General features: G+C 45.0%; 7 protein-coding genes across 9 annotated transcripts in view; 6 read left to right on the top strand and 1 right to left on the bottom strand.

The window, feature by feature from the left end:
• Nucleotides 1-5,278: 5,278 nt before the first annotated feature.
• LOC101767740 (serine/threonine-protein kinase EDR1) lies at nt 5,279-15,381 on the top strand. 2 transcript variants are annotated; one of them, XM_004969455.3, is made up of 17 exons: nt 5,279-5,682; nt 7,117-7,416; nt 7,991-8,194; nt 8,482-8,670; nt 8,785-9,044; nt 9,762-9,845; nt 10,003-10,095; nt 11,050-11,145; nt 12,158-12,253; nt 12,509-12,626; nt 12,733-13,003; nt 13,325-13,448; nt 13,563-13,582; nt 13,719-13,875; nt 14,162-14,450; nt 14,692-14,764; nt 14,908-15,381. In XM_004969455.3, the coding sequence occupies exons 2-17, from the start codon at nt 7,195-7,197 to the stop codon at nt 14,988-14,990; spliced, it is 2,379 nt and encodes a 792-aa protein (XP_004969512.1). In that variant the 5' UTR covers nt 5,279-5,682; nt 7,117-7,194; the 3' UTR covers nt 14,991-15,381. The 2 variants fall into 2 exon arrangements, with proteins under 2 accessions (XP_004969512.1, XP_022682550.1); XM_022826815.1 differs by having other exon boundaries at nt 11,038-11,145.
• A 3,419-nt stretch (nt 15,382-18,800) lies between these two features.
• Nucleotides 18,801-22,938, top strand: LOC101767341 (trihelix transcription factor ASIL2). The gene is made up of 2 exons (XM_004969453.4): nt 18,801-20,015; nt 22,566-22,938. The coding sequence occupies exon 1, from the start codon at nt 19,024-19,026 to the stop codon at nt 19,996-19,998; it is 975 nt and encodes a 324-aa protein (XP_004969510.1). The 5' UTR covers nt 18,801-19,023; the 3' UTR covers nt 19,999-20,015; nt 22,566-22,938.
• A 5,030-nt stretch (nt 22,939-27,968) lies between these two features.
• LOC101766942 lies at nt 27,969-32,154 on the top strand. Of its 2 annotated transcripts, none has more exons than XM_012845757.2 (9): nt 27,969-28,248; nt 28,544-29,338; nt 29,503-29,586; nt 30,299-30,454; nt 30,526-30,582; nt 30,923-30,996; nt 31,384-31,444; nt 31,533-31,634; nt 31,725-32,154. In XM_012845757.2, exons 1-9 carry the CDS (start codon nt 28,216-28,218, stop codon nt 31,791-31,793), a joined length of 1,431 nt encoding a protein of 476 aa, XP_012701211.1. In that variant the 5' UTR covers nt 27,969-28,215; the 3' UTR covers nt 31,794-32,154. The 2 variants fall into 2 exon arrangements, with proteins under 2 accessions (XP_012701211.1, XP_004969509.1); XM_004969452.3 differs by having other exon boundaries at nt 31,348-31,444.
• A 15,090-nt stretch (nt 32,155-47,244) lies between these two features.
• Nucleotides 47,245-51,122, top strand: LOC101765981. Its single transcript, XM_004969449.4, has 10 exons — nt 47,245-47,702; nt 47,878-47,933; nt 48,044-48,143; nt 48,239-48,337; nt 48,488-48,574; nt 48,726-48,817; nt 48,943-49,035; nt 49,867-49,935; nt 50,035-50,249; nt 50,793-51,122. The coding sequence occupies exons 1-9, from the start codon at nt 47,352-47,354 to the stop codon at nt 50,168-50,170; spliced, it is 1,083 nt and encodes a 360-aa protein (XP_004969506.1). The 5' UTR covers nt 47,245-47,351; the 3' UTR covers nt 50,171-50,249; nt 50,793-51,122.
• A 317-nt stretch (nt 51,123-51,439) lies between these two features.
• LOC101765567 (dof zinc finger protein 5-like) lies at nt 51,440-53,311 on the bottom strand. Its single transcript, XM_004969448.3, has one exon. The coding sequence runs from the start codon at nt 52,896-52,898 to the stop codon at nt 52,392-52,394; it is 507 nt and encodes a 168-aa protein (XP_004969505.1). The 5' UTR covers nt 52,899-53,311; the 3' UTR covers nt 51,440-52,391.
• A 3,623-nt stretch (nt 53,312-56,934) lies between these two features.
• On the top strand, nt 56,935-59,633 carry LOC101764355 (ubiquitin-conjugating enzyme E2 36). Its single transcript, XM_004969446.4, has 8 exons — nt 56,935-57,124; nt 57,244-57,271; nt 57,393-57,479; nt 58,336-58,394; nt 58,743-58,784; nt 58,862-58,935; nt 59,114-59,211; nt 59,303-59,633. Exons 1-8 carry the CDS (start codon nt 57,089-57,091, stop codon nt 59,338-59,340), a joined length of 462 nt encoding a protein of 153 aa, XP_004969503.1. The 5' UTR covers nt 56,935-57,088; the 3' UTR covers nt 59,341-59,633.
• Nucleotides 59,634-61,067: 1,434 nt separating this feature from the next.
• Nucleotides 61,068-65,724, top strand: part of LOC101763945 (katanin p60 ATPase-containing subunit A-like 2) — a 6,741-nt gene continuing 2,084 nt past the window's right edge. The window contains exons 1-8 of the mRNA XM_004969443.3: nt 61,068-61,320; nt 61,433-61,615; nt 61,723-61,769; nt 62,475-62,540; nt 62,642-62,749; nt 63,610-63,676; nt 64,155-64,239; nt 65,121-65,281. Coding sequence (XP_004969500.1) covers nt 61,276-61,320; nt 61,433-61,615; nt 61,723-61,769; nt 62,475-62,540; nt 62,642-62,749; nt 63,610-63,676; nt 64,155-64,239; nt 65,121-65,281 — 762 coding nt within the window. The 5' untranslated portion in view covers nt 61,068-61,275. The remainder of the gene's footprint in view (nt 61,321-61,432; nt 61,616-61,722; nt 61,770-62,474; nt 62,541-62,641; nt 62,750-63,609; nt 63,677-64,154; nt 64,240-65,120; nt 65,282-65,724) is intronic.

The raw sequence follows: 65,724 nt of genomic DNA, 5'->3' as shown, positions 1-65,724 counted from the left end.
GTATGATTCCTTAATTTAAGATGATGAGGGGAGGTACAAGATTTACAGTTGGCAACCCCAGAAGCAGGTGATTTGTCTGTTTATTGCGATTGCAATTCAATGGTTGGTGTTCGAAAGGACTCACAACTTGCAAACCAGACTCTTTTGCCTCTTTGGTGACCTCTGGACACTGGAGCGCGAACATGATCTCTGGAGGGAGGGAACCACGGATCTTGCGTACGGAGTAGGTCCCAGTCTCCTACTAGTTCACAGGCTCCGAGCCACAATTTTTTCCGGAAAAAGCTGATTTTCCCAGTCAGCCAGCCAGCTTTCAGTTGAGACAGATCATATCATATTCGGTCAGTCCAAGTATCTCCCAATCCTGAGCTAGCCTTGCGAGTTGCGAATCACGGAATAAGTCGCTGCGCACCATTTGCCGCCGGCCGGCTCGTCCAAACGGAAAGGGAAAGGATCAAAGGAAAGGAACGACCGCGCGCGCACGTGGGGCGTGGCCTTCGGCTGTTCGGCAGCTCGGCTCGCGCCCACACCCCGGGCAGGCGGGCACGCAGCGCGTCCACCCTTTCCACCTCAGAAGTCACACCGACAGTTCCACTCCCACCCGACGCAACCGGAGACCGCGCCCGCACGCCTTGCACCCCCGGCCCCGGAGTCCCGCACCGCACGGCATCACCCACCCGGCCACCCCGAGCGACCCCGCGTCCGCGTCAGTCCGCACGTGACCGCCGGTGAGGAAGCCGGACGAAAGCGAGGGAACCAGCGAAAGACCAGCGAGCGATGGATCACAACTCACAAGGAGGAAGAGCGAGGATATGGCCGCCGTATCCCGTATAGATGAGGACGGGTCATGGCCTCATGGAGTCATGGGTCAGATACTCTCAGATCCCCCCTGCTCGCTGCTCCGCTTTCTGTTCCATCATCATCCGATCCGGCAGACCACCACACGCGCGAGCGCGCGGCGCGGGGGCACCGCGGCCGCGCGGCGCAAAGCTGGTAACAACGCCGCGCGGCCCGCGCCCCGTCAAGGCCCGCCCCGCCTGGACTTCAACCCGGGGGACCCGCGATCCACGCGCTTGCCCGTGCGCCCCGAGCGAAGCGGGGCTCGACACGACACGCCGACGCCATGACCCCAGCTAAATCGCTTCGGTGTCCGGACGCCACGGTGGCCGGGGCGAGCTCGATCTGTTCGCCCTGTCTGTCCGGCCACAAATGGCGGGCCGAGGGTGGCAGAGGGCGCATGTGAGACCGACGCGTCTGCGGGATCGGGCGAGCTGTCTGTCTGCCTGTCCGTGACCGATGAATTCACGGATCGATCGCCGATCGGGTCAGTCAACACGGGAGGGCTGTACTAGTAGTATATTGCTGCTGATGTTGCCTGTTGGTGTTGGGTGGCAGCAGCGCCATGCACCTTGCTTGTCAAACGGACACGCACGCTCGTTTCCGCGCAATGAATTCTTCGTGAATTGGTACGGTGTGAGAGATGGTACGATCGTGCTACTGGTGGATGCTGACCATTTGCATGCTTGACGGAGGCTGGCATGATGGCTCCCATGCATCGGGTCAGATGACAGATGACTCCTATTCAAAAAAAAAAAAAAGATGACAGATGACTCAGCGACCCGCGCCAAAAGTTCGTGTTCAAGTGGCTTCCACCCGAGCTAGCTCTAGGCTATAGCTAGGTGAACACGTAGGCAAATGATCGTCGCCACTCGCCACCGACAAAGAGCAAAGCGAGATCATGTAAGCCCCGTTTGGTTCCACTGAAGTTTAGTCCTATCAATTAGAAGTATTAAATATAAATTAATTATAAATCAATTGCACAGATGGAGTCTAATTCGCGAGACGAATCTATTAAACCTAATTAGTCAATGATTTGACAATGTGATGCTATAGTAAACATGTGCTAATCATGGATTAATTAGGCTTAATACATTCGTATCACGAATTAGCCTCCTCCATTTGTGTAATTAGTTTTATAATTAACTCATATTTAGTCCTCCTAATTAGCATCCGAATATTCGATGTAACACGGACTAAACTTTAGTCCGTGGAACCAAACACTCCTAAATTCGGCGGCCGTGTTTGATCCGACTATGGACATGTCAAAATAGCACGTTAAACTAAACCATTACTTTTTTAAATAACCCAATTAGGCCTTGTAGTTAATCTAGATGTACCCTCTGTTTTTATTGTAAGGCGTTATTTTTCTAAGATAAGATTATGACCAACAATTACTCCAATACAAGTTTTTATTTATGTCATAAAATTGATTAGCCATAAGTATTTTTTAATATGAATATAATGATATCATTTTTGTGTCATAAAACTATATATCAATAAAGTAATTGTTGGTGAAATGTTTGTCGTATCGAAATGAAAAAAATAGCTTATAGTTTAAGTGGAGAGAGTACTAATAGGCTAACTAGATCAACCGCTAATATATTTTTGAAAACCCCTACTGCTATTGTATTAACACTAAACTAACAATGATATAGTGAATCCCTTGTTTCTCCCGTACATCCGTAAAAATAAATGGAATTGATATGGTAATCAGCCCAGCTTTGAATTCTCATCTTCTTTATGAGATACATGTGGAAAATCCACTCCGTGTTCTCATTTATCAGTACATTTGCATAATTGCATATTGCATCTCCTTTGTTTTAGTTATGATAACGATTTAATAATTTTTAATCAAAATAAGATATGCTTGTTAATACGTTCATGGTTTTTAAAATTTGTCAAAAATTCAGTACTACGGTATCTTGGAAGTCTTATACCTATCCTTACCTTGTGTCACCCAATATTGTGATTGAATAGGATTTTTTTTCCAAATTTTTTATGATAAAAGAACACATGCCATATGAATATGGGACTTAGTGACCATTTTAGATGAGGTTAGGTGCATGGTAGATTGTAACTATGCAATGCTAGGTTGTAAGCCTGGTGGAACGAAAATGTGGTGAAGTATGATACTGCACATGGTTTTGTGAGTTAGACACAAGGATTACGAATTCTAAGCCTCCTCAAGGCACTAGGTAGCCATGTATACATCAGCAATAGGTATGAATAGATTGTCTATAAAAGCAATAATGATGATGATGATAAATAAATGTCTAACTATCTAGTACATCTTAAAGGACATTTAGCATATAAAATATAACGTATTTGAAAGCAACAATAATAAAAGTAAAGACATGTTTAAACATTCATATATGCTGGATGACATTTAGCATATCCAATATAACACACATCCATACTAGACATGAATGAATTATCTGTAAAAGCAACGATAAAGAAATGCCGAACCATCATATATGTCATAAAGGGCATTTAACATATTCAATATAACATGTAGCGCCCGGCATGTCCTACAATAAAAATATGAAAATCTATATATCTTAAAAATCATTTAGCTTATCCAACATAACGTCTGCATCTGTATAGTATTTTTTTTTATAAAAAAGCAAAGAGCTATTTAATTTTTGTAAAACATAGGCATAGATGCTCGTATACACATACACATACTCACTCCAATGACTATATGCAAGCATATCCTACTTTCTACTAACATTTTTCAATGATGCATAGATTAACAAAGTCACCATAGACGATTCGTTATCAATGGACATGTCACCCGCCATTCTACCAAGAAAAGAAAAAAATAGTTACTAAAAATTCAAGCACTATGTAGAGATATTTGAACTTTATGTCATAAACAACATTTAAGATACATAGACCAACTTCAAAAGCAACAATATAAAATAATAAATTGAAGATAATTTTTCTAGTAATACAAAATAAGATCGGCCACCCCCGCCACCTCTTCCCCGGCCCTAGCCGGACCCATGACGCCACCCAGATCCAGCTGCCTGACGCCGCCCGCGCCGGGCTCGTCGTGCCCCAACCCGACGCCACGCGCCCCAAGCTCGTCGCTCCGCCGCCCGCCCCAAGCTCGTCGCTCCGCCGCCCGACGCCTCCCGCCCCAAGCTCGTTGGTGCGCTGCCCTGAGCTCGCTCCCTCCACTTCGTCGATGAAGTTCCACCGGGTCCAAACGAGAGCTCACCTTGCCGTGCTCTCGCCCCTCTCCATCCCCCCCGCGATGGCCAAGCACTAGCCTCGAGACCCGACCATGCGCCACCGCTTGGTCGCCTACAACCGCTGGGAGCGAGGTGCGACCCATGCTGGCCGCCGCTGTGCCGTTGACCCGCGCCGCCACAGCCCCATCCTACTCGCAACCGGCTAGCACCGCCACGTCCCGTGCGAAGCTACACTGGGTTCAAGCGCAATCGGCATTCTGATGAAGAAGAAGATAGGGTGGAGATGATGACACGTGGGGACGTGAGTTGGGGGTAACAATGGCAATTCATCCTAAAAGTTGTTTTTTTGGAGCTGAAGGTACCCTCCCATCCAAACACCTCCATCAAACAGTTCCAACTCCACCCAGAGCTGGCTCCACCTGGAGTTCTGGAGTGGAGCAGCTCCACCTAAAGTTGGAGCCATGCCAAACAGGTCTAAAAATATGAAAATCTATATATCTTAAAGATCATTAAATCTATATATCTTAAAGATCATTTAGCTTATCCAAGATAACGTCAGCATCTGTATAGTATTTTTTTATAAAAAAGACAAGGAGCTATTTAATTTTTGTAAAATATAGTATTTTTTTATAAAAAAGGCAAAGAGCTATTTAATTTTTGTAAAATATAGGCGTAGACGCTCGCACATACATACACATACTCACTGCCATGACTATATGCAAGCATATCCTACTTTCTACTAACATTTTTAGAGATACATAGATTAACAAAGTCACCATATGAGCACGTGACCCGCCATTCTACCGAGAAAAGAATAGTTAACTAAAAATTCAAGCATGATATTTGAACTTTATGTCATAAACAAAGATATTTAATATAGGGTCTGCATAGACCAACTTCAAAAGCAACAATATAAAATAATAAATTGAAGATCATTTTTCTAGTAATACAAAATAAGATCGGCTCTCATCGATAGCTCTTATGAATTTGACTTCTCTAATGAACTTAACGTCAAAATATTTATGCACAAATACAAACGATTAACACGTTATATGCTATTCCATGAAACATTTTAATTAATAAAATCATTTTTCGGCAACTTTGCTTGTGCTGAAAAGCACAATAGTTTCTTTTTTAAAAAAGAAAAAAACACAAGACGCGCACAACAAGCTATCCTAAAAACACCTCGTGCTCGTGGTAGAGGAGACGAGAACGGATAGACCCAGAGGAGACGACGGACCCACCAGCACCAGGCCACCACGGTTCCTCCGCCTCACTGCTCCTCCCTCTACCTCCCTCCGTCCTGCAGGCTGCAGCCCCAGCGCGTACCGACGCCTCCCCACAGCTGGAACCGTACTTTACTGGCAGTAATCTTCCCACCCGCCTCGGCGCCTCCTCCCCACCTCGCCCGCTCTCGCTTCGCTGTTCTCCTCCCGCTGTCACCTTCCTCTCCCGGCGAAGCGTGGCTCCTGCGACCGGCCTCCCAGTACCCGCTCCTCCTCCTCCGCGCGCGGAGCGCCGCGGCCGAGCACGGCCGCCGCCGGATCCTCCGCCCGCCCGCTCCGCAGTCCGCCGCTTCCGCTCTCGTGCTGCGGCTAGCGGAGCGGAGATCCGTCCGGACCTGAACTGGGGTTTCTGCTCGCTGTTGGTGAGTGATCCTGGCTTGCTTGGTGTGTTGCCCTGTCTCTCTGGGAGCAGGTTCCGCTCTCAATTCTGATCCAAATCTCTCGTTCTCTCGGTTCGGTCGGCTGTGAATTTGCGTGCGGCGTGGTGCGCGGCACGCTGCTAGTCTCTTATCCATCCTCTCGTGATTCAGCCAGTCTCTTCGTCTCCTTCAGCTTGCGAGATCGACATTGGTTGATACCGTAGGAGATAGGACTTCTAGTTCTAGATACCATACCCAATTAAGGTGCGGGTGCAGTTTGTTTTCGAGAACTTTTGCGTGTTCAATTTAAATTGCTCGCTCCACGCTAAGTCCGCCCCTGGCCCTGGGTGCATCTGGCCCGATTCTGCCCATTCTGGCCAGAAATGCCTTCGGAAGCGAAGTTGCTGATGTAGTTGTAGTGTTTTGCACTTTTGCTCCATTGCATCGTAGTCTTTGAAATTCTGGACCATATAGTGGTTAATGTATGTCATGTCGAGGTGGTGACTAGTGAGTCACAGTGAGACTTTTGTTTGTTTGTTTGTTGGAGTTTTTATTGTGGTGCTGAATTCAGGTAAATACGAGGCTGGATCTAGATCACAGAATGCATGGCGTTATGCACCAATTGCACACATTCCACAGATAGTCCCCGGTCAAAGATGCCTTAAAATTGACTCCATGTTTTGACAAAATGAACAGTACCCAATTCCCTTATAGTGTACTAGGAATCTATGGGATAACAGTGACTGAATGGATTTGTTGGTGATATCCTGTTGCAAATCAGCTATTCGTCCTGCAGGCTTTTATTACAGTGGAATTTTGTTGTATAGCGAAGAAAAGAGTCCATATGGCAAACTTTCATGTGATGAAATTTCTAGTTGGGTGTCCGTTTTGGATCTAAATGACATCAGGATGCACATCAGCTGATGAAGAAACAATGTGATCCAACTTGCTAACCCTTCACTGTAGGCTGCTAAATAAGCTTTAGTCAATGATAAAAAGTTTCCCTCTCTCTTGGGAGTGCTCAAGTAGTCACATGTTCTAACGCTTTTCAGTTAGATGTTGCAATCAAGTGGTTGTGGGTTTTGAGAAAAAAAGGTTAAAAGCAGTTGAATCAGATTATGAAGTTTGCATGTAACACTGAACTTTCAAAAAGTCTATCACACTTTAGAGTTTTTTTTCTTTGCTTTGCATTATTAGCTTCATTAGTAGACGAATTTAGAATTGTGTTATGTCAATCCTGAATTGAATTACATTAAATCCCTTACTTTTTTTTGTTGTAGTTGCATTGTCTATAAAATTTTAGTATCTTAAAGAGAATGGAACATTATCGATGCAAATATTGTTGTAACAAAAGCTTTGGACTCCACAGAAACTTCTTTATGTGAAGTTTTTTAGTGTTGTTTCTTATTTTCTAATTAACATCTTCCTCTTGCACAGATATGAGCTAAATTGGTCAGTGGTCCTATTGAATATGGTTCCCATAGGTTGGGTTTAAGGAGCTTCACTGTCTGAGAAATGGATGAAACACCAACTAGTTCCGGGCAATCTGAAGCTAGTTCAAGTGAACCTAGTTGGTGGCCCCCAGACTTTTTGGAGAAAATAGAGTCTGCTTCCATATCGAGGAAACAGGATGTTTTGGGTAATCTAAGGACCTCATCCTGGAAGGCTTCTCAATTACTGTGGTCCCAAGGATCTTACTCAGGGTTAATCCCGAATGGTTTCTACTCAATCATCCCGGTGAGGATTACTCTTTAGCTAAGTTTTTTTTTCTGGAGACAATTTCAGTAGTCATGCTAGTTTTCTTTATAGCTGTTTGCAACATTATGCCAATCACTCTTTATCCATGTCTTTATTCAATAAGAAAATGAAACTTAAGTTCCTGCACATCAGGTAGTAATAGAACCTAGATTTCAGTGCTTAATATATATATTTTTTCAAAACTTTCATAGAAAGCATATAAAGGTTCATAGAGACACCAGTTTTAAGCAGGGGTTACCATCTGACAAAACAACGCAAGCATAAACTGAACACGCCTAAAAGCTTAAGCAACCGATACACAGATCACTGAACAGAAAGCATCCAAGGCTTAGCAACTAATGGGCATCATGCTCACAAAAAAGTTTCCTGGAGGTGGTTGACCTGCATAATATTTTGGTTTAGTTCTCTTTACAATTTGATCAATACAATGATTTTTAGTTACTCTAAAGAAAAAGACAACTTTTTAGTGGAAGTTTCCTTTGTTTCAATTCTTTATGAGTGTGGTATTTTCAATTTCTCCATTGTTATGCTGTTGACTTGTCCATTCATGCAGGATAAAAAGTTGAAGGAGACTTTCCCAAACATTCCGTCACTAGATGACCTGCAAGCTCTTGAAGCGGATGGGCTTAAGGCTGACATAATTATTGTAGACACCGAGAGGGATAAGAAGGTTTTCATGTTGAAGCAGCTTAGTGCTGCACTTGTGAAAGGGTTAAACTCTAGCCCAGCATTGGTGATAAAGAAAATAGCAGGTTTGGTAAGTTTTTGCAGAGTGTTGCATGCAATTCTGTCTTCCCGTGTGTAATTCCTTATTTTTGGAGCTCAGTTTCATGATTATGAGTTCATCATAACAACTTTAGGTACCTTTGATGCCTAAGGGCATTTAGAACTGAATGGTGTAATCGTGTTAAAAGTTATAAATTTTTTTCCATGGGCAAGTCCTTGCATCATCAAGTGCATCCGTACCGAAATGATGTTAGAGTTAGTAAGCATCAGTGTAAATTCGTTTCATGTGTGACACTTAGCTTACTGTTCCCATAATAGGTTTTTGACTGCTTCAAGAGACAAAATGTTGATTCTAGTCCAGCAAGAGGCTCGACTGAAGATACCCATTTCTTTGGAAATAAAGGACCACAACTTCTAGGGCAGATAAGACATGGGTCATGCCGACCCCGAGCTATTCTATTTAAAGTTCTTGCAGATGCTGTTGGCCTTGAGAGTAAACTTGTAGTGGTATGTCTACAAGTTAGTCTTCGTTTTCATTTCTTTTTGCTAATTTGTGCTTCATTTTCCATATGTTTTTGTGATAAAATATAAGTTCAAAATACTTAAATATGTCTCTCATAGGGTCTACCTGATGATGGTGCTGTTGGATTTGTGGACTCTTACAAACATATGTCTGTGGTAGTTTCACTGAACTCTATGGAGCTGCTAGTTGATCTTATGCGATTTCCAGGCCAGTTGATTCCTTTTTCAGCTAAGGCTATCTTTATATCACATATCTCTGCTGCGGGTGAAAGCGACTCAGCTGAAAATGATTCGTGTGATTCTCCTCTTGAGCCTAACAGCCCTCTTTATGGATTGTCTGATAAAGTTGAAGCTGAAGGGTATGCTTATGTATTAAATATGTCCTCTCATTTATGTGATTCTGGCACTGTCTATTCCTATACTGTAATATATGTGTTGCTGTTCATTGGGATATCTAATAGTTACTTGTTAGAAATTTTTTTGGATATAATTCTGCTGGTCCTTTATGATATTAACTTGCATATTGATTTATTGTGTGTTAAACATATTTCAATAATTTAAAGGAAAAGGTCAAATAAGGTCGAACTCCTATCTTGAACCTGCAAAAAAAAAAAAACCCAGGAACATAGGGTTTCGCTATACAGAACATTGATTATACTTTAGAGTGGTTTTCATCATGGCTTGTATTGTTGGGTAGTGTCTCTTAACACATAATTTATTATGGGCAATTATAAACATAATAATGAGGAAATGAGAGTAAACTGAGAATTATTGCACCATATTTTTTGGAACAAAAGGTACTATAACTAATATACATAGGTACTTAAGTTCTCAAACACTAGTTTAGCGTCCGGAAGAAACATTATTGAAGTGAATCTTACACTGGAACATGAGATTTTTAGTGGCGTGAAGGGAATATAATATAGAGCATGTTATTGTTGCAAGGTGGTCCCTGGCAGCTGTAGTTATTCATACCTTTTCAGTTCAATTTACAATCCTTATGCAAATTTATTTAAACTTAGACACTGTCTTGATTATGTGCACGATAAGAACATTTCTTCTCCATCTCAGTGCAGAATTGAATCTTCATCAAATCTATCTGGACGCTCATTGCGTAATATGATGTTGAGATCAAGAACATTTTCAGAGGGAAAATTAAGGTAACAATAAAACATAATTTCACAGCTAGCTTATTGAAAAGCTTGTTTGTTTTATCATAATTAGATGAAATTTATCCTACGATATGGTGCCTGCGTCTATAATTTGGACTTCCTTGTTCATTACATTTGTTAAGAAGTTGTCTGTTCTTTAAACCAGCACGTCATGCAGTGAACCAAATATAGCAAATGCCTTTTGGAGGCGCAGCCAAAGGAAAGGAGTTGCTGAAGAATCCCGTGGTGCTAGTTCAAGGTTTTCACTTTCCACTAAACTCGCTTTGTCCCAGTTCTTTTTATCTTTGTGGTGTTGTTATTTCTTATTGTGAAGCCTTTGTTTCTGAGATCTGAGAACAGCATGGTAAATTATGGTTGGAAGTACAGTTCTAGGTAGTATCCCTTATTATAGGTGCGCAAGATTCCTTATGGAGGCGGAAGTGCGCGACATGTGTTTTTCTTGGTTGATCTTCAAATATCTGATTTTGTCCTTCATGAAAATGTCACTATTGATATCATCAAACTTAACATTAGCAGTCCAAGAACTTGTGCCATCAAAACTGTTGGAACTTTGACATACATGATCTTCACATGAAAATTACTATGTGTATTGTACGCTTTCGTTTCCTTATATATTAATGCAATGATACGCAACTCTCAAAACCCATGCCATTAGGTTAGGATTTAGGAATGCACTTTTACGCTATTTCTAGTTTGTTTTGTGCATGTTGCAACAGACCAAATGAAGTCGGTCTATGTTTTTTTTTCTCTCGAACACGCAGGAGAGCTGCGTAGCATTATATTAAGAAGAAAAAAGGGATAAGAACCCTTACAACACACACACACACACACACCACTATGGAATGAAAAGTCAGTCAATATGTTGGTCTGGGCCAATCCACTTGCATCCCTAATTTTATTAAGTTTCAAAGATATATCGCAATATAATATGCTAGTCAAAGTTGCGTTTTGGATGCCATGCCCATATCTAGGAGGACCAGAATGCCACCGTTCTGTTATTAGGGGGAGTATTGTGAAATAAATTGTGGTTGTTTCGTGACTGTGGTTTGCATCTTTTTCTCCATTTACACCTATTTTGATCTATTACTCTGAGTGGTGACTTGCATGATATTTATAACACTTTTGTTTCGTTGTCTTGAAACCAGAGGTACCTGTGTTTTTATTAGTTTTTCCTTTTCATTTCCTTTTCCAGTCCGGAGCATCCATTAATGAGAGCAAGGGGAAGATCTATACTTGGCGGTGAGAAGCAACCATTTCAAGAATACACAGAAAGTGGATCTGCATCAAGGTTTGCTACTTGTGCTATTTTGGCAAGCTGAAGTTTTACGTTGTTGATTCTTTAGGTCGGTTTAGTGGTCTGGTGTGAATCATTTGTTCATTTTTGTTTTATTCCCTAGCTATTGGTAACTGTACTATTTTGACAACTGAGCTGCACAAAATTGTGTTGGGAAGCCAAATTACTTTTCCTATTCTATTTCGTTGGCTGGAATATGCTCGAATCGTGCGACCTGCTCGTTTGTCATATTTCTAGCTCACAGCAATTTTAAAACTGTTACAATATAACATATTTCACTTTGTACTTCATATGCTTAGATGACAAGACTTGGTATATTTGAAGTTATAATGTAAATTAATGTTCGAATGGCTCTAAGCATGTGGTTTGTTTTCTCTATTCTAACAATCAGAAGACTGATCTGTGTAAACTCGTAGCTTGACAAGTGTAGAAGTTCTTGGTTTGCACTTGGATTACGTAATAAAGTTTGAGCCATCTGGACTACATTTTGAATCACTCTTTAGGTTTTGGTCAAGAAAACCATCTACATTAATTCAGAAATATTGATAGATGAATTGTTCATAAACCAGTTTTGGTGTGTTTCCTTTCATCCTTTTCTCAACTATTACTGCAGCTAAGAATGCCATAGCAAGAAGTTCTGGCATTTGTAGCTAGTAGCATTGATCAGATGGATGAGTAAGCCTTCTTCCTGTTTTTTGTGAGAATGTTTCATGCTTTATAGAATACATGAAACCTCCAGTCTCACCTATTTGCCAATCAAATACGACACTTGATTATGTGAGTACTTTAACAGCGGAGCACAGTTTGCAGTAAAAATGTACGTAAAATGGGCTGGTTGTTTTTTTATGATTTAGCATTTACTGAGGTGTCTACTAATTTTTATTCTTTTTCTAGCCTTGTTAATGGCAAAATTTATTGCAGTCTCTTTGCTTTGCCAAAACTCATTTCGTAAATGTGAAATAGCCTGCAAATTTGTTCTTAAACAAATCACTGAATGCACTTGTAGATCAGATGGTCTTAGTGGCACTTCAACATCTAATGCTCGAAGAATAAGACGAAGAAGCATTAGCATCACACCTGAGATTGGAGATGACATTGTGAGGTAAATTCTCATTTTTAACTGTCTGATGAGAATGGGGATGTCTTTCTGCTTTTTCATAATTTGCTTAGGGCATGTGTTGCTTTCACTCAAAGTATGTCAATGTTCATGGCATGTTTTGCTCATGGCTGAGCCTAGATGCTAGATATCCTCATTGATTATTATATTATGTTTTAATTGATACAGAGACATGCAGATAGGCTAGATAACCTTATTGAGCATGAAGCATTATCTTTAATATGTTAAACTCTTTAACAGGGCAGTTCGGGCTATGAATGAAACACTAAAGCAAAATCGCCTCCAAAGGGATCATGTTGAAGGTTCATGCTCATATGTTACGGAGGACCAAAACAATGCAAATGACTGCCCAAATGATGTACACCTCTACAAGTTGCATTGTTTTTATTTTCTCCATATTTGTCCTTTATATCTTGTGCATAGAATCTCGGCAGTTTGGGCTCAAAATTTATTTTCATTTTTAGGATGATGCGTCTCGAAGAGTCGGTGCTACTGACAATGGCTCAAGAAACCGAACTGGTTCTACTCAGAAGGCCATGTCATTACCTTCGTCGCCACATGAATATAGGGGTCAAGTTACTGAAAAGAATGACGATTTTATGAGTAAAGAGAAGATGGCACTGGCATGGAACAAAGTATTCCAGAGCTCTCCATTTCTTAATAAGCCGTTATTGCCTTTTGAGGAATGGAACATAGATTTCTCCGAGATAACCATTGGCACACGGGTTGGAATAGGTAAGTAATCTTGAATTTCCTCGGGCATAATTACTGAAGTCACAGTACCCTTATAGCATACATGCTCACTAAAATGCAACTCTCATATTCTTGTGTTGCTGAGTTCTTCACTATGCTGTAAAGCATGTTTGCTGCTTCTGTTATGGTGTACTCTCTTTTTACTATGTCCTTCACTATGCTTGCATATTTGATGTTATTTCGTATTGCATTCTTCTGCTTGCATTATGGAAATGATACTATTCTTTTTCTGATTTCTTTTGGCATTTTTTGGTCCTGATTTATAGCTTTCCGAGCTAACTTTTTACGGAAATGATTCATCAGGATTCTTTGGAGAGGTTTTCCGTGGTATATGGAACGGAACCGATGTTGCCATCAAAGTGTTTCTAGAACAAGATCTAACAACTGAAAATATGGAAGATTTTTGCAATGAGATATACATCCTGAGGTACCAGAAGTACTCTTTGTTTCGTTTCTTTTCTTTTCCTATTTTTTCTGTGGTAGCCTTCTTTTTTTTCATTATATTTACACTAACTGTGGTAACCTTATTCTTTCCTTTCAGTCGGCTACGACACCCGAATGGTAATAACCCTTTTGGTTTATGTGAACTACAGTTTCAGGAACAATTCTCATATGCTCTGAACTAGATACCAAAAACTGTCATATGTTTTGTAAGGTTGCATTCTAACCAATATATATTTCCTTTTTTGCTATGTAGTTATATTGTTTCTTGGTGCATGCATTACGCCTCCACACCTGTCAATGGTTACTGAATATATGGAGATGGGATCACTGTACTATCTCATCCATATGAGTGGTCAGAAAAAGAAGCTCAGTTGGCGTAGGAGGTTGAAAATTATTCGAGATATATGCAGGTAAGCTCAGTTACCACTGCTGACATGTACGAATTGGTAAATAACATCCAATATGAGGATGATATATTGGGCCTGGGGCAACATTTTTACAACACGATGCATGCTGTTTTTTCAATTGACACAACTCTCCAGTGACCAATGTTCCTGAGCAATTTGACCTTTAAAAAATATTCTGAGTCTTTTAACAGAACTGTATTTGATGCAATTCTTTTGTCTCTTGGATTTTAATCTTTTGCAGTTCCTTTTTATATGAATTGCTGATCTGAAAGAAATGGTGTCTTTTTAGGGGATTGATGTGCATACACCGCATGAAGATAGTTCACAGGGATCTCAAAAGTGCAAACTGCCTGGTGAACAAGCATTGGACTGTCAAGATATGTGACTTCGGTCTATCTCGAGTGATGATTGATAGTCCTATGACTGATAACTCCTCTGCTGGCACCCCAGAATGGATGGCCCCTGAGCTTATCCGGAATGAACCTTTCACAGAGAAATGTGATATATTTAGCCTTGGTGTTATCATGTGGGAGCTGTGCACATTGAGTCGCCCGTGGGAGGGCATCTCTCCAGTTCAAGTAAGCATTCATTTACCATTTTCTCGAAACAGTTGCAGCATGAATGAATTTCCTAAAGGTTTATGTTGACTAAGCATGCGGTGAATTTTGATCTCTCCCCAAATTGGCTTTTCCTCAATGTTCTTGTGGTTCGAAGCTGCAAGCCACTTATAAAGTGCCTCTGATGCATTCTTGTTCCTATATGTTAACATATCCTAGTGGGAAAGCTGTGAACTGATATAGGTGAAATTGGCAATTGTAGGTAGTTTACGCGGTAGCTAATGAAGGATCACGTCTCGAGATTCCTGAAGGACCTCTCGGCAGGTTAATTGCAGGTAATATGGTTTTCTATATGGTAGAGATATTAGATATTTTTTTCTTTGATTTGAGTGGAGATCAGATTAATCAGAAGCCTGTGTTGACTCGGCAAGCTTCCATCGTGCCTTTAATTCCAGCTAATGTTTTTTGTTTGCTGCAGATTGCTGGGCAGAGCCTGATAATCGGCCGAGCTGCCAGGAGATCCTCACCCGCTTGCTGGACTGCGAATACGCTGTCAGCTGAAGTGGAAGCTGTCCCGCTGAAGTTGCTTTGCTCACACGCCACCCGATTCCTGCAGAGGTGGACACGTTTTCTTGTATAAAACCTGTAAAAATTAGCCAGTCGACTCTGCGGGCCGGCGAGGTTACTCATACTGAAGTCTTATATTCCTGCTTTATGACGGCGATCCTTTCTCCCAAAATGTAAAAAATGTTTCCCCGGTTATATAAGAACATGTCTGGCCAAGAAATGCACCTCGCGTGTCGCGGGGACAAGCCTGGTTGCTGTTATGCCGTACCTGTTCTGGAATCTGGATAATTGCACGTCCTCGGGAGTCTGGGTCAACCATTCGGTAGTTTCCAAGAATATGTCCAGGATTCTGGTGAAAATGACAAGCAACTGGGGAGTTCTTTTTTGCGATGAGACCAGCGGACTAGGTGATGTGATCATCTTATTATATCTGTGTTTGGCGGCTTTTGGTATGGTCTGAACTTTGAATATTTCGCTGAGCGGCAGAGCCGGCACATACCTTATTCTTGCGAGCAGCGAGCAGCGAGCAGCAGGTCCAGTTGTCGGTCAAAGACGGGTGGAGGGTATTGAACAGAAGCATCACTGGCATCAGTTTGCGGTGGCAGTTCTTTGATCCTCATCAGTTCGCGTAATCCTCAAACGCTGGTGTATAGAAAACATCACAGCCGATCCGAATGGCATCTTTATGATCGTAACTTAAAATAGAACCACAAAAGTTCTGCATGAACTTCAAAGGAGTGGACAAGCACGGATGCGCACAAGCAGGCAAAAGGGGCCGTCTTCTGTCTGAGTTTCTGACCCGTGCAAACACAGCATGTGTTTTGTTTTGGGACGATGTGGTTTGGGTTGGAACCGATCTATATCTTATGTTTGGATGAGAGGGATGAGTTCGTTCTAGTTTTTTATTTGGTTGAAGGGATTGAGAGGGATGGGATGGATGCCATTCAACACTGTTAGCAATGGGCCCACCTGTCAGTTGTGGGTCCCACTTGTCATCCTCTTTTATTCCTCTATCTTCTTCCTCAACCCCGCGTTGGACACTGCTCCCCGCGTCGTCATGCTCCTCCCCGCTAGGCCGCTCCCCGGCCGACCTGCTCCCTGCCGTCCCGCTCCCCACGCTGGCCCCCGCCTCCTCCCTGCCCGCTCCCTCCTCCCCACCCCAACCTCCCCGGCCGCCTCCGTCCCTCCCTCACTCCTATGCTGCCCGACGCTCCTCCCTCTCTCTTGCGCCACCTTGCTCCTGCACCAGCCGCTGGCCGTCGGCCCTCCCTCCCTTCCCCCAACACCAGCCTCCGCCGCCGCCCCTCCCTTCCTCTCTCCTACGCCGGCCGTCGGCTGCCGCCCGCCGCCCGCGCGCCCTCCTTCTCCTGCACCCGACGGAGCGAGAAAGCGTGACGGGGAGCAATGCGGGTCGGTGTGGTCTATTCCCCATCAGGGACGAACCCAATCCACAATGTTTCCAACCAAAAGCGGGACGACGTGGATCGAACTCGTTCCGACCCACTGCAACGTAACCAAACACATAGAGAAGGGATGGTTGACGGATCCCCCGAGGCCCCAGGGCCAGGGCAAGCAGCCGGGCGAGATGCTCCAGGACCGGGTGGATCAGAGAAAATCATGGACAGCCGGACAGGAACACTTGTATTCGTCGGCTTCCTTGCGGATTGGAACGTTTATATTTCAAAAGAGAAAACGGCTATAGAAATCACTTCTACGAGCTTTTCGAATCGGTAGACGAAGTCGTAATATAGTCGCCTACCGTTGACCGAACTGGAATTCTTTTTTATCTAATTATACATCCCATACATACAAACTTTTCAAAAAAAAAAATAGCCTCATATGTTACTCCAAAGAAATAGGATATACATTTTTGATTTACGATTAGTGGAGGTTTTGTAAGATTTTTAATTCAATTAAATGAAATGCCACAGTGTTTTCAAGACTATTAAATACTAAAACTGTTAGATCCAACTATATCTAATCACGTGTATTACAATTAAACTCTATGTCTAATGTCTAACATATGAAATCATGAAATGAAATTGCGTATGCTTCATTCAACAATCTAATTTCATATTAGATGACATGGTACTGTTAGGAATCATGAAAAGAAACTCCCAATTGGAATGAAACATCAGAGTCTGCACTGCCACACCACATCATGTTTTTTATACTTGCATAACCGTACAAGTTCAAGCTTATTTCGCCTCCGTTGAACAAAAGTCAACCTTGATCCGTGCTCTTCAAAGCCAATTCCTGTTCATGACCCTCTTATTCAAGTAGGAATCACTGACCACAAAAACATCAGAAGAAGTGGAATGGTCATTTCATCCCTCAACTTTTCTCCAAAACTCGAATTCGCTCTTCAACTGTCACATTGTCAACTTTAGTCCTCAATTTTTTTTTATTTTGGTCCGATTTCATGGCAGCATGCCAAGTCATCCAATAGTGTAAGCAAGGTTCTTCGGTTCTTGGCAATAATGCTAGTTTGACTCACAACTCACTAGCATAGTGAAAATGAGGGTGAGAAGCCAAAACAGCGAGAAGCAACCGCAGCCATGACCGAGTGCTAATGACTAGCGGCAGCGTGACTCGTTCCCCGCGTACCTCGGCATGCCAAAGGAGCCGCCGTAAACAAAGCCGCAACCGTCGATAGCGGGTAACCCATCGCCAATCCTATCCGGCTTTCGGAAGCTCATATGTTACGTACCTTCCCGTGTATAATGTTTGTGCAAATATTTTTATCCGTTGGATGTGCCTCCTCTTCCTACCCCTACCCCCCTCTCTCGCCCGGTACCGCTGCCCACAAGCACCGTGTTCACCGCGCCGTTCGCCCTGCCGGCACCCGCGCGCCCCGCTGCTGTCTGCGGGCGCCGATCTCGGTTGGGACGCCGCTGCCTGACCGGCTGCCGTGTGCCACCATTGCTGCCGTCGGGCGCTGCTGGGCCGACCGTCAGGTGCCGCCGGATGCCGTTGCTGGATGCAATCCATTTTTTTTTCAAAATGTTGATCTCATATTTGACAAATGTTGAATCAATCCGCTAAAAATATTGAAATATTTTTGAAAAAAATGTTGAAGGTAGTATTTTGTTAAATGTTAATCTACCTTTTCTAAATTGTTGAATCTGCAATTTTCGATATGTTGATTTATTATTGAAAAAATGTTGAAATCTTATCTTTTGAAAGGTTGAATTCAGATCTCTAATCGAATGTAATAGGCTTCAAAGTCATAATGGCTTATCTAGCCTCCGGCGCGGTCTTTGCGCGCATACCCCTCCGGAGTTTCCCACGCCGCCGCCCAACAGCTAGCTGCAGCCGTACCTATCTCTTTCGGCGCGGGCGCCCGCCCCAACCGAAACGCACGCCGACCGAACGGCGGCCAGCCGAGGCCGAGGCCGAGCCGTCCGTCCGCCCACCACGAGGCCACGAAGAAATCGCGATCGGTTCACGAGTCCTCCACCGGCACGGCACGGCACGGCGCGCGGAGCGGCGCCAGCCGCGTAACTTCCCCGGTTCGCACCCGCACGTCCGTCCGCCCACTCCGTCCCACCCCACCACCTTATCCCGCGCCGTGCCGGCCGGCCGGCCAACCGAACCACGCCGAGGCCGCTCTCTCTCTCTCCGACTTTAATCCAGCTCCGTCCCCAGCGCCAGCCAACAGCTAATCCCTCGCCGGCTCGGTGTCCCGGTCAAACCCGCCCCCACCGACGGTGCCGATCCAACGGCGGCCGCTCGCCCACACGGCACCCCCCATGCATCCGCTCCGCTCCTCCACGTGCCGCGTCGCGTTCGTCACGGCCCACGGGCCGGCGCTCCTCCCCTCGCCGCCCGTCCGCCCCTCTCGCCTTCTTTTATTCCCCACCCGGCCTCCTCTCCTCGCCCTTGCCTCGCCCGCCGCCCCACATCTATCCACCCGTCCGTCCGTCCGTCTCCACGCGCAACCGCGAGAGAGAGACAGAGAGAGAGAGAGGGCTAGGTCGTCGTCGTGAGGCGTAGAGATCTGGGAGGAGGAGCAGGAGGAGGAGCGATGGACGGGAAGCTGCCGCCGCCGAACCCGAACCTGCCGTACCGGGAGGACTGCTGGAGCGAGGGCGAGACGGCGGCGCTCGTCGACGCCTGGGGCTCGCGCTACCTCGACCTCAACCGCGGCAGCCTCCGCCAGCCGCAGTGGCGGGAGGTCGCCGAGGCCGTCAACTCCCGCCCGGGGGCCTCCGCGCGCCGCCGACCGCCGCGCACCGACATCCAGTGCAAGAACCGCGTCGACACGCTCAAGAAGAAGTACAAGGCCGAGCGCGCCCGCGGCGGGTCCTCGCCGTGGGCCTTCTACGGCCAACTCGACCTCCTCGTCGGGCCAACGCTCTCCGGCGCCGCCGCCGGCGGCGGCGGCGGCAAGAAGCCGTCCCCGCCGCGCGCCGCGCTGCCCGTGTTCAGGAGGCGCCGGTCGCCGTCGCGCTCCCCGTCGCCGCAATCGCCACCGCCGCTTCCCATGGCGCTCCCCCTCACCAATTACCACCGCGGCTCCAATCTCCCCTCGGCGAACCTCATCCACAAGGCGGCCGCGGCAGCCGCCGCCGCTGCCACGGAGTCTGAATCAGAAGACGGCTACAACAACGACTACGACGATGATGACGGCTATCAGCAGTCGCCGTCGCGCTCTGTATCTTCACGCTCCGGTGGTGGTGCCACTGCCGCCGCTCCTGCTGTCGGCAGCAAGAGGAAGATGAGCAGCGGGAGTGGTGGGTTCGGGGAGCTAGCGAGGGCAATTGAGACATTTGCGGATATGTACGAGCGCATGGAGGCCGCGAAGCAGAGGCATGCGGAGGAGATGGAGAGGCAGCGGATCAAGTTCCTCAAGGATCTGGAGCTCAAGCGTATGCAGGCTTTTGTGGACATGCAGCTGCAGCTTGCAAGGGCAAAGCACGCCAGGAAGGGTGACGCTTCATCGGAGATGCTAATGTCTCTAGCGGCACTGCCGTTCCTCAGCAGCCCTTCTTACCTCTGAATTGAAGAAAGAGTTAGGTAAAGGAAGATTTCACTGCTTAAATTAGGATTCAGTCAGTTGGTTGCTGCGATAGACTTGTAGTGGATTGTTTGTATGTTTGCTAAGTCCATGCCATTGTTTGATACAAACCATGGAGGTACTGCAGGTGTTTAAACATGCCTTGCAATACACTATGCTTAGTTTTTCTTAGATGAGATGGAAATTTACTGGTTTAGGACATGTAAGCAATGTAATTTAGGAATTCAATTTCTACTACCTTTGTTCAATATCACTTCTGATTTATTTGGCCAATTCTGTTTATACATGATTGGTTGCAACTTGCATGATGAGAGACCTTAGCTTCATTTATGACATTGCAATATTGTCTGACTTTGTTATGTTTTTCATTGTCACCGGCTTTTCGGAAGGGAAGCCTAGTAGTTTTTGTTAGTGTATGTGGTCCTCTGCTGTGTCAAATTTTGACTTCCCAGTTTCTCTCATTTGACACATGCAGTGGTCCCAAGATGATATAGGGCAATTGTGCTTTCCTTTCCAGTTGTGGTCGGGAAGTCTAATAGTTTTTTTTTCTAATGGTGTATGTGAGCCTTGGCAACTGCCAAAGTTTAGTGTTTGGTGTACAAGACTATGGGGTTTCTTAGCTTTTAGTTTTAGCTTTTCTGTTGTACTTGTGAATGCTGAAAGTTTTGTTCAATATGGATGATGGTGATCCTTTGTTGTCCCTGTTTTGAGAATTTGAGGGTTCTGTACTTTTTCTGGTTTTAGGTAGTTCTGTCTTGATGGAAGGCATTTTTAACTTATAAGTTATAAGACCTGCCCTTGAACTAGGTTTTCATGAACTGGCACGAAATTAAAATTGTTCTCTAGTTTGGCTTTGTAGAATGGTATGCTTTTTTCTGATTTCCTGATTGTGTATACGGCTTGTTCTTCAGATATTTCAAGTTTAGATCCTCACAATTGTTTCCATTCTTTTTAAAATAGAAAGAAGCTCGCGTCTGTCCTTACACAAATGAAATTAATATGCATGAATGATGATACTCAGAATCTGCTGTTCATATTCAATGTGATATATTCCCTCCAATACCGAATGTAAGTCCACTAGGACATTGACACGGTCTCCATATTGCATTTGACTAACAGTATCTATAAAAAATGTATTATTTTAAATAAAAAGAGTTACACATTATTTAAGTATTTCTACGGTGAACCTAGTAACATCGACGTCATGTTACCAATCTGTATGTAACATTTTAGTTACTGATGGTCAAAGCTAAAAAAGTTGAATTAGAGCAAGTCCAAATGGACTTATATTTGGGATTGGAGGAAGTATGATGTAATTTCACTGCTTATTCCAACTTGCTTGAGGTGGTGGTGGTGCATTGTTTTTGGCATATTTGCATCTATACCATCAGGAAGTGAATACATTGATCCATACCATCACTATTCCAAAATTCTTTCAGTTACACACCAACTTATCCCCTTGCATTTCTAATGGACAAAACTACCCATGCCCCCAACCTCTCTCCCAGCCTAGCCATTCTCTGCAAGTTGTCGCCCCCCCCACCCCCACTCACCCGTTTCTGCAGTTTACCTGACTGTTGCCAGGCTGATCTGCGGGTATTTCTTGTTAGTTCATTAGTGTGCATAATTGTACATGCCTGGTTATCTTATGGTATCAGATTGCTTTTTAAAATATTATTTTTCTTTTTTGGTAGACAGGAGCAGGGCAAAACTGTTAACTGCATTGGTCATTAGCCACCTCTGACCATAGATTAAACTAAACTTAGCTCATCTAAGTATCTAACCATTAATAACCAATGTATCATAGAAGTAACATGAGAAATTTTTACTTGTGCTGTTAAGTGCAGTTCTTGCCTGCTGTGCATAGGCTGCAGTCTGTTTTGATGTGCAAAATTGGCGTTTGTTTTGATATTGGCAAACACTTTTTCGCCCAAATCAAAGCCTGAGGAGTACCCCCTTCAATTTCAAATACTGAGCTTGTAGCCTTTAAATGCCCTTGGTATGCTGTGTGACTTTTGGTGTCTACTGATATTTATTGAACTTTTTTAGTTAAATTTTTATACAACCCCTGGTATCATTTACTGCTTTACCTAATGGTTTTTCCCCAATGTTGCATTCTCTTCTATTCTAGTCAGTTCTTCCAGAGATGTGATGATACCAAAGAAAAAAGATCATTTGATTGGTTAGATTGTAACAAGAATTAGTACTTTGGTTGCATGCCAATCACTCCTAGGAAGTATCATAAGAAAATATGTGCGCGCAGAGCTGTCTTGTTGCATCATTTCTGTACCTGTTACTGTATTTCCCTCTATTGATCTTGCAAGCGTTGTTCAGATATTACAGTTGAAATTTACTTCACACCATGCTTAAGCCATTTCTGATGATCAGCTTTGTAATTTTAGCTTCAATGTCAGATTTGTAGTTTGTACTTTATGATCAGATTTGTAGTTTGCACATCATCATCAGACCTGTGGCTAGAAAAAGATCTTTTACTTCTGTCGGGCGGCAGTATGATGTACTGATACATTATTGATTTCTATTCTTTTCAGATTGTTAGGAGCCAAGCTAACGAGATGATATCGTCCTTCGATGAAGATCCACTAGGTTCATTGGTAGCAGTTTGGTATATAGACGGCCTGAAGTTGGTAGTGCGAAACAGAGCAAGCTTGCTAATAGCGCGATACCCTGTTCTCGCCAATCCATCCCGAAGTGTGGACGACAGATCTAATTCCTTTCCCTTGCCTTTTATAGTTTTGATGAGTCGCTGAACGGAGTCATGTAAACTAAGCCCTTTTATCTTTTGGTTTCTTTTGCGGTTCTCATGAGTTTTGTAACTAAACTTTAAATGGAGCAGTTCAATTCTAAATTTTACCCCATGTCATGGATTCACTGATTGAATTATTGGCATACGGCTTTGACCAATGCATTTCCATTCATCTATCACTGATTTCAATATTTCATCATATTCATACACCACAATTGAACTAGAGCTTAAAGAGAACCAGCATTCGTATGCAGTGCAGGTATGCAGTATCAGCCATCAGAGAGCAGGTATGCAGTATGCTCACTTGTCCCCGGCCCTCGTCAGTGGTCACGTGCATCGGGGCATGTGAACAGTGAATGTAGCTGCAAGCCGCTGCCCGCTGCTGCTCCGCGAGGTTTTTCACCAGTGAGGTTCGACATCAAGTCCTCCAGTTCAGTCTTCACTGTTGCTTTATGCCTCTTTTCGGGAAAAAGGTGGACCGCCAAGGCGCACGCAATGAATGCACCACAGCCGAACGGCATCCGGTGCATGCACATCGTTGTAATAACTAATTGATTCTTCTTACCCTTGGGTAGAAAAGTAATGAAGGGGAGAGTCTTTTTTTACAAGCTTTGAAGTGCAAAAACAATTCAGTTTATATTCAGCAGGTTTATTCTTTTTGCTGATATTAAGGATGGAAGGGTAGAAGAGATTGCACGCTCCCTCCTTGTTATAGCGACAATATAAATGCATTTTTCAAAATATTTTACTCCTTGAATGTTACTTTCGGTGAAAATTGAGAAAATGTAGAAAAAATTACTATATAAGTAGTGGTCAAAGTGTTAGTTGATATCTTCCATGTAAGCATTTTGTTGCAAATGCTCAGGCCCTATTTATTTTCAAGAAACAACTACATGGAGGGTGCTCTCAACGGGGCTCCTATGGTACTTGCGCAAGCTGATTAAACTTCAGGGTCAATTAGAAATATAAATTAACATATCATCATAATAGATTCAATATTTTCAAAAAGTTAGTCCAATATTTAATAGTATTAAATTCAAAATTTTCTAATACATACATCAACATTTTGAAAAAAATATTCCACATTCAACATTTTACACAATCTGTTTCAACATTTTCAATAATGTTCAAACTTCTTCGAAAGAAAGACCAACGTTTTAAAAATAAAATTGACCATCTTCTTCTTCAATGGGATGGCGTACAACAGCATGATGGGGCAGCGTAGCCCAGCAGGCGCGGCAGAGTCGATGGAGATAGGTTGTTGTGGGGTCGGGAAGGATTGCAGTCGCGGCAGGGTTGGCAAGGCAAGCCGCAATGGTGCAATGGTGTAGGGCGGTAGTCGCGGTGGAGCCGAGCAGCACGACAGGGTCAACGGCGATGGCGGCGTAGGCAGGCAACACGGTGGAGGCAGGCAGCACCGGCGCAGGGAGGCGACGGCGGTGCATGGAGCAAAATGAGAAGGTGGCGGCGCGTGGGGTGGACGAGTTGCTAGGGTTGAGGAGGATGGGTGTGACAATCTAACCGCTGATGTTATTCGCACGAATCTAAAACATTGCAAGTTATATAAGAAAAACTATCAAACGTTGGATAGGATTTCTCACTCTCCATTAAAGGTTAACTCATCCGTCTATCTTCTTTTTGGCTCCCTTGCACATCTCCCCTACTTCTCCTCTCATTCTCAATCCACGCCAATTCCTTGGATGAGCCCTTACCACCCCCCGCCTCCCAGCCAGATCTGGCAGCGCCACTACCACCGGAGCCTGCGCCCACAACCACAACCGTCGCGAATGAGCCAACGCCCCTACTACAAGCGCTTCCCACCCGGCTCAGGTGGCACCCCCACTGTCTTCACCGCCCATCGGTTGTCTCCCACCACTGCGGCGAGTGGCATCCCCATCGCCTCACGGTCCCACCCACAACATGCCTCTACCGCCGGCCGACAGCCTACTCAGGAGCTCCCTCTATCCTGGGCACGACAGGTAACCCTAAATCCCGAAATCACGAACGAATCCGAACCCTAACTTTACCGGAGCGCCACCATCGCTAGAGTCTGAGTTGTCACTTTCTTAATCCATTTGGATCTTTCCCTTTTCTGCAAAAATCACGCCCGGCAATCTTCTCCCCCATCTTGCATTTCATTTCTAAATCGAGGGGCTCTTTGATTTAGGTTTAAAATGAAAGCTCCCTCATTTTAGTTTTTTTCTTAGTTTTATTGTAAAAAGCACCGAGTTTGCACATGCTTAACCGAATGAATCCATTTTCAACGATATATTATATGGCAAGCTAGCTGAGTCAAATTTATTCAAGTACTTGCATTAAGCGTATTCATTACGCTGCATCGATTTTTTTTCTTTTATTTTACAAATAGTGAACTCACTTTAAACTCCCATCAATGATTTTTTATGGAATCTCTAAAAGTGCTAACAGTTTACTTTTAGAAGTATCTAATATTTGTAAAGCTATGTAATTTATAAAAATGTGTTGAAATGGCTTAACTATATGCATATTTGAGTAGTTTTTCGACCAAACTTAGAGCATCTCTGTAGTCCCCTTTCCCCTTACCTTATTGGGATTTAGGGGAGAAATCTTGCTCGAGCAAGATTCACTTTCTATTCCTCTTTCTCCTTTATTTTTTTAATCCCCTTTCTTCCCCCTCCCTTCCCTCTTCGTGGGAATTCACCTATCTCCCTTTCCTTCTCCCTTTCTTCCTTTTCTCTGCAACCGTCCGATCTATAGGCGTGTGAGAAACGGTGGCCGTTCGATCCACCCTCTGGTCGCCTCGCCGTCCCCACCAGCGCCACCATCGATAACCTCGCCGTCCACCGGCCACCTAGGCGCCCGATACAAGAAAGCCGGCCACCCGCGCCATGGCCGCCGGTGTAGGGGCCCTCGCCTTCCGTGCGCGCCACCGATCGCCGGCCACCCTCGCCCTCCGCGCTCACCACCGACCACCCGCGCCATGGTCGCGGTGCTGGGGCGGCCCTCGCCCTCCGCGCGTGCCGCTGGGCACCGGCCGCCCTTGCCCTCTGCGCTCGCCACCGGATACCCTGCCATGTGCGCCACTGGGTGCCCTCACCCCTTCTCTCTGCAACCGTCCGATCCACAGGCGTGTGAGAAATAGTGGCCGTTCGATCCACCCTCTGGTCGCCTCGCCGTCCCCATCAGTGCCACCGTCGGCAACCTCGTCATCCACCAACCACCTAGGCGCCCGATACAAGAAAGCCGGCCACCCACGCCATGGTCGTCGGTGCTGGGGGCCTCGCCTTCCGTGCGCGCCACCAGTCACCGGCCACCCTCGTCCTCCGTGCACGCCGCCGGCCACCCGCGCCATGGTCATGGTGTTGGGATGGCCCTCGCCCTTCGCGCACGCCGCTGGGCACCGGCCGCCCTCGCCCTCTGCGCTCGTCATCGGACGCCTTACCATGTGCGCCACTGGCCGCCCTCACCCCTTCTATCTGGAACCGTCCGATCTACAGGCGTGTCAGAAATGGTGGCTGTTCGATCCACCCTCTGGTCACCTCGCCGTCCCCACCAACGCCACCATCGGCAACCTCTCCGTCCACCGGCCACCTGGGCGCCCGATACAAGAAAGCCGGCCACCCACGCCATGGTCGTCGGTGCTGCGACCCTCGCCTTCCGTGCACGCCAGCGGTCGTCGGACACCCTCGCCCTCCGCGCTCGCCGCCGGCCACCCGCACCATGGTCGCGGTGCTGGGGCGGCCCTCGCCCTCCACGCGCGCCGCTGGGCACCGGCCACCCTCGCCCTCTGCGCTCGCCGCCGGACGCCCTGCCATGTGCGCCACTGGCCGCCCTCACCCCTTTTCTCTACAACCGTCCGATCTATAGGCGTGTCAGAAAAGGTGGCCGTTCGATCCACCCTCTGGTCGCCTCGCTGTCCTCACCAGCGCCACCGTCGGCAACCTCGCCGTCCACCAGCCACCTGTGCGCTCGATATAAGAAAGCCGGTAACCCACGCCATGGTCGCCGGTTCTAGGGCCCTCGCCTTCCATGCGCGCCACTGGTCGCCGGCCACCCTCGCCCTCCGCGCTCGTCGCCGACCACCCGCACCATGGTCGTGGTGTTGGGGCGGACCTCGCCCTTCGCGCACGCCGCTGGGCACCGGCCGCCCTCGCCCTCTGCGTCGCCGTCGGACGTCCTGCCATGTGCGCCACTGGCCGCCCTCACCCTTTTTCTCTGCAACCATCAGATCTACAGGCGTGTGAGAAATGGTGGTTGTTCGATCCACCATCTGGTTGCCTCGCCGTCCCTACCAGCGCCACCGTTGGCAACCTCGCCTCCACCGGCCACCTGGGCGTCCGACACAAGAAAGCCGACCACCAACGCCATGGTCGCCGGTGCTGGGGCCCTCGCCTTTCGTGCGCGCCACCGGTCGCCGGCCACCCACGCCCTCCTCGTTCGCTGCCGGCCACCCGCACCATGGTTGCAGTGCTGGGGCAATCCTTGCCCTCCATGCGCGCCGATGGGCATCAGCCGCCCTCGCCCTCTGCGTTCGCCGTCGGACGCCCTGCCATGTGCGCCACTGGCCGCCCTCACCCCTTTTCTCTACAACCGTCCGATCTACAGGCATGTCAGAAATGGTGGTCGTTCGATCCACCCTCTGGTCGCCTCGCCGTCCCCACCAACACCACCGTCGGCAACCTCGCCGTCCACCGGCCACATGGGCGCTCGATACAAGAAAGCTGGCCACCCACGCCATGGTCGCCGGTGCTGGGGCCCTCGCCTTCCGTGCGCACCACTTGTCGCCAGCCACCCTCGCCCTCCGCACGCGCCGCTGGGTACCGGCCGCCCTCGCCCTCTGCGCTCGTTGCTGGACGCACTGCCATGTGCGCCACTGGCTGCCCTCACCCTCCATGAGCGATCCACCCCGCCGGCCATCCCCGAGCCGATCCACCTGCTGCCAGTCTTCAACGCAAGGTCGGGCGCCGCCGCCGCCCTGCTATGGGTGGAGAGGCAAGGGAGAGGAGAGGGAGGGAGGAGGAGAAGAGGGAAGAAGGTTGATTTGGTCACTGACAGGTGGATCCCACATGTCAGATGGAAAGAGAGGGATCTCCTGAAGAATGCATGTCCAAAATCCAAAAATTGCGAGGGTGGATTCCCTCAATCTACTAGAAATGCTCTTAGTACTTACACAGGTGGTCTTTACAGTTTCCTAAAGAAAGCCTTTTACACGTGTCCCCGTTGGCCCAAAATTCACTCTCTCCTGCGCCTCAAACTTTTCGAGATCCCCTCACCGGCGGCCGGGTCCTCGCGACCTCCCCAGCTCCCCCGATCACCAGACGAACCCTCGAAGCCTCACTGCACCGCCGGGCGCTTCGCCAAGCCCCCGCCCACGGGAACATCTCACCTCGAATTCTTCTCCCGTAGCTCGCTGCCCTTCCCCATCTCTCCTCGACTGGTGCGGGCGGGGAGGATTTATGCGGATTCGGGATTTGTATTTTCCCTCGCTGGTAAGGAGTACTCGTTGGGGGTTCATTTCGGTTCTTATTTTTCCATTTCCATTTCTGCGAGCAATCGGTTCCACGTCTCGGTTTCTGGGAGGGATTGGATCCTCCAATCCGTCCGCCTTTTGCGATTTTTTCCCTTGTAGTTGTGAAGCTTATTTTCCAAATTTTTTGCATAGAGCGCGCCTCTGATCCTCTTGGCATTTCCCCAAATTTCCCTTGTGTCTGTGGAGCTTATTTTCCAAAAATTTCGCGTCGGGCTTGCCCTTGATCCTCATGGCATTTCCCCAATTTTTTGCAGGGGATGGAGGTGCAGGTGGTGGACTTGTCATCGGACTCCGAGGACGAGGTGTCGGCGCACTCGCCTCAGCACAAGCGTCCCGCGCGTCAGGCGTGGACAGGTGCTGATCGCGAGGGTGGAGGCGGCGGCGTGGACAGCCTCTCCAGGCAAGAGGGTGCGGCGAGGTCGCTGCGTCAGCCCAGCGACGTGGCGAAGAAAGGGAAGGAGAAGGTTGGCGACGGGGAGAGCGCGTGGGCGGCGGGGCCTCCTAAGCTCCGTGGAGAATCGCTCCGTGATGTTCGTGGCGTCGTGGGAGCTGGGACGGATCCTTGGAGTGAACTGGTGAGCAAGCGCAAGGCTGGAGACGATGGAGATGTTGGAGCTGGGTGTTGGGGTGGTTGGGGTGATTGGGGTGATCAGCTTCGCAACTCGGTCACTTTGCTGCCACAAGGATCAGAGAGCAAGGAGTATCACAATGGTTCTGCTGCAGCAGGTGATCGCTGGAAGGGTATTCTTGGTGCAAGACCTGCTGATCCTTCCAACACACCGGGGTACCCGTGGGATGCTGGCAAGAGAGAAAATGGGGTTGGGATGTTCACTGAAGGCTCTCTAGCTAATCGTGAAGTTTCTGCATGTGATGATTTTATTATGGAAGATAGTAGCTCAACATGGCTTTCGAGGATCAAAGGGCTGAACTTTCCTCTTCCTGATGAGCATCAGTTGAGAACCAGGCAAATTGAGGATGATGAGGTGTTTGCCCGCAAGCTTCAGGAGCAGCTCAATCAGGAACAGCCAGGCTCTCAGCATTCTGAATCGGTTGTTATACTGGACTACTCAAATCTTAATATTTCCGTGTTTTGGTGTCTTTTCAACTAATTTATGTTTCTTAGTTGATTTTTCTGTTCGTGTGTCTGCTTCTGATGATTTTCTGTCTATGCCACAAATAGCTCACTTATTTCTGACATCTTGCACTCTTGCAGGTTGATATGACAATAGCCTGGACATTACATGAGCAAGATGCTGAGCATGCCAGATTTGCTGCAAGAGAAGGGCAGTCTAGTTCTGTAAGTTGTTGCATGGCTTGATGCATAGTACAGTACAAGGTGTTGTTTTCTGGATTGTGAAAGTCATGTAGACATGTTTATGCATAACCAATTGCTTTAATTATGAACTGATATGTTGATCCTGATAGTTCTGTTCGAAAGTTATGGAACAACTTAGTCAAGTTTGTCGATTGCATCCTATCAAGTATTGGAACTGCAAGAGGATGCATATCATGATGTTTGCCTGTATTCCTGTAACTGTAACCGTATAAAATTCAGCACTTGGTGGGTCCATTAAATAGAAACCAAGTCTCAGTAGAAGTAATATACTATTATAGCTTAACAAGTACTCCCTCCGTCCCAAATTACAATTCGTTTTAGCTTTTCAAGATACATAACTTTTGCTATGTATCTAGACATAGTATATATCTAGGTACATATCAAAAGCTATGTATATAGAAAAAAGTTAAAACGAATGGTAATTTGAGACGGAGGGAGTATCTCTTATTGCTCCATTCTTGACTTACATTTTAAATTTGTACCTATGTATTACCATGTATTGGCTATGTGACATTTCATGTCTATTCCTATTCTCATTTATATGAATCCTCTCCTTGACCTATGTCCATGTTCTCTCCTTTTTACTATGGCATTCCATTTCTCAGTTACTATTTATCTGGCTTTCAGTAGCATCCTTTTTTTTTCTAAAAAAGTGTACTCTTGTTCTCCCCAGAGCCAGAGGGACAGATCAATGGCACACTTGTATTCATTTGGCCGGCACTCACCTGTTCAAAGTTCTGCTTCTTGGGCACCCAATCGTACTCCAATTCCAGTGTCAAGCAGAAGTTTGCCAAGAAACACTAACTGCCCGCAAGCGGCACAACGCGATGTGAGATGCTTATAAACTAATTTCTTGAACCTCTACCTCTGTCCTGTGCCCTGACATTTTCTCATTCTCAGATGCTTATCTCTCAGTTGACCAGGGGATGCTTCAGAGAAGACATGGATCTAGAAACGGTTAGAACATACTTTATATTCTAGAAAATCATTCTACTTCGGAATTTTGAGAGGATTTACCTAGTTTTCTCGTCTGCTTTACGAATACAGAGTGTGTACTACAAGCAGCTTGTATACACCTAAATACCCACAACGCTTGGCTTGTGGTGATAGTTACAGTAAAAGTATATAAAGTGCCACTCAATATGTCAATAGGTTAATTTTGATATGGAGGGATAGTACCAAAGCAAAAGTCTCCTTTCACATCCCTCACTAGATCTAAAGAAGGATACTGCTCTAATACAATTTCAATATTAAAGTCATAGTAAGCATGCTGTGTTTTTTGTTTGGTAACATGTAGAGAATGGCTGTACTGGACTCACTTGCTGAAGCATTTGATAACTGTGGGGATACATTTTCTCCAGATTCTGATGAGTAAGTATTTTCTGTTCTGTGGCATTTTCTTTTCAAACATTGTTGTTTGGTGGAAATTTCTGCAACCATACATTCTCTTATTTTCAGAATTCCATGCTTTGCTATCATGTTTGGTTGATTTGTATTGTATCGAATGTTGTTTATCTGGTAACACATTCTGCAAAGTTTCATATTACTAAAGTGCTAATACTCCAATCAGCTCATGTGGGGAGTGCAATAGCTTGTAGGTTGCTTAAATTGCTTGTCCCATGGATCCTGCAGTATGAATTGAGACCCTCTTGATGTGTTTCTTCCTTGCATGGGTTGTTGCATGTCCATTCTGATTGATTAGTTTTGTATACTGTTTGTTAGTGATGACTATGAGAACCTCATAGCACTTGATTCCAGCAACTATCACAGAGGTGCTTCTGATGATCAAATAAACAGCCTGCCACTGTCACTAGTTGAGGTTCGGATTCAGTCTTACTCATGATGATCCGCATTCCTTTTCCCTTGTTTTGCAGCCCTATTTGACTCCATTCTTTTCCTTTTGTCAGGGTGATAGTTGCTCCGATGAACCCTGTCCTATATGCTTGGACTGTCCTGCTGCTGGTGACTGCCTCCGGCATCTGCCATGCATGCACAAGTTTCACAAAGAGGTACAGGCGAACACTCAGAATTGATTAGAACCGTTTCCTGTCCTAATGTTCTGGTTAACATCTTTACTGGATCCATCTTGTCTTCTGCAGTGCATCGACAGGTGGCTCGGGATGAGGATCTCGTGCCCTGTTTGCAAGTCAACTGTATTCTCACAGTAGGCTGTATCATCCGCCATGCTTTTTGCGGTAGCATGAAATGTAGATTAGCTGACCAATAGGTGGGATTGGTACTGCTGCAATCTGTACATTCTGCTGTTGACTTGTGCTCTCTTCTGACCTGTGTGGTTATCTGAGGAGGGAGCATTTAAATGGTGTGGAGCTTTTTATTGCTGTGAAAGACGGCACTGCAAAGCTCCTATTTCCAGTTGTTGTATACCCTTTTTTAGGTGGCATGACATGCATAGAGGCTTGCTGACATGGGTGTGAAGGGCTGACATTGCGCTCTGTAATTGGAGTTCCAACTTCCAGTTACAAATGAGGTTACTTAATTTTTGGAGATCTAAAGCTTTTGTTTTTGCAATCTGTTTTTATGCAGTTCGTCTGTTCCAGTATGATATCTGTTGATTTTCTTCAGTTATACTGCGTGTTGAATTTGACTGAGCCACGTTGGGAAAAGGTTATTATCAGGTCGTCTTGCCTGATACGCTGTTTGTTGAATTTTTCTCGGGTGATTGTTCTCGTGTTGCCATGTTGGATTTGACTGAGCTCTTGTTCCTGTTTGTTGGTATCACCCAAAAACTAAGCAACCTCGAGCGCCGTTAGTAGTTAGAAACCCTCGAACCTCGCAACTTCAGTTAGAAACTCTCGAACCTCGCAACTTCTGGATCAAGGAACAAAACTTGATTAACCTCACAACTTCTTATGGAGGCTATTCTGTAATAAAACTCGGATCCTCCCATATTCCTCGTTACTTTGGGATTCGAAGCTGACAACTATTGGCTGATGACCGAACTCCAATCGAGCTAACCCTCGAGCGTTCAAAGAGCACCAAACTATCACCTTTTCTTCTCTTCACTCAGGGATGTAACCCTCGAGCGTTCAAAGAGCACCAAACTATCACCTTTTCTTCTCTTTACTCAGGGATGGAACCTAAGTGAAGATGTCGTGAGGTTACAAGCTCTTGAAGCACCACGAACGGACCAAGCACCACGAACGGACCAAGCACCACGAGGTTGGAGGTTTTACCTAGCGCGAGGGTGATGACGCAAGGCTGGAAGCTGGATCTAGCACAAAGGTGAAATCCCGAGGTTAAGAAGATGAAGGCATGAGAAGCGTGACTGCATAGAGGAATTCAATTTGTACACTTTACCCTAATGATTTTATGTACGACATATTCTAGGAATTTAGTAGTTGAGAAGGGACATTTCCGGAATGTAAAGTGGCTCACGGGTCAGGGGAGCCCTACCCCGTTGTAAATAGAGACTTATTGTTTTTTAGAACTTACAAGTGTTATCTCTTTCCATTCATACATCTGTTGGTGTTGAGTTCCTTTGAGACCAACAGGGTGCCCACCGTGTTCTCAGCTACAAAACAACCCGCGATGCCATCACCAAAGAAGAAGAAGACTGCACCGCAGGAAATCACCGAGGGTGAAAGAGAGCAAGAGAGAGGGCTCGTTCATATTGATCAAGACAATACAGACACTCTGGAGAAATTGAAAAGAATTGAGGCTAGTTTAGGAACAAGGAGGGAGAAGAAAAGTGCTGACTCGGAGACTTCAAAACAAACACAAAACAGAAACAAGCACAAGAAACGATCTACTCGGGGAGGCAAAAAAAGAATTGGCCTCGATTTAAAGCAGCTCGAAGCACTAAAAACGAACATGAAAGATTTGCCCAAGAATTGGAAGCACAATGGCTAGCGGTCAACAAAATAGCGAAATTAAATAAAGCAAAAAAAACAGCTAGCGGAATTGCAAGAGGAGTTGGATGAGCTGCAATACCTGCAAACCACGCCACCACAACCACTGCTTTCGAGACAGCAGCATGTCATGAACGACACACCTATCACGCATGCAAATCCCAACCTCGTTAGGCACAACGCCCCAACAATGACAAATGCTTACGTAATAGTTGTTAGAAACTCTCCATTGTCTTTGGGCTTGCAAACGGCTCCATGGCCCACAACCTACAATGTGGTCACACTGCCAAAATTCGATGGGCAAAATGACACTCACCAGTTCCTCATGAGCTACGAAGCTACAGTAGCATCTGCTAGAGGAGATGATATGGTTTTAGCCAAGTCTCTAATTATAGCCTGCGAAGGAGCAGCACTAAACTGGTACTCGCTACTTCCACCGTAGTCAATTTACAGTTGGATAGACCTCAAAACCAAGCTAATACAAAACTTGCAAGGTTCCATCGAGCAACATCAAACCCAAGTGACTTGTTTCATTGCATCCAGAAAGACAAAGAGCCCCTGGCCAATTAGAAGATTTGTGCAGCTAAAATCGCAAACTCCAGATGTGGATGAGAGTGTAACCATAGCAGATTGCATCAGAGGGGTAGCCCCAGGCCCAACAGCTTCGCACCTAACAAGAGAAAAGCCAAAAGCCATGGAAGCTTTGTTCGCCGAGTTGGAAAAGTATTGCAGGTCGGATGAGGATCATAGAAAAAGAGTGATGGAAAGAAATCGCCAAAGGCAATCTCAAAAAGACCAAAATTGGCAAGCTTCAAGTTACAATTTTGCTCAACATCAACAATCATGCCTAGCTCAACATGTCCTACCAATCTAGCTCAACATGTCCTACCAATCGAGGGTGCTCAATCCTCGCAATAACAAAACCAAGATAATAGTAGACAACCTCAGCAACAATAGCAAGCAAATTATAGCAATGGCCAGAGAGGCGGTCACGCCGGAAGAGGAAGAGGCCGAGGTAGAGGACCTCCCAGGCCGCACAACCAAAACAATCAACCTCGAATATTTTATTGCACTTTTCATGGAAACCAACTAGATCATACAACCGACTTTTGCCTAGAAACAAAAAAGACCTTCGAAAGAATAGCTGAAGAAAAAAGAGTTGCCGCAGCACCCAAAACTATCCACCATACCTCTTTCTGGCCACAACAACCATACTTCCAAGCTTATCCACATACAAACCCAAATACTAACCTCACAAACTTTAAACCTGCCATGATGTGGCAACATTCGCCACAATTTCAACCCTAAAGTTAGCAAGCCTCGCAAACTGCAAGCTTCACACCTTCCTAGCCTTTACACGAAATAGCACTACCCCCACCAAACCTACCCAACCAAATACCTAACGCAGAGCCCAACAACACCCAAAACAACAACCCCAAAACCTTACCCACCTACGGCATGATAATGCCAATACCAGAAGGATCCTCGCAACTCGAAAACATAGAAACCGATTCAGACACTCTGCCTACCTACGGCATGATCATGTCAATTGCAAGGGGATCTTCTCTTGAGTTCGAGAACAAAAGGCAGAAACAAAATTACTTCAGACAAGTAAGTTCCATCATCCCCGATGGACCACCAGCCAAGCTAGAATGGGCACACATGCCTATCTCCTTCATAAAAGAGGACTTCAAACTAATGACAACCTCACATAATGATGCGATGGTGATCAAGGCCATTGTAGCAGGGTGGAAAATTGGAAAACTATTAATCGATAATGGAAGCTCAGCGGATATCATTTTTGCAAATACGTTTAGAGAAATGAAAATTGATCCTCATCTACTACAGCCGGCAGAAGTGCCATTGCTTGGCTTCGGGGGAAGGCCATTTAGAGCCTTGGGGAAAATATCACTTCGGTGTCATTTGGAAACCTAGACAACACCAGAACAGAACACATAACGTTTGATATTGTCGAGATGTGCTATCCATATTTCACTATCCTTGGCAGAGGGTTCATCAACAAATTTGACGCAGCAATAAGGCAACTATTTCAGTGTATGAAGATCCCAGCCATGAAAGGAGTCATCACAATCTATGGCGACCAACAAACAGCCAGGAACATTAAAAAAGGTGCAACCTCGGGCCAAAAAAAATGTACACCACTTAACAAGCCCCGACGAGCCTGAGCTATTAGAGAAGAAAAAACCATAAGTCGAGCTTAAAAGAGACAAAGAAAAGGTGAAAGGAAGCACCAATGGTGAAACCAAAAGAGTGCTACTAGATGATTGCATTCTAGACAGAGCTGTAATAATTGGGGCTAACCTCGAGCTCGACGAAGAAAAAAAGCTAATTGAGTTCTTAAACAAAAACAAAGATGTCCTCGCATGGTCCACAAGTGATCCGCAAGGGGTCGACAGAGATATAATAGAACACAAGCTAGAAATAAAAACAACCATGAGATCCAAAAAACAACAACTTCGAAAAATATCGGAGGACAACATACAAGCTATCAAATCAGAGGTTCAAAGACTAATTGATGCAAATGTGATACGCCCAGTCATGTACCCTGTGTGGTTGGCAAACACGGTCCCAGTCAAGAAGAAGAAAGGCAAATGGAGAATGTGTATAGACGTCACCGATCTAAACAAGGCCTATCCAAAAGATGCCTTCCCACTAGAGAAGGTTCACAAGGTGGTAGATGATGCTATAAACAGTGAAATGTTGTCACTACATATTCTCAGGCTTGAAAGGACCGAGATGTCCCCTAGAGTGGGGGTGCATAGGTGAGATGATCAATTTATAAAACTTCAACCCACTCAGCAGCACTGTCCAAGCTAAACCGGTCAAACCGGTTTACCAGACCGGTCCAGGCAGGGTGATACTCAAGTGCTGCTCAAGTCTCTCCTTGACTTCTAGCACCAACAAAACTTGGAGGGTGGCTTCTGTAGATGATTTCCAACAGGGAAAAATAGTCCCTACACACAAGACAAGCACACCCAAATAGATCGAAGTGGAAGCACAAGTAAATTGCTAGAAATCAACAAGTGGAGCAAACCAAAATGAAGACACAAGGATTTGTTTATCCGAAACTCAGATTCAACCCAACGAATCCTACGTCTCCGTTGAGGAGCCTATTAGAATACGAGTCTATTTCAACTCCCTTCCAACAAGTCGGGTATCTTTCAACCACTTTCCTCATCTCCACTAGTTGATCTTTTTCCTTGCGGAGGCAAGATCGCAGCCCTCACAAACTTGCCGCTGCTCACCACACCTTGGGAGCTAGCTAGCGACACCTAGCCATCTAGGAGGCACACCTCCAAGAGTAATAAATGCTTCAAAGGATTTCTCAACAGCTACCACAAGTGCTCAAGCTATGGATTGCTCTTTTCAACTCACTAATACTCACACAAGATCACTCTCTCAACCCAACTCAAAGATTTCTCAAGAATCACTCAAGTCTCACAAAGAGAGGTTGGGGAGAGCTCTTCTGGTTAGTAGATGGTGTTCAAGTCGTGTGGAACTAGTAGCCTTTCAAGGAGGAGGCTAAGGGGTATATATAACCCCACAAACCAGAAATTAGCTGTTGGGGCAGGTCAGACCGGTCAGACCGGTTTCTAGACCGATTAGACTGGTCTAGTTTGAAAAACTAGCCGTTGCCCTTAGACTGGTCTGCCAAACCGCCGACTGAGTTAGCTATTTGCTATCTAATCCCCAGCCCGGTCAGATCGGTCTGCCAAACCAGTTAGGCTAGTTTGGCCGAGTTAGCCCCAAAACACTCAAATACTCACTTATAGTTCATCTACTGGTTGAAACAACCATTATTAGTTGAGTGGGGACAGTTAGCTCACTCAAGGGTTTTCTTAAGGCCAATCTCACAGGTCAACTAAGAGCACTTCTGGTGTTGTCAATTAGCTAATGTTGCATCCCTCTTGATAATACGGCATACCTATACTCAAGAATAAATATAAACTCTAGATCCTCCACTTGAGCTTGAAAGTTTTCATCCATGCCATACATTGATCAATAATCATTTGAGGGCTCTTAACATAGATATCATCTTGAGCACATCCATCTTGAGCTAGTGACTTAGGATTCTCCCTTGTTCATGATAAGATATACTTGAATCCTCCTTAAGTCACTCTATTTTACCAATCACACTAGATTGAATGCATTGCCTTGCTTCCCTCCGTAAGGCCTAGATATGATATTTCGAAACCTCCCAGATACTAGCCACTTCACCTTAGCAAAACGCACATGGCCCAAGTCGTCGCTTGTCCAAAGCTTGCTTAGTCCCTCGCTCCAGTATCTCGCTTAATTTCTTCACCTATTCTTGCCACTTTGAGTTTAGCTTTGCTTTGACATCAACAATGAAATCCTATTTGAAATCCTCTTCAAATGCTTGTTCTTGATTGATAAAGAATATCTCATGATTTGCAAGTTCTAATAGCAAGACCAATATGTAGCACATAAACTCATGTCTTTTTCTCATATACTCATGAAGTGTTGCAATATCCATTTGTGAATATCACTATTCTTTTCTTGATGATCCTTTTACTTGTCAATCAAGCTATCACATGATTTGGAGACTAATAGATCAACCATCAAGCATATCCCCAAGTTTTACTTCACCTTTGCTTGTCATTGATCATACACTTTCATCACGGGATCACACACTTACTTGCTATTCTTTGTTGTGAGCCATATAATACACATTTATCTTAAGAGACAATATCATATCATAAATATGAGAATAGAATTCTGCACACAATCTTAAGTAAATAAGTTAGTCCTTTAATCATTTTGTCATTCAATTCACCAAAACCCACTTAGGGGCTTAGATGCACTTTCAAGGCTACGACCAGGTTCGAATGAAAAAGGAATATAAGGAAAAAAACAAGTTTCATAACTCCATTTGGGACATAATGCTTGCTAAGAATGCCCGAGGGGCTCAAGAATGCAGGGCAAACCTTTTCAATAATGATAGCAATAGTCCTGTGCAAGAACTTCGAAGAAACATTCTAGCCTACATAGATGATATTGTTGTAAAAAGATTCATGACCTCTCAAAAACCTTTGCCAACCTGAGGGTAGCAAACCTAAAGCTGAATCCTTAAAAATGTGTATTTGAATTTCAGCAAAGCAAGGTATTGGGATGCCTGGTCTCAACAAAAGGCATCAAGGCTGATCCAGATAAAATTCAAGCCCTCGTTGACATGAAAGAACCAACCTCGATGAAAGATGTGCAAAAGTTAATAGGAAGAATAGAAGCCCTCAACAGGTTCATCCCAAAAGCTGCTGAACGAATCTTGCCTCTTTTCCAAGTGTTGCGAAGCTCCAAGAAATTTGAATGGGGGAACATCAGAGCAAAGCTTTCGCGAAGCTAAAAGACTACCTAACAAACATGACAAAGCTATGCCCGCCCGAGCCAAAGTCCTCCTTGCTGCTATACTTGTCAGCCTCGAGCTCCGCAATTAGCGCCGTCTTGGTGCAAGAAAAAGAGATCGATGGCAAGTCAAGACACACACCATTTTATTTCGCATCAGAAGCACTCTCAGGCTCAAAGCTGTTCTACTCAGAGTTAGAAAAAATTGCCTATGCCGTAATCATGGCAGCACGCAAGCTAAGACATTAATTCAAGGGTCACAGAATAGTGGTAGTGACCAATCAGCCGCTTCACAATCTCTTCACAAACAGAGAAGCCTCGGGAAGAATAACAAAATGGGCATCAGAACTACCTGAATATGTGGTGGACTTCGAAAAGAGATGCGCAATCAAATCTCAAGTTCTAGCCAATTTCATAGTAGACTGGACATCTTCATGTATTAGCCAAACTGAAATTGAGATCCCATGGATCATACACTGTGTCGGGGCTTGGTGTGACAAGGGGGCTAGAGTGTTCGCCATCATCACCTCACCATCGGGCGTCAAAATCATATATGCTGCAAGGCTTGATTTTCACAAACGAAGCAAGGTCCACCAACAATACTACTGAATATGAAGCATTACTCTTGGGGCTAAGAAAAATGAAGACCTTGGGCCAACAAGTGTTTATTGTAAAGACAAACTCAAAAGTAATTCAAGAGAACATTGAGAAAAACAGCAACGCTAGAGAGCTAGAGCTCGTAAAGTACCTAGCTACGGTGAGATCAATGGAGAAACATTTCAAGGGATTCATCATACATCACATCCAAGGGTAGAAAATGATGAAGCAGATAGACTAGCAAAAGCAACGGCACAAATTCAGCCTATGCCTCCTAATGTGTTCTACGAAGTCATCCATTCACCTTCAACAAAAGAGCTAGCCTTGAAGGTTATTAATGCAATCACCAGATTTGACTGGAGAGCTCCAATCATGGCCTATCTAACGGGACACTTCGAGCCCCATGACGACGCTGACCTAAGCAGAATGAAGCAAAGAGCTAGGGGCTATGCCATTGTGGATGGAGGATTGTACAAATCTAGAATATCGACTCCTTGGTTAAGGTGCATAACCTCGGAGAATGGAAAAGAATTACTAGCTAAAATCCACAGCGGGTTTTGTGGTTCTCATATCAGAACCAAAACCTTGGTGGGTAAAGCCATAAGGCAAGGGTTCTATTGGCCGACCGCAATACTCGATGCTCGAAGCTTGGTAAGAAGTTGTGAGGCTTGCCAGAAAATAGCCAATCAACAAAAGGCACCTCCACTTCCAATACAACTCATACCGCCAACTTGGCCACTGCAAAAGATGGGCGGACCTGGTAGGACAGCTGCTAACCGCTCAAGGCAACTGCAAGTTCACAATGGTGGCAGTCGACTACTTTACCAAATGGATTGAGGCTAAGCCATTAGCAAATATAACCTCAAGCTCTGTGCGAAAGTTCTTTTGGTAGAATATCATCTGCAGATTCAGGGTTCCCAGAGAGCTAATCGTGGACAACGGCAAGCAATTTGATTGTTACGATTTCAAGGAGTTTTGTGCAAGTATAGGAACCAAAGTAAAATTTATTTCAGTATATCATCCTCAATCCAATGGAGTTGTAGAAAGAGAAAATGGCATAATCTTTTCAAGCATAAAAAAATGTATGTTCGATCAAAAGAAAGGAAAATGGGTAGATGAGCTCTCAAGAATAATATGATCCCACAACACCACAGCGTCAAGAGCAACACGTTTCACACCTTTTCGGCTCTTATATGGCTCTGATGCAATGACACTTGAGGAAATCAAGAACAAAAGCTTGAGAGTGTTAAAGATCAAGGCTAACTCAGACAATGAAAAGATCAACAAAGATATGATAGAGCTTGACATACTACAAGCAGCAGAAAACCTTGCCAAGTACCAACAAGAAACAAGAAAATGGAGGGATAAGAAGGTAGTCAAAAAATAAATCAAGGTGGGAGACATGGTTATCAAAAAAAGAAAAAGCTGGGAGAACCTCGGGAAGTTGCAAGAAACTTGGGAAGGGATATATGTTGTCACTCGAAGCAACAGGTCAGGATCCTTTTATCTCGCAGATCAGCTTGGAGCAGAGGTGTCACACTCTTGGACTGTGGACAACCTATGCAAATATTACCCATAGTCGCTACACTTATAAAAGCCTTCGACTTGTGAATGTATAAACAGCGTCGAGGGCACTAAATTTACTTTATCGTATTTACTTTTCCATGAGCGGATCATACTCTTCTCCTTGCTAGGGTGGCTCCACACTGGAGGCAAGGTTTTTAACGAGGCGGATCCATGTAAACTTTTTACATTATGATAAAAAACAATTTCTCAAAGAGGCTACTAACTTGCATTTCTGCGCAAGGACATACGTTTCTGCGCAAGATCCACACTAAAGTAATAACAAGTTGTGAGACCTCGCATTTCTGTGCGATGAAAAATTGCATTTATGCGCAAGGACTTGCATTTCTGCGCAAGATCCACACTAAAGAAACAACAAGTTGCGAGACCTCCCATTTCTGTGCGACGAAAAATTCCATTTCTGTGCAAAGACTTGCATTTCGATGCAAGATTTACCCTAAAGTAACAACAAGTTGCAAAACCTCGCATTTTTGTGCAACGAGAACTTGCGTTTCTACGCAAGAATGGGGCAAAAGCAACAAAAAGTTGCAGCATTTGAGCCTCTCACTCATATGTGACGAAGAATTTCTTTCCAACCTTGCAGGTCCTCAAGTTTCACGCAATCAGCTTTTATAAAAATTCTACCCAACCTCGCAGATTCATAAGCTTTACGGTCAAAGCAACCAATAGTTGCGATTTTGACCCAACTTTACGTTAAATTTTTAAGTCAACAAAACTCGAGAATAAGTTTTTGTCAACTTATCTCTAGAATACTCGAAAACACAAACTTTAGCACAACAAGTTTTCTAATTAGAAAGGCACCAACCAACATCTTTCACGCAAAGGAATGAAAGTGGGGTGACGTCTTTTACCAAAAAGGCCTTTCATCCCTTTGTGTGAAGAATACACTAAGGCAATGAATCAAAATAACACAAGTCTAACAAACACAAGCATCATAAATATTTAGTAACCTAAAACAAAACCCTCGCACAAAGGAATAGGGGGGTGATGTTTTGAAAAGAAAAACGGTGTTTATTCCTTGCTGCTACGAGTTTTGTTACAAATCTGAAAAGAGTTTTTACCGCATAACCAAGACTCGAGCCTCGAAATCTCACGGCTCAAACGGCCAAAGGCTTCGAAGCCTCAGGAAACGCATCTAGCACAACAACCAAACATAGAACCAACCTCGGAGTAGAGCATGAACAAAAAGCACGAAAAGATAACAAGCATGAATAGCTAATAACTACACTTAAACAACCAAGGTTGAACATCCATCATTTACACCAAAAGTTTACAACCACCAAATATTACAAGCATCAAATGTTTCATTTCATGGTCCTAAATGTTACAACACCCTAAGTCCAGCCTCGAGCCTATGCTTCGTGTTGCCAATAGCCACTAGCTTCACCTTCCTCCTTCGAGCCCTCTCCCTTGACCTGTTCAAAGCAGTACCAGTTAGAAAACAACCAGAAAAGATGCCAGCCCAAAACAAGAAAAGTAAGAGTTTAAACCTTCACAAGTCGATCCTAGGCAACTAGCCTCGCATGATCACGCCCAGAAGCTGCCCGGAGTTGTCTTAATAAATTTTTCTTCACAATTTTAATATTCTTGGATGTCAAACTCCGAGGCTAAGGGAAACTGATAACTATGCGCCCCAAACTTAAGAAAGTCAGAACAGCCCTCATTCTCCAGCAGTTTGAGCATGCCCTCGCAGCAAAAAGAGGCAGCATAGTCGCTAGCTCCGGTAATAACCCCAGGCAAATACTCGAACTCCTGCTCCATCCAATCGAACATTTCCTTTGTGCCCTTTTCGGTGTGGAAAGGAAGAGACTTAGCACCAAACTCTGCTAAAGCAGCTTTGTATCCATTGTAAATTTGTGTAGATTTGGTCTTCAGCGCCTAATCTGTTGCATCAAAAAATACTTTCTGGTCCTCGAAGCTCTTGCCGAGCGTAGAATCATCGTGTCTTTTTCAGCACAAACTTTCTTTAAAGATCAGATAGTTGTTGAATCCTTCTCTATGGTACTTCGTAACTTCTCCACAATGCCAAGATTATCTTGTGAATCTTTCTCCAAGCTCTCCACCCTCTAAAAAAGGTCGCTGCATGTTTTCACAAGCAATTCCTTATTCTTTTTCAAATCAGCGTTGCCCTCAGAAAACGAAGTCTTGAGATCATTTAAAGCACTGTTTTCCTTTTTTAGCCTCGCAACTTCAACCTCGAGTTCCAGAACCTTAGTGCTACGGCTAAGTGTGTCTTTCTCCTTCTCTTAAAGCCTCTCAACAGCTACCTTTCTAGCGGTTATAGCAAGAAAAAGAGGAACAACGAAAAACAAATAAAAACTGAGAAAAAGAATGAAATGATAAAACCACCGAAACCTCGTTAGTTGCAAAACAATACCTTATATCCAAGGGTAGTTGTTATCCTAGCCAAGTGATCGGGATCAAAACACCGCAAAGACTTCTGATACTCTATCAAAACGAAGAACAACATATAAGCAAGCAAGCAAACAAAGAATAAACAAATCAAGAAATAATCAAAATGCTAACTCTCAAGGTCAAATGCGCTGCCTCGAGCATCATCTTCAACAGAAAGCTTAGACATTGTAGGGACCTAAGTAACTTTATCTTTTTCCATGGCAAGCTCGCCCTCCTCAGGAACCTCATCAATATCAGCCTGAGCCTTCCCCAAAGCTGCTTTTGCTGTTTCATCTACAGCACAGAGTGAGTTCGTAGAACCCCACAATAGCGGTGGATTGTAAGGGTCACCATCCTCACCTGACCCAGGCATATGAACACACAATAATTTCTCCCTATGAGCGGTGCCAAAAGCCTTGTTGTAGTCGGCAATAGACGGAGGCAAAGCAGAACCCTCGGGTAAAGGATCTACTCTCACAAGCAGCGAGGGCTCGCTATACGCCTCTCCAATTGCGCCAACAGTATTTTGCAATTCAATCAAAAACTTAGCAGGGGCACCGCTGGAATCAACAAGGCATAATTTAGGCGAAAATTTGATAATATTTTTACCTGGCTCAACAGCAGCCTCAAGGTGTAGCTCCTTTTGAGGAGACCTCTCCTTAGCCCTAGGGGGCAAAGACGAGGCCAAAGACAAGTCCTCATCCAAAAATCCTTCATCACCATCCTCATCTAAGACACTGATAATTCTAGCCCCAGTCTTTTTGCCAGATTTCTTCAACTTTAACCTAGTAAGAGCTCTGGCAGCTTCGAGCTCTGGTTTCGTGGCTTCGGGCACATGCGTTGAAGGTGCAAAGCTCTTGGCAACCCTAGGTTTCTTGCCAAAAATATTTAGCTACTGGTCAGCAGAGGAGCCCTAACCAAGTAGGCTTTTCTTCTTAAGGGCTTCCAGGCTGGAGGTCTTGGACTCTTGCCAACCTCAACCATAGGTAAAGAGGCTGAATCCTGAGGTTTCTTCTTCTTCCCTTTACCTACATTCCCACCGATCTCAATGGAACCAGTCACACCAACCTCGCGCATCCGCTTGGAGGCCTTGTGAGGTTTGACACAAGGTTCGACCTCTATACCCATATATGAAAAAACACAGTTCACTCAGAGACCGTGCGTAACGAACTTGCGAGCAGACAAAAAAATGCTCTCATGGCAGGGCCCAAGAATATGCACAGCCCGCCTCTCAACCTTGTCAACAAAAATACCGGCATTTGCTCCCTCTGGCAAGCTTAATACAAATATAGGAAAAGGAACTGGCCTAGGGTACCACGATACCGACTTCATCACAATTTCCTTTGGTGCCCATCCACTAGAAAGGGGCTAGATGTCCGCTGCCAGAAATTCCTCAACCAAATCTCGCCCAGCTATAGACGAGCAAGCAAGAACAAAGGCATCCTCGCAAACCCGGAAAGCCTTTGTCCTTTGGAATGGAGGAGTAGTTGTAATATTCAAGGGGGACATTGAGCTAAAAAGGGATAGAATGGCTGACCATAGCCAGAAGTCTCGGACATGTCCATCTTAATGTAGAACCAATATCTGAGCCAATCATCGTCACATCTATTCTTTTGCGCCATGGAGAGCTCGACCCTGGAAATTTTATTTCTCTTGTTCTTCCTTCGGGTCGTGAATGTGCAACAACCAAACTGTGTCCCAAAAACACCATCTTCATCATCAAACTGATCCTCTTCTTTTGCACATGAAGCTCAAACAACCTTGCAAAACCATCAACGTTGATGACACCTCCAAACGTGCGCTCAATCCAGTAAAACTTAGAAAGTGCCACGAAGGAGTTAGGAGTTAGATGATGAAGTTTAGCACCGTATCTATCCACAGCTTCGCCAATATTTGGTTTCGTCATGAGGTCATCACCGGAAGGCCTAGCAATACCCTCGGGAAAATACCCTTTGCTAACGTAGAAGTCGATCGTGTTCTTTGAAACCAAAGACCGCCCAAAGCGCAGGGTTGGAGGGAAATCATCCTTGCCACCCATTAGCTCTGAAGGGTTGGCCTCGATGTTAGAAAGATCTTCTCCGCTTTCACTAATGCAAGAAACCAAAACCTCGCCAGCCTCGTGAGCCTCTTGTCCTTCGGCAGCGCCACCACGAAGCCTCATTTGTTCTACTTGTTCTTCGGAAGTCATCAACCTCGCCATTTGCATAATCTGAGCCAGCTAAAACAACACATAAACAGTAAATTAAAACCTAACAATACAGCGAGAGGTAAGCAAGAATGAAAAATACGGATAAGGACAATACCTTCGAAGCTACAAGATCAACAACAACAGCAGAGGAAGCACGAATCTTAAAGCACCAACAAACAGCGCGCAAACTCACAACAAGACGCGAGGGTAATCCCAAGCGACTCACACCCCCCACCTTTTATAAGCACGCTTACGGGCGCGAAATGCCTCGAAACTTGAACCGAAGCCGAAGCGTCAACCAATCAGAAATCGACACGTCAAAAGCAAAAAGTAACCGTTGGCTCATATCTCCTCCGACGCTCGAGTGTGATATTTTTTGATAGAGCGATCCTTTGTCGTGGGTTCGGATTGTCGGAGTTGATCCTCGCCCACGAGAGGCTATTGTTGGGGATCACCCAAAAACTAAGCAACCTCGAGCGTCGGTCGTAGTCAGAAACCCTCTAACCTCGCAACTTCTGGACCAAGAAACAAAAATCGGTTAACCTCGCAACTTCTTATGGAGGCTATTCTGGTAATAAAACTTGTACCCTCGCATATTCCTTGTTACTTTGGGGATTCAAAGCTGACAATTATTGGCTGATGACCGAACTCCAATTGAGCTAACTCTTGAGCGCTCCGAGCTAGTTTAGAGCACCAAACTATCACCTTTTCTTCTCTTTACTCAGGGATGGAACCTAAGTGAAGACGTCGTAAGGTTACAAGCTCTTGAAGTACCACGAACAGACCAAGCACCACGAAGTTGGAGGTTTTACATAGCGCGAGGGTGATGACGCAAAGCTGGAAGCTGGATCTGGCACAAAGGTGAAATCCCGAAGTTAAGAAGATGAGGTGTGAGAAGTGTGACTACATGAAGGCGTGAGAAACCTGACTGCGTAGAGGAATTCAATTTATACACGTTACCCCAATGACCTTTATGTATGGTATATCCTAGAAATGTAGTAGTTGAGAAGGAATATTTTCGAAATGCAAAGTGACTCACGGGTAAAAGAGAAGCCAAACTCATTATTGTTTTTATCTGTTTCATTCATGCATATGTTGGTGTGAGACTATCTCTTTACATTCATATATATCTGTTGGTGTCGAGTTCTTTGAGATTGAATAGAGTTCCGTCATGTAAATTACCGATATGGGATCGATGGAAATTTCTATATTCTAAGCGAGGCTTGCACATTCTAAAACCAGACCAGAAAAATCTCTTCTTCCTGTTGGAATTGAACTGCGTTTCTGCAGATCACTTGTACGAAATTGACGGGAAATCTCGTGTTCCAAGCGAAACTTCAACTCTCTTTTTATATCTAAAAAACAAACCATTTTGTATGTGCGGGGGAGGTCCTCCATCTCTAGGCACCAATACGCATGAGATCCTTCATTCGCCACATAAACAACACGAAGGAAGAATTCACTTGGGGCGAATGCGTTTAAAAAAAAACGAGGGGCGAATATGAAAAGGGGAAATACCCGAGGACGCGGCCCCACCCCCACAGCGCCCGCCAACGCCACGACGCCAGTCTCCCGTTCACCCGTCCGCGTTCAGGATCACTCTCTCGGCTGCCACTGGTCCGCTCCGCTCTGCCGCTTGCCCGCTTCCACCCCACTCCGCTCTCCCCCGTTCCCCCGCCGAGATATTTTCCTGCGAGCCCCTCCCCCCGGCCATGCCGCTGCTCGCCGTCGCCTCCTCCACCCGCGCCGCGGCGGTGCGGCCGCCGCGCGCCTCGGCGGCCTCGGGCGAGGCGGCAGCGTCGGAGGCCGCGGGGCGGAGGCCTGTGAAGGTGATCCTGCCGAAGAAGAAGCCGCAGAAGTGGTCGACGGGAATGGAGCCCGGGGAGTACGGCGGCGGGCCGGCCACCATCAAGCCGCGCAAGTACTGGTGGGGGAAGGAGGACCGCGACCCCGTGGGCAACACCGACGACTTCATCTGGAACAAGGACTTCCTCCCCCACATGGAGCGCGTCATCGCCAACGGCGGCGCTGCCGCGGAACCCACAATCACCCGCCGTTCCCCGGTGTGTACCCCGCGTCATCCCCCTCGCGCCCATAGACTATAGTTTGTTTGTGGCTAATTGCAGTTCCATTCAGCGACTAGACCGGCCTGCGTGGTCTCATTTGTTTCAATTTATTTTATCGAGCTCGAGCTCGAGCTCAGATATTAGGCTTCTAAAAAGTAATTCGGTTGAGCAGGTGGACGAGGAGGAGTCAGGATTTCTGAGCATCAACCGTGCCATGAGCCTTGACAGGTTCTTGTCTTATCTGGACTTGCCTGGTTATCAATCAATTCTCTGTCCCCATCCTTTGGTGTTCGACAATTGTTCTGCAAGGATGAATGATCGAGGAGTATGTTTTGTAGTGTGGAGGTTGACCTGAGCAAGGAGCTTCAAGCGCCGACCAGGCCAATCCTTCAAACGCAGGTTGAGGCTGCCAGGAGAGGCCGGGCCATTGGTGCTGAGGTGAGATTTCACTTTGCTTGAATCAATTCCTTTAGTTGTGAACCTCCTTTTGTCTACTGGGGATAGTGATAAGTTAAGTTTGTGGAATCTGGTAGGCTGTGAATGGTGCCACCTCTGCAAGATGGAGGCTAGTCCCGACTCGCCGGGAGCAGGCTAAGTGGGACAGAGCAGCCAAGGCAGCTACTGGTGGCAGCGTAAGTCGCTACAATCCCTGAACTGATTTGTTGGTTGCTCTAGATCCTTCAGGATGCGTGATGTAACGACTTACAACTATTAGTTGCTATGGTATTATTTTGTTTACTTCTTTCATAAGTATTGGTATTCGTTCTTTTGGCCCAATTTAGGATGTTATACTAAGGGAGTCCAAGTCAAGAGTGCAGCAAGGGGACCCTAAGGAATTGGCAGCTAGGGCCAGAGAGGACTACCTAAAGGTATATATCCTTAAGTCATTTTCCTCCACATGATCTACATTAGGGAGTTGCATGTGCAAATCTTTTATAGCTCATATTGGTATTATGAGATCTTGAAATATGCATAGATTATCTATTGGTCTTTTTTACTGATAATTTTGATGTTTCGCAGTTGAAACAAAGATTGCAGCTGCTCACTTTAGGCATTGGTGGTGTTGGTGTAGTCTCTGCTTATGTTTCATACTCTCCTGAAATTGCTGTTAGGTATTAGTTTTTTAACTTTCTTGCTTATGTAGAGATAAAGTCGGAAAGTGGCTTTTTTTGCTTTACCACTTCCAGTCTAGGATTGATTTTATCATTTGCTTCAACTGACAGCAGTTACTCTTCAGCTTTGGTGCAGGGTTGATTGGATCATTGGTGTACCTCCGCATGCTTGGAACCAGCGTAGATTCCCTAGCTGGTGGGACTGGAGAAACTGTCAAGTATGTTCTCTTTTGTTATTTACTTATTTCACAAATTGTGTTTGCAGATAGGTGCTCGAATAAATTCTACTCAGACTTAGGTTTAGTCTACTTATTTCACAAATTGTGTTTGCAGACAGGTGCTCAGATAAAATTTACTCAAACTTAGGTTTAGTTTACTTATTTCACCAATTGGTTCTGCAGATAGGTGCTCAAATAAAATTTACTCTGAATTAGGTTTAGTTTGTGGCTGCTACTCTATGCTAAATGTACTTTCTGATACCATTCTACAGGTCTTCCGTTCCTTTTTCAAAGTTGAAGGTTATTCATGTTCAACTTCTTCAGATAGAACTAATGTATTCGATAACCTTGGACAGTTAAATGAACATACAAGCAAAAGATCTTTTTTCATTTGAGATCTTTTGTAGATCTATGCTTCAATCTCGAGATAGATCCTGGAGATGCAGTCCAGATAATACCTTCTAGTTGTGACCCAACACACCACATTTTGGTTGATGAATCAAGGACCTGTTTTTGCTTGATCCATAAGGTTTCAGCAGCTTATTTTCATGCAGACAAAACAGAATGCGATGCTTTTAAGTTAGAAATATGTCATCTTGTAGGGTTTAACCAAAGATCGTGAAAAAAAAAACTGATGGTTCTCATCATCTGAATATCCATCTGAAGTCAATTCCCTTGTAAAATGATTATTTGTTTATCACATTATGGCTGCTGTATTCTTTATCCTGCATATGTACAAGAGGATGCTGCAGATCTACACTAAATGCTATGCAGCTTCTAAATCATATTTGTGATAGAGTCAACCCTTCAATTTGTTTGGCATGCATGCAGGAGTGCTGCTGCACAACCAAGATTGCTTATTCCAGTGGTACTTGTGATGATGTATAACAGATGGAATGGGTAAGCAGATAAAATTCTCAGTAAATTTTATTATTGATTCAGATTATGGGAAAGGAAGTGTTTTCTATAATTATGTATGTTCTTTCTATTCTGGTTCAGGATATTAGTTCCAGACTATGGCTTCATGCACCTGGAGTTGATACCAATGCTTGTTGGATTTTTTACCTACAAGATTGCTACATTCGCTCAAGCAATTCAAGATTCGATACCTGCAGTTGAAAAACGTGAAGTTTGAACAGTCCTGGTGAATAGAAAATAAAGGTCTTACCCTACGCACTGAGGGAAGATTGGCCATTGGTCAATCAGATAGTAAGGTACCAATCTTCCTTTATTCAGCATGATAGCAATATTTCCTATGTTCGTGTCAACAACAGTTTCTCTTCTTTTTTCCTTTATTTTTTTAAAACAGGAAGCAGGATATCTTTACATTATATATAAAAAAGAGTCAAACCCAGACAGATAATAAATTGACCCCAAAAAGGGAAACACCAAACAGTTTTTCTTTTAAGTTGTTTCTAGTATGATTGCTGCTAATGCATGTGATTCTGACCATTAAAGGATGTTCATTTATTGTGTCCTCACCTCATGATGCCCTTGAAAGTGCATGACCCTAGACTTGAAGCAGCAGACACCTATTCAGAATCTCAATTTTGCTGTCTGACAGTGGTTTTAAATTTCAACGAGCTGTACACCCAGCTGATGCATGTGACTCTGACCACGGAAGAACTGTAAAGATTTATTCTCGTAGCCGTCCTTGAAGCAGCATTGCTGTAGGCATGCGTGATTTTGCACCATATGAAATGAAAAAGAAGTACAACCTCTTCTGTTTACCCTGATCCAAATGTTCTATTTTACAGGTTGGTTTGGAAGAATCTGATCTGACGTCGACACCAAGTAGATGAGATGCTCATTGAGGATGCCATCTGAAAACTTTTAGCGGTTAACCACATATTTTACACAAATATTCTACTATTAAGGTGGTACCACATTCATTCCATGTTGTTAACACGTAGATCATCAATGTACAAATTTACAACATGGAAACTTTATCACAATGACAGCAGATAGCAGGACGAACAAATTAAATGGTATACAGTATACACCACAACTGAATGTAAATAATGCAGTCTGCCAGTATACTTGTTTAAAGAAAATCGGGCCTTACAAATGCAAAAACCATTGAGAAACTCCTCGTGTTCATGGCAAATGTCCATATACTGTCCGGACTGTGGTATGTGTACCTGTCACTTGCGAGCTAGGTAAGTACTCCCTCCTTTTTTGTTTACACGGTCTTTCAAACCATACTTTGACAATTCATTTATTTTATACTATATTGTTTATGATTATAAATTTATGATCATTGTATAGTATATTTTGATTATGAATCCAACCATATAAAATTTACATTATAAAAATAAAAAAATTGATAGTTAAATCTTGACATTGCGCACCTTACAGACAAAATGCACTATTTAGTAGGAGTATTCACACTTGGACTTGCACAAGACATAACTTGTTTGGAAATGACACCTGAACTTTGGGGCTGCTATTTTACAAATCATGGAGGATCTGGTAGACCGGTCCTAATGTAAGCAATGCTTAACGTTGACAAGAACAACAACTAAACGGCAATGACTGGCTGACCGTAAAGCGTTCACCTCCACTACCAGGAAAGGGCATCTGAACTGTGGCAGCACTGTCATCAAGGTTTTGGGCTGAGAGAGGAAATACAAGGCTTACCTTTTCTTGGAACAATTCCATTCGCACAACTCGAGGCTTGTTCAGAAAATTAGAACCAACGACCATTTCTCAGAACTCCACACAAGATCATTTATTCCAAAAAGAGCCTGATAACAACAGCTTATAGCCTTCTACCTACTTCCTTCCGATTCCATTCAAGTTTCCAGATCTACATCAACCTGCAGCTGAATGTCGTCACAGATTTCACATGATCCATTCATTGAATGTCACCTGCACATACTAGCAATAACTGACTGCGCCGCACAGGGTAAAAACACGTGAACCCAACAAGATGATGATCCTTCCAGTTCCATGGCTGAATCTGCCACACCTCCGAGTCACCATTTCAACCGTTGCCGAATTTTACAGTAGCACCAGCAGCAGTACACTAGTGTACATTCATAACTCACTTTTTAACTGCCTACTACAGTAACTCTCTCTCGCAGCTGGCCGGCCGCATCCTTTTGGCCACCAAAAGAATCCTAAAATTGGTATAAAAAATAGAATCTAATAAAACCAAAAGGCGAGGAGGGGGCTACGTGTGAAAAGGGCGACGACGAGGCGCGGGGTCCCACGCAGGCGGCCGCGCGCCGGCCGGCCGGCCCGTCACTGAGGCGTGGGCCCGGGCGCGCGGCATCACGCCACGGCGTCACGCGGGGAGGAAGCCTCGAGCGAGCGGGGCAAGCCCGGTACGGTGCCCCCTTACGACAGCCGGGTCAACGCTCCCCGCCCCCCTCCTCGGCGGCGGCGGCGGAGGCGGAGGACGCGGTCGCGATTGCGGCGGCCGATCGGGCGGTGGGGCGCGGCCGGCGGCGGCCCGGGGACGCGGAGGCCACGCGGCGGAGCGCGCCGCCGGCCGTCCAGTAGCGGCGGCACGAGCGGCAGAGGTGGCGCGGCTGCCGCACGTTGTAGTTGTTGAAGTAGCAGAACTTGGTCTCCCGGCTCCCGCACCGCGGGCACGGCAGCGGGTCGCCCGTGCCCCCGGCCGCCGCGCCGGCGCCGGCCGCCTGCAGCTGAAGAGGCGGCGGCGGCGGCGGCGGAGACTGGGGCGGAGCGGGAGGCAGAACCGCCATCGTCGGCGTCGGGGTTGGCGGCTGCGGCGGCGGCGGAGGAGGAGGAGGCGCGCCCGCGCCCTCCTCCGCGGCGCGGTGCGCGTCGGGGGGCTGGATGACCTTGCCGAAGAGCTTGAACCCCGCGGCGTCCGCGTCGGGGAGGTTGGCCATGGGGGGTGGTGGATGGGTTGAGCTCGAGCAGCTAGCGGGGCCGCGGGTGGGTAGGGGACGGCGCCGCCGCCTTTTATACACGGGGAGCGGGGGTGGAGACGGTCATCGCCTCTCCGCGCCCTCTCACTTTGCTTCACACGCCTGACTTCTTTGCGTGACCGCCCGCTGGCCGCTCGCTACTACTAATACGGCATGTGGGCGGATGGATCATGCGCGGATATGGGCTCCTCCCTCACTTCACCACCCCCCGGCCCCCGCAACCTTTTTAAAGATCGGATTGGAAGGTCTGGCTGGTAGGCTGGAGCCTGGAGTGGAAGCATGGACCGTGGCATGGCGCGCCCGGGAAAAAAAAAATATCACGCGGAAACGCTGAGAAATGTGCCCGTCATGTGGCCCGGGGATTTGGCCGCACCAGGGTTTCCGGGCACGAGCGAGAGATCCCTCCCCCGGAAACAGTGGCTGCTCCGCTCCGGCTGCAACTTTTTGGTTGCCGCCTGGCGCCAGCCAGCATCTCGTCGTGTTGACCTTGGTGATTTTCTCCGGTTATCATAATCGGTTGACTTTCGGGGTCGCAGCTTTTTCTTGGAATAAAACGGATTGGTCTCATGTGGGGGAGTGATATGATTCTTGTGTGGAGCGGACTCAAGCAGGGGGGGGCAAAGCGCCTTGTTTAGTCGCTAAGCAACACGGAAAGTACTAGGTGAGGGGGGGCGGGGGGAGGGAGATTGGTGCTGGTAGTATCTGGCTCGGAGGCCGACATGTGCCAGCCAGAGGGCGGTGAACTTGCGGGGCTGTGTGGTGTGTGCTTATCTTTTTGGCTGGGCGTTGACATTGTCGCTCTCTTCTGGTTTTTGTGTTGTGTGTAAGTGACGTCTACCCAGCTGCAAAAAGCGCCGGGGCTTGCTCAACTTGCGCTGCCGCGCGGATACGGGCGATCCCCGTGAGCCTGACCACAAGATAATCCTCTTCGTTTTTGTTTTTTTTTTGTTTTTTTGTTTTGTTTTTGCTTCCAACTGAGATGGGACAAGGGAGATAATTCTACACTGACCGACTGACCTTTCAAAAGCATACAATTCCTTCTTGGTGGTGACCAAATCGCCAAAACCAGTGAGAAAAACGTGTACTATAAAATGCATGCCAGGATGTTCACGTTCTTCGCCAAAAGAAGAAATAAAAGAAAAAAAAAGAAACCTTGAACAGATGCAACGAATACGTGATGCAGCGTACGTACGTGTGGCCCTATCCGGGAATGTAAGCTAATGCGCTCGAGGTGACGCGCCGGCCAGTCCAAGTTAGGCCGAGGCCTGATTTTTTCCGCCATGCATGCATCAGCTCTCCATCCGTCTTGTCCAATCATGCCACCGTGCTTTGGGAGGCTGTCTCTGATCGCAGCACGTACGTGACCTCTAGGATGTGAAATCTCTTGATTTATGCAGTAAGTAAACTCGAAGTGACGTGTGGAGCTTTTGTGCGCACGAACAAGTACGTGGGCCTTCTTTGTCAAACCAGCATGGAGTAGTATAATGTTTGTATTATGATATATTTGAAGTCAACATCGAGTCTAGCTTGCCAGCAAGGGACACCCTTTGGCCTATGGATCATCAGACCCGGTCCATTTTATGAAAAGCGCAAACCTGTCGTTTGTCTCGTTGCTAGCTCATTCAAGGGCGTGTAGTCAATAGTATGTATTGTTACAACTAGCTTTTTAAAGAAAGTTACAAATAATTTTGATGAGAAAATAAACCTCTTATTCTATAATTAGTACCAAAGGAGAAAATTCTTGATTTTTTTAATGATTTCTAAGGATTTCTAGTATCAAAATGTCTTGGTTTTTAGAGGCAATGAGATTCCATGAATTAGCCTGTGCTCCAACAACGGCGAAGAACTCTGGATGAAGAATCACCTGCTTATTGCTTCCTACTCCCTCCGTTTCAAATTGTAAGTCGTTTTGACTTTTCTAGATTCATAGATGTTTATATGCATCTAGACATACACTATATTTAGGTGCATACAAACATCTATGCACTTAGAAAAACCAAAACGATCTACAATTTGGGACGGAGGGAGTATGTCTTAAAATATAAGAATTTTTAATTTTATCATAATACAGACTTCCTTCAATCTGACAATTAATTTTATAAAAGGAATAATAATAATGTTTCGGGCATTAAAATAGTATTGGTTCAGTCACAAAAATATATTTGCATATTAAACTTTTTTATGTACAGTAGATGTTGATACTCTTTTATAAATTTTATCAAACTTAATATAATTTGACTTAAATAAAAGTAAAATTGCTTATATTTTGTGATATATAGAGGGACCAGTTTCTTGCGTGCCAAATATATAAAGTAAAAGCGCCTATCGGTTGGTGAACTACGAATCAGCTAGTCAGGCTAACTTGCTCTCCAATCTCGGAAAGGCACACAGCTAATCAATAACCCTGTTCCCACGTAAGCTGCCGGCCTAATAAACTACGCTGCTTTCCGTGGAAACAGTACCTGGATAATGGGGTCGAGATGACATACGATGCGAGAGCAGCAGGAACGAAAAGAACGGCGAATCCCGTCTCCTCTCCTCCCCTTTGGACGGATCGTCATCATCAGTAATTAAGAGTTAATCTCCGCTGCTGTCGCGGCCATTGCACAGCGTAAGCGTCCGTCCCCCTGTGATTGTGATCGTGAATTGTGATAAGGGAAGGGATCGGGTGACGCAGCGGTTGACGTCACATGGTGCAGGAGGGAGTGGGGTTGCGTAGGATCGAGGCTAGCTGGGTCCTCCTCGTTCTCGGCTTGGAAAAGAATCATGAATATTTCTACTTTTATTTCCCGTCATATTCCTGCCCGCGTGTACACGAACTTTCCATGGGGTGGTAGCTAATCAAACAATACGATTGATTCCTCCGTCGCTTAACGAAAGGTTACAGACTTGCATCGCGCTCTTGCCATCCGAACATCGTCTCTTCTTTATTCCTTAGGTGCGTGTATTTTGAATAAATATACAATTTGAAAGAAATATGATTGCAGATGCAAGCTTCAGTTCAAATAAAGAAAATTTTATGGAAATTTTTCTGTGTTTCTATATGTGAAATTGCTATGCTCCAGATAATTATTTGTATTAATCATTAGCCGGTATGGCTCCACATGATATTTTGTGTTTGAGTCATATTGACCATTATCCTAAATTTGCATACCTTTCAAAGTTTCAATGTTCAAGCTTAGAGGCAGGCAGTCTTTGTTATCGCCCAAAAAATAATAAGAAAATAGCTTAAACAAATGATCAGGTAAAAAGCCATGGCACAAGTTAAACAGACTATGCAAATTTACATTTTGGTTGTAAAGAGATATATTTTGGACATAGTGGAACGCCATCATGTGAACAAAAATATATTATCATTCAAGTAAGAAACCAAATAAGAAATAAATAAATTTACATCTAGAGATTTCACCTATTAATCAACAAACAGGAGAAAGAGTGGGGTGGGAACATAAATGCATTAAATCTTTTAACAACCTAGCATAAGTGATTTATGATGTTATGAATTTATATTAAGCTCAAGTTCCATCCTACTATCGAGATAAAATGTTAATATTTGTTTGTTACTCTAAAAATAACAAATATTTTTGAATATCCAGTTCTAATCACGTGGGTTTAAAATACGATGCCCTGCTTTATATAAAGTAACAACACTTAAGGAAAAAGCACTACAATTAATTACGGCTGTTATATTAACTTATATTGTATCAATCTCAAGTTTCACCAAATTATCGACTTACGATAAAAATGTCAATATTTCTTTGCTACTATAAGAACAATAAATGTTGAAATATTCAATTCTAGGTGAGTTTGAGATACGATGTTCGGCTTTGTCAAAAAGTAATGACATTTATGAAAAAGGCACTTCGATTAATCACAACCGTTAAAGATCCTATCACAGGCCTGAGGTAAAACCCAAGCACTGCTACTGTAGTGCGTCTGTCTGTACTCAGCGGCAGGCAGCACAGGTAGGCCACTACAGCAAAAACCGCGTCCGCGTACAATAGCGAGCGCCCAACGCCCCAACCCGCCTCTCCCCCCGTTCCCCACCCTCGACCGACTGCTTCCTCCTCCTCCTCCACCGCGCGATCCTTAAGGCATCAGCGGCGCCGCAACTTCGCAGAGGAGGAAGTCCGCGCCCCGGCCCCGATCCGATGGCCAACAGCAACCTCCCGCGCCGGATCATCAAGGTGCGCGCCCGATCTGATCGCCCCGGCGCAGATCTCTCGCCGCCTCCGATCCGATTCGTCGTGCTCTCGCTTGTTTTGGCTGACCACTTTTTGCCTGCCATGTGGTTGGATCTGTGCAGGAGACGCAGCGGCTGCTCAGCGAGCCAGGTGCGGGTGCTTTCTGTCACGCGGTTTCGGCGGATTTCGGCAAGGTTTTCGTTATTTGAGGAAGGGTTGGGATACTGTTTGTTGAATGGTTTGGCTTGGTTTGGTTTGTTCGTGCGTGCAGCGCCGGGGATCAGCGCGTCGCCCTCGGAGGAGAACATGCGCTACTTCAACGTCATGATCCTTGGCCCGGCGCAGTCGCCCTATGAAGGTGCGAGCTTCTAATCCGGAATTTTGACGCCCTTTTTGTGTTGCGTGGCGTAGATTGGTATTATCCAGACGATTCTGTTCAAAAGATGCCACTAGAAATGGGGTGAATTCGGAAATATTTGCTTTAGTTTATGAACACATAGTAACCCTGTATTCTTTGGTCGGTCGGTGACTTTGGCCCTTCAACTTTTAGTTTCTCAGGCAGTATTGTTGTCGATGAGTATCATCATCTCTTTTAGTATTTTCTATTATTGATGTTAAAGGGCTGGCAGTTTTAGTAACGTTTATGCCTATATAATATGTGACGGTTACTGCTAGCTTGTGTTTTATGTGGGCAGTTGCTCAATGTTTGTGGGAAACAAAAGTCATTTTTGGCTTCCTAGATTGTAACTTGTCCATTGAGCTATTTTTTGTTATGATGATTATGCAATAATAGACTTAGTTCCATTCATGATCTCGTTACTCTATCAATATATGCTGTCATGATCCCCTTGCCCTCTGATTTGTGTAAATTGTAACACAACGTATTTACTCCCTGAGCTCTCTAGGAGGTAAGGAGCTTACTTGTATGTAACAAGGAGAAGGGGCTAGTTGGTTTCCACTCCATTCTTAAATTGCAGGGAATGACTGAAATGTTGCAGTGGGAACTAACTTTTTATCTTCCTTAGCAGACTCTTTGACTTTAGCTCATGGTCTTTTATAGTAATCACCATAATACCTTTCTGTGCTAGTGATATTTGTAACTGGAACAATATTTTCTGTTTACGTTAGCATATTAATTTGTACTTAATTGGTTTCCTTATATTCATATTCAATTACTTTCCTGATTACATTTCTTTTGCTTATCAATTTGTCAGGTGGAGTTTTTAAGCTTGAGCTCTTTTTACCTGAGGAATATCCAATGGCTGCCCCAAAGGTAACTACACAATTTTCTTAATGCCTATAAAATTATTGTGTTCTATACCCTTAAGCTAATCATGCTTGTCTATAACTTTATTTTGTTTATACCCTTAAGCTTTGATATGATATGTGGTGATAGGTTTAACTACAAGTCAGATTGATTTCCTTGTTTGAACATTGACAAACATATCTTAGCTGATTCTGACTTAGTAGGTATTTGGATTAAGAATGTCTTTCTGTTTGGAAGGACGAGCTATTTTCTGCCCCTTCTCTTCAGTGTCCATTGAAGTGTTAGAACTACTCAAAACACTTTTAGTGTTCATAATCTCAGTGAGCACTTATTTTTGCTTGTGTGCTGTTGCAGGTTAGGTTTCTGACCAAGATTTACCATCCCAACATTGACAAGGTAGGCATGCAGTTTGCTTTGCAGTGCCAGTCTACTTTCTATGAATGGTTATTGAGCAGGGCTTTACTGTGTTGCAGCTTGGTAGGATATGCCTTGACATTCTCAAGGACAAATGGAGCCCAGCACTTCAGATCCGAACAGTTCTTTTGAGGTCTCTATATCTGTCACTGTGTGTCATTGTACAATTGCATACGTTTTTGCCTCAAAAAACATAGTTTCTACTTTTAGCCTACCTAGTGGAGCTGTATCTCATTTGTTCTTGTTCAGTCCCTATACCTTTCATATTCATTGGCATGCTAGCTAGTTCTTGACATTTTTCTAGCTTTCAGTATCCAGGCTCTCTTGAGTGCACCAAATCCAGATGACCCTCTGTCTGATAACATTGCAAAACACTGGAAAGCCAATGAGGCTGAAGCTGTTGAAACAGGTAAATTGAAGTTGACAAATCAGCCTATAGTAGTGTTTCTGTTGCCCTGTGGTTGCCTTCTTGATAACAAGATATTTTGTGGGATTTGCAGCGAAGGAATGGACTCGCCTGTATGCGAGCGGTGCATGACAACCCAGTGCTGTTCTTGATGTAATAACCCGTCATACTTCAGTCCTAATCTATTGCCATTTGCTTGATGAGAACAGACTGGAGATATTTGCCATGGAAGGAAGTCTCTAAATGACTTACCGGTCGAATTGTTTGGTTGTACACCTGTGGTCGGTTCCCTTTACCTTTGGGCACCTTTGACTAATCAGTATCTGTGGTAGAACTTTCTCTACTCCAATATATTTATTACTTCATGTAGGAGAGTTTCTCAACTGTCCATATTGTTGAAACTGAGGCTTGTTACCTTGGCTGCACCTTTGTTGGTCCACTCGTTTTTGTGCTGGTCATCTGTGAAACTAGAGTTGCACTTGGCTGCACTTTTGTTGGTCCAACCGGGTGTATGCCGCTCATGTTATGCCGTTTGCCCACCCGGTTGCGGTTGGCACTTTGCTCGTGGGACTGTGGGAGCAAGCGATAAGCGGAGCGCAATTAATAAAGCCACGCTTTCTCGGCTCGGATGTGCCGAACGTCGCCGCCGGGAAGTCACCGGTCGTGCGACGGGGGCGCAGCTTTGCCCATGACATGTCACCGTTCTTGTTTCTCTTCGTGGCGCCGCCCGCTCTGAAGCTTCAAGTGAATGGTCACCGATGACAGGTTTCCTGTCGATTTTTTTCGAAGGCTCATTTGCAGCAGTGTCACAGTCATGATACGGAGACTGCACGGTAGTATAAAATATAGCACGCGGTTATCATTTATCAGTTGACAGGCCATGAACGCTCCCGATCAGATGCCCGGCTCCGCAATTGCTTGCGGCCCTGGGCAGCAACAGTATAGTATGGGGCTTCGAAAACCACCACTCCAACAGCATCAGTTCCGTTGCCTCGCTGTCATTGTCTCGCTGATACGCTCCGATTGCTGGGGTTAACAGCTGACAGAAACACTGTTGCTGAGCGGTCAGGTCATAGACGAATGTTGGACGCCACGTTGAAAACGGGAATGGAAAGGGAAAGCTTCAGTACAGCGTCTGCGGTGAAAAGCGGCCAACCACAAGACAAAAAACCTGCTTAATTACCACTGACACATGGGCCACAACCGCGAGTTCGCACACCGGCCACCCGCTGTCAGTCAGAGCCCGGGGAAACAGCGAAACGGAGCCCCCGTTTTCCGTGGACGGGTCGTCCCGTCCCGTGCCCGTGCGTCCGGGGGAAAGAAAGACCAGCCACCAGCGTGGCAGCGCAGATTCCATCGCCGCCCCGCTGTCCCGGGCTCCCGGCCGCTTTTTTTTTTTTTTTTTTTTTTTTTGACTCAGAACTTCATTCATTCTCTAGGAGGCTGATTACAGTTCTCTGTCAGCAGGTTCGACACATAGGCTGGTACACGAGTCCACCACGCAGCTCTAGTGTCACCTGTGACCCTTTTTGCTAGTACATGTGCTATCTTATTACAAGTTCTAGAAATAAAAGAAAGCTTGAAATCAAGAAAGACTAAACTTTGCTCCAACATCTCCTGTAGGTATGGCGCGATGCTTGATCTCTGATAGGAACCCGACTGCCAGAGCTGAACAAGTTGCTGGCAGTCAGTCTCTAGCCAAATCTTGCGGGCACCTGATTGGATTGCTAGTGCCAGGCCATCCCTGCACGCAATGGCTTCCATAGTGAGGGCATCCAGAGAATGATCATACCATTTGGCTCCTCCTCTCACAAATGTCCCGCTACTATCCCGTAGTACTGTTGTTTATTCCCCTCTTCGGCTCCCGGCCGCTTGTCTGTTGTTTATTCCCCTCAGCCGGTCAGCAGCCCAACCGCACCCCCTCTTCGGCTCTTCCTCCACCCCGCTAGCTGCTTCCAGAGAGCTCGCGTCGCGCGTGCGTGGGTGGGTGGGTGCGTGCGTGCGGCCGGCGAAGCAGCGCAGCACCGCACCACCCCCTCACGCCGTCACGCGCGCGCGCGCGTCTCGATGGCCGACGACGGCGAGCCTTCCATCACGCGCTGGACCTTCGAGGTGACTCGCTGACCTCTGCGCGCTCTCCCTTTCCTTCCCGTATCACTCCCTACCCCCCCGGTTGCGTAGCTGGGAGATCCCGTGGCGTGATCGGTTGGCTCCACCCCCGCAGGACTTCGAGGTCTACTACGAGGTGCGCCTCGGCATCCGCCGCGAGCCCGCGGAGGGCGACGGTGACGACCGCGACGATGGCCGCCCCCCGCTGCGCGGATCCGACCAACTGTCCGGCCGACCCGCCGTGTCACGCGCCAACGGGGGCGCGGACCTCGCTGTCTTCGAGCAGTTCGAGCGGATGGTGCGTCGGCTTCTGTACCTACGCGTTGCTGCATTTGCTGATGATGGTTTCGGTTCGTCCTCTTGGAGAATTATGCAATTATTAGCTTCCCTGGTTTTGATTCGCAGGAGAGGAAGGTGGAGATGCGCAATGGGGCTATAGAGGACGGGCCGCCGTAAGTCCTGCTGCTTGCTTGGGAATACAGTACAGAGTTTTTCTACACAATTTTTCATCTGAAATACTGAAATGATGTTCTAAAGTTAGCTAGTTTCCATCTGTTACTCTGTTCAGCAATTAATATCCAGTTAGTGTGGCCAAATTCGCTCGAAACTGTATTATATTATTTGCTTGATTTAGAGGCAGCTAAGGTGGCGTTGAAATTCTGCATTCTACTTCAGTTGACTGAATTCCAGAAATAACGGGTTTCCAGTAAGATAGAGGTGCTCGTAGACTTATATGCTTTGCATGTTGACCAGCATTTTCCGTGTGGCTTACATGGTGAAAATAATATGGTTCTGGATGCTCTGTGCCTCTGATGAACCACGTGCCTGATTTTGGACCTCAAACTGTAACAAGAACTAATCATTTGTTCCTTTAAGTTATGCTACTACGTAGTTGATAAACAACTATTTGGAAATGGTTAGAGCTTAGTTGGAAAGTAGTTGTTTGATTATTTCAAAACAATACCTTATTTATTTGCCACATGCAGAAAAAAATTTGAGCTGAATTTTTTTCCATGAGCCAATTGTTAATCTTTAAGCATTGCTGTGTTTGTTGTCTGGAAACATAAAGCTCCCAGGACTGTTTTCTCTTGCCATGCATATGTATTTTCCTTTTTTTTGTTATACACTTGTGATAACGGGATATATGGTGGTTGCAGGCAGAAACCTCTGCTTCCTTCATTTGAATCCGCAGAAACGCGCAACTTAGCCGAGACATTGTTGAGGTAACATCGAGCCAAAAAAGGCTGTACAGAACATTATTCATGTGGCATTGTAATGTATTTTAGACTGTTGTTACTATAGCTTCCTTATCCAATGCCTATAGGGATATAATTCGTGGGAGCCCAGATGTCAAATGGGAAAGCATAAAAGGTCTGGAGAATGCAAAGCGGCTTCTCAAAGAAGCAGTTGTCATGCCCATCAAATATCCCAAGTAGGCTTGCTTTCTCAATGAAATCTATTGTACGTTCTAAGCGTAGAACCTAGAAGATATTTAACGGAATGAAAGACTCATATGTCCTGCAGTACCAAGTAGATGTTTTTTTTTTCATTTGAGCATTTGTTTGACTATACTTTAGCAGCAAAGTTAAGCAAATCACTTTTGTAAAGATGCTTTCTTAACATATTCATTACACAGTATTTATATTTGTATATTTTGTGATATTCATGTCTCAGAAGGATTATTTAATAAATTTGTGATGCATGACTTTCCACATTGGCTTTCCATTTCTACTGATTCAAAAGGTCAACTCTGTCACACAATGTATCGCAATTGGGTAATTGGTTAATTTATTTTCCTTTTTGAACAGTTTAATTAGTGGATACAAAGTAAGTGATGATTTATAAGCTGTATTCATCTTTATTAGAGAACCTGTTTAAATAATCCAACAGTAATATTCATTCTGTTTGCTTTTGAAAGGAGTGTTTTATCACCCTGAAGGTCTGGAGGAAAGATGTAAAATTTGTATGAGTCATGGTCTTGAGGGTTTCTTTTGTATGTCCAACTTTTTTCAATCATGTGTTGTCCTATCGGATACTCGCTCCATTCCAAATTGTAGGTCGTTTTAGCTTTTTTAGGTTCATAGATATTATTATGCATCTAGATATAGTGTATGTCTAGGTGCATAATAATATCTATGAACCTAGAAAAGTCAAAACGACCTACAATTTGGAACGGAGGGAGTATTTTCTTCTCCATTATTAATCAGATTCAATTGATGTCATCCAAGTTAGCTCATTTCGTGATGTACTAGTGAAACACTTCTTGTCTTCTAACTTGCATTTCAATCCCAGGTACTTCACAGGCCTATTATCACCTTGGAAAGGTATACTACTATTTGGTCCACCTGGGACAGGAAAGGTTTGTACTTATCTGTGTATTTTCTCTCTTTTTTCACAAATATATGATATTCCTATTGCTGTTTAGTTTTTTTTTATACATTTATAAGTTGCTACACCTGCAATGTTTAGCGATATCTTGCGGCCCGTGTTGCTCTCAAGTTAATCTCTCCCCTTTTAAAATGAATAGCACAATTAACTTTTCACCATGGAACTGTAGTACCTGAGTAAACAATCCAAATATCAAGCATCTGTTTCTTTTTTTCTTGGTATTGCTTTTGTCTTTAGTTATACTGAATTATTGAAAACAAAAGGACAATATCACTTATTAACGTCAATTGCCTATACACTGATTTCATGGTTTGCTTCAGTTGTTTCCTCATCCTCTGTGCTATTTCTGCCATTATGTATGTTTTCTATGATGCTATACCCAAGCTCTGCCAATTGCGGATCATTGTCAAGTCCAATTGTTATAACCTCCTCAACTTATTCCATTTCAGACGATGCTAGCAAAAGCTGTGGCTACTGAATGCAAAACTACCTTTTTCAATATTTCTGCCTCATCAATTGTGAGCAAGTGGCGTGGTATGTCACTGTCTTTTGTTTATTTCTTGACATGTTTTTACTGGTCCATGAGCATGCATCGATTTATGTGTTCCTTGTTGGCGGCATTAGCTTATGTATTTCTGCTATTGCTCCGTACTGCTGCTGCAAATTTACTATAAGCTGTCACCTTTTTCCCTGTTATGGACATTTCTTTCACAGAAATAGTTAGGTCTACTCAGAGTTACATATTTAATCCTTCCATGAAATTTAATACTTGTTCTGTGCATAATTATGGAGCTGAAACTTGAACATAAATTGTAACTGGGTTCGATTTACCTCGACAGTAGTTCAATATGCAACCAAGAGGACCAGGATACGGATAACTTTATTACATTTCCCTTTCTTGTTTGTATATTCGCCTGCTGCTATATGCCTGTATTTGCATGCCAATGCAGCAATGCTTAGAGCTCGTATGCTTCCCACTTGAGAGCTGTTCTTAATTATCATAGTGTTCCAGTAACTTTCTCCAAAGCTGCTAACCTGTAGCCCTCTGCCTTCCAATAACAACACTTTATATTCCCTGGCATGTATTTACATCATCTTCTGCCACCTATTGGTTCTTAATTGTTGCACTATGTGGCACTTTAGGTCTTCTATTGACATTGTTGTCACAGACATCCTCTTTGCATTGCATCCTACTGTGCTAATGCCCCGTCCAGCCTCTGGTGTTAATAATTTCTTCCACAGCTGTTTGCGAAGTGCTTACAAATTATTGCAAGAAGTGCAACACGCACACACCCCTTAATCTTTATGATATTATTACTTCCATGCTTTTCATCCACATTATGGAAGAATATACGTTTAGTATTCTTTCTAACCTCACTGCCAGAAAAATTTTGCTCATTCGAATAGTGATGCAGGTGACTCGGAGAAACTAGTGAAAGTCTTATTTGAGCTTGCAAGGCATCATGCACCATCTACCATTTTCCTTGATGAGATTGATGCTATAATTAGTCAACGTGGTGAAGCTCGTAGTGAACATGAAGCTAGCCGACGATTGAAAACTGAGCTGTTAATACAGGTAGCTTTATTGGATATTTTGACATGGTCTAAAGTATAATCAATTATCTTCCATTGAGAAATGTGCGATCTTCTCAACCATGAATTAGTTACAAGCAATAACTTTAAAGGAAAGCTAAATAACAACCGAGTGTTTTGGGGCTCCTCAAGACCAGAATTTTGGGCCGTCCTATTTGTGCTTGATTCAAGCCATGGCCGTCTGATTCGCACTGCCATTGAAGCTGCAGTCATCTTCCTCAACTCTGGCAATTGTCCGTCAAGGTTAGGGCTTAGGGATTTGGGGTTTTAGGGGTGAGATTTTCACTGTAGATGCGAGCTTAGAGGAAGGCCATGGTAGTGGTCACAGGCAAGGGCAGCGGCCACCACCGGCCGTGTGCAGTGGAGGAACGCCAGTTGGGAAGTACCTGGGTGGGGGCATCACAGCAAGCCATGTTAGCGCTGTGC

This window comes from Setaria italica, chromosome V (assembly GCF_000263155.2).
Source record: "Setaria italica strain Yugu1 chromosome V, Setaria_italica_v2.0, whole genome shotgun sequence".
Lineage (NCBI taxonomy): Eukaryota > Viridiplantae > Streptophyta > Magnoliopsida > Poales > Poaceae > Setaria > Setaria italica.
Note: the sequence above shows the minus strand (reverse complement) of the source record. Positions and strands in the feature narration are given on the sequence as shown.

Coding starts and splice junctions, on each gene's coding strand:
- LOC101766942 (XM_004969452.3), top strand. CDS start 28,216: ATGCGGATTCGGGATTTGTATTTTCCCTCGCTG. Junction 28,249..28,543: donor ATTTGTATTTTCCCTCGCTG/GTAAGGAGTACT, acceptor AATTTTTTGCAG/GGGATGGAGGTGCAGGTGGT. Junction 31,445..31,532: donor TGCCACTGTCACTAGTTGAG/GTTCGGATTCAG, acceptor TCCTTTTGTCAG/GGTGATAGTTGCTCCGATGA.
- LOC101767341 (XM_004969453.4), top strand. CDS start 19,024: ATGGACGGGAAGCTGCCGCCGCCGAACCCGAACCTGCCGTACCGGGAG.
- LOC101767740 (XM_022826815.1), top strand. CDS start 7,195: ATGGATGAAACACCAACTAGTTCCGGGCAATCTGAAGCTAGTTCAAGT. Junction 8,671..8,784: donor TTGAGAGTAAACTTGTAGTG/GTATGTCTACAA, acceptor TGTCTCTCATAG/GGTCTACCTGATGATGGTGC. Junction 13,004..13,324: donor TGGCACACGGGTTGGAATAG/GTAAGTAATCTT, acceptor ATGATTCATCAG/GATTCTTTGGAGAGGTTTTC.
- LOC101765567 (XM_004969448.3), bottom strand. CDS start 52,898: ATGGCCAACCTCCCCGACGCGGACGCCGCGGGGTTCAAGCTCTTCGGC.
- LOC101765981 (XM_004969449.4), top strand. CDS start 47,352: ATGCCGCTGCTCGCCGTCGCCTCCTCCACCCGCGCCGCGGCGGTGCGG. Junction 48,338..48,487: donor AGGCAGCTACTGGTGGCAGC/GTAAGTCGCTAC, acceptor GGCCCAATTTAG/GATGTTATACTAAGGGAGTC. Junction 49,936..50,034: donor ATGTATAACAGATGGAATGG/GTAAGCAGATAA, acceptor ATTCTGGTTCAG/GATATTAGTTCCAGACTATG.
- LOC101764355 (XM_004969446.4), top strand. CDS start 57,089: ATGGCCAACAGCAACCTCCCGCGCCGGATCATCAAG. Junction 57,272..57,392: donor GCGGCTGCTCAGCGAGCCAG/GTGCGGGTGCTT, acceptor TCGTGCGTGCAG/CGCCGGGGATCAGCGCGTCG. Junction 59,212..59,302: donor GGCTGAAGCTGTTGAAACAG/GTAAATTGAAGT, acceptor TGGGATTTGCAG/CGAAGGAATGGACTCGCCTG.